The 72,089-nt window shown below is 44.0% G+C and overlaps 1 long non-coding RNA gene across 2 annotated transcripts; it reads right to left on the bottom strand.

Annotated features, from left to right (window-relative positions):
- Positions 1-19,671: 19,671 nt before the first annotated feature.
- On the bottom strand, positions 19,672-48,663 carry LOC138676700 (uncharacterized). Of its 2 annotated transcripts, XR_011320812.1 has the most exons (4): positions 48,301-48,663; positions 28,741-28,831; positions 20,867-24,683; positions 19,672-20,511 (listed from the first exon to the last, which is right to left on the bottom strand). It is a non-coding gene; the product is annotated as an uncharacterized lncRNA (long non-coding RNA). The 2 variants fall into 2 exon arrangements; XR_011320811.1 differs by having other exon boundaries at positions 19,672-24,683.
- Positions 48,664-72,089: the final 23,426 nt, after the last annotated feature.

The following is a 72,089-nucleotide window of genomic DNA, read 5'->3' as shown; positions in this document are numbered from 1 at the left end:
AAGTGCTCGTTACTTGACATTGGGGTCGCTTGATCACCCGCTATACTTGGTGCATACAGGAGCACCCCGATGCAAACTCGAGTAGCAAGCACTTGTGCTTAGCACTAATGGCGACGCATTAAGTATGACAACTTAATGTTATCAAATGCGGTATAGTACTATTGGGTTAAAAATCTTCAATATACCTCTGGATAAAATCCTTGAGGCGTGTAGTTTCCAAAATGGCGTCACTTGTGGGAAGTTTCCACTATTTAGGCACATCAGGGGCTCTCCAAATGTGACATGGCATTCCCTATCAATTCCAGACAATTTTACATTCAAAACGTCAAGCAGGCCAGCTTCCCTTCTGAGCCTTGCCGTGGACCCAAACAGTAGTTTCCCCCCACACTTGGGGTATCTGCAAACTCAGGAGACATTATACAACAAATGTTGGAGTCCATTCTCTCCTGCTACTCTTGTGAAAGTAAAAAAATTGCTGCTAAATCTAAGTTTTGTAAAAAAAAAAGGAAAATATTGATTTTTTACTTCCACATACCCTTGATTCCTGTGAAGCACTTGATGGGTTTACAGACTTCTTGAATGTGGGTTTAAGGACTTTCATGAGTGCACTTTTTATAATGTTATCACTTTTTTTGTATTTTCTGTCATATAGACCTCTCAAAATTACCGTATATACTCGTGTATAAGCTGAGTTTTTCAGCACATTTCTTGTGCTGAAAACGCCCCCCTTGGGTTATACACATTGTCCCAGAAAGATGGCAAGGGAGGTGGAGCGGTGAGCACGGGTCACAGAGTCAGGAGCCAGCGACTTCAGCTAAAGATTGTGCCCACTGCTAAAGAGAAATGAATATTCACTGCACAGTTACAGCCGCAGCCACTGGGTGTCTGTTCATTGTGAATATTCATCCATCTCCACTCCCATAGGCGTGGAGTGAATATTCATTACCTTAATGAGCAGGATGCGTGATCAATCGGGGCCGGAAGAGCTGCTGGCTGGAACGAGGTGCAGCGCGGGTGCGCAGGGAAGGTAAGTAGGATGTGATATTTTTTTAATAGGAACAATGCATGCAAGGATAAGGATGGGGAGCCATGTATACAAGGATAAGGGATAAGAAGTCATGCATACAAGGACGAGGATAAGGATCCATGCATACAGGGATGGGGAGCCATGCTACAAGCACAGGGATGGGGAGCCATGCATACAAGGATAGGGGATAAGGAGCCATGTATACAAGGATAGGGTAAGGAGCCATGCCTACAAGGAAGGGGATAAGGTGCCATGCATGCAGGGACGGGGAGCCATGCATACAAGGACAGGGACGGAGAGCCATGCATACAGGAACAGGGAGCCATGCATACAAGGACAGGGAAGGGGAGCCATACATACAAGGATGGGGACGGGGAGCCATGCATACAAGGATAGGGATGGGGAGCCATGCATACTAGGACAGGGATGAGGGGCCAATACATACCTGGCTTATACTCGAGTCAATAAGTTTTCCCAGTTTCTCATGGCAAAAAGGTTACTTAGTAATTTTTTGTGTGATATAACTATCTAATTTAAAGCCTTTACCCCCAAGGGTGGTTTGCACGTTAATGACCAGGCCAATTTTTACAATTCTGACTACTGTCCCTTTATGAGGCTAGAACTCTGAAATGCTTCAACGGATCCCAGTGATTCTGACACTGTTTTCTCGTGACATATTGTACTTCATGATACTAGTAAAATTTCTTTGATATTACCTGTGTTTATTTGTGAAAAAAATGGAAATTTGGCGAAAATTTTGTAAATTTCGCAATTTTCCAAATTTGAATTTGTATGCAATTAAATCACAGAGCTATGTCACACAAAATATTTATTAAGTAACATTTACCACATATCTACTTTACATCAGCACAATTTTGGAACCAAAATTTTTTTTCTTAGGGAGTTATAAGGGTTAAAAGTTGACCAGCAATTTCTCATTTTTGCAACACCATATTTTTTTTAGGGACCACATCTCATTTGAAGTCATTTTGAGGGGTCTATATGATAGAAAATAACCAAGTGTGATGCCATTCTAAAATCTGCACCCCTCTAGGTGCTCAAAACCACATTCAAGAAGTTTATTAACCCTTCAGGTGTTTCACAGGAATTTTTGGAATGTTTAAATAAAAATGAACATTTAACTTTTTTTCACAAAAAATTTACTTCAGCTCCAATTTGTTTTATTTTATCAAGGGTAACAGGAGAAAATGGACCACAAAAGTTGTTGTACAATTTGTCCTGAGTACGCTGATACCCCATATGTGGGGGGGACCACCCTTTGAGCGCATGGCAGAGTTCGGAAGGGAAGAAGCGTCATTTGGAATGCAGACTTAGATGGAATGGTCTGCAGGCATCACATTGCATTTGCAGAGCCCTTAAAGTACCTAAACAGTAGAAACCCCCCACAAGTGACCACATATTGGAAAATAACCCCCCCCCAAGGAACTTATATAGATGTGTTGTGACAATTTTGAACCCCCAAGTGTTTCACTACAGTTTATAACGCAGAGCCATGAAAATAAAAAATCTTTTTTTCCACAAAAATTATTTTTAGCCCCCACTTTTGCATTTTTCCAAGGGTAACAGTTGAAATTGGACACCAAAAGTTGTTGTCCAATTTGTCCTGAGTACGCTGATACCCCATATGTGGGGGGGAACCACCGTTTGAGCACATGGCAGAGCTCGGAAGGGAAGGAGCGCCATTTGGAATGCAGACTTAGATGGATTGGTCTGCAGGCATCACATTGCGTTTGCAGAACCCTTAATGCACCTAAACAGTAGAAACCCCCCACAAGTGACCACATATTGGAGACTAGACTGCCCAAGGAACTCATCTAGACGGGTTGTGAGAACTTTGAACCCCCAAGTGTTTCACTACAGTTTATAACGGAGAGCCGTGAAAATAAAAAATCCTTTTTTTTCCACAAAAATTATTTTTAGCCCCCAGTTTTGTATTTTCCCAAGGGTAACAGGAGAAATTGGACCCCAAAAGTTGTTGTCCAATGTGTCCTGAGTACGCTGATACCCCATATGCTGGGGTAAACCCCTGTTTGGGCGCACGGGAGAGCTCGGAAGGAAAGGAGCACTGTTTCACTTTTTCAATGCAGAATTGACTGGAATTGAGATCGGACGCCATGTTGCGTTTGGAGAGCCCCTGATGTGCCTAAACAGTGGAAACCCCCCAATTATAACTGAAACCCTAATCCAAACACACCCCTAACCCTAATCCCAATGGTAACCCTAACCATACCCCTAAACCTGACACACCCCTAACCCTAATCCCAACTCTATTCCCAACCGTAAATGTTATACAAACCCTAACCCTAACTTTATCCCCAACCCTAACCCTAACTTTAGCCCCAACCCTAACTGTAGCCTTAACCCTAGCCCCAACCCTAGCCCTATCCCTAGCCCTAACCCTAGCCCTAACCCTAACCCTAGCCCTAGCTCTAGCCCTAACCCTAGCCCTAACCCTAGCCCTAACCCTAACCCTAACCCTAACCCTAGCCCTAACCCTAGCGGGAAAACGGAAATAAATACATTTTTTTAATTTTTCCCTAACTAAGGGGGTGATAAAGGGGGGGTTTGATTTACTTTTATAGCATTTTTTTTAGCAGATTTTTATGATTGACAGCCATCAGACACTAAAAAACGCTTTTTATTGCAAAAAATATTTTTTGCTTTACCACATTTTGAGAGCTATAATTTTTCCATATTTTGGTCCACAGAGTCATGTGAGGTCTTGTTTTTTGCAGGACGAGTTGACGTTTTTATTGGTAACATTTTCGGGCACGTGACATTTTTTGATCACTTTTTATTCCGATTTCTGTGAGGGAGAATGACCAAAAACCAGCTATTCATGAATTTCTTTTGGGGGGGCGTTTATACCGTTCCGCGTTTGGTAAAATGGATAAAGCAGTTTTATTCTTCGGGTCAGTACGATTACAGCGATACCTCATTTATATCATTTTTTTATGTTTTGGTGCTTTTATACGATAAAAACTATTTTATAGAAAAAATAATTATTTTTGCATCGCTTTATTCTAAGAACTATAACTTTTTTATTTTTTCACTGATGATGCTGTGTGGCTGGTCGTTTTTTGCGGGACAAGATGATGTTTTCAGCGGTACCATGGATATTTATATCCGTCTTTTTCATCGCGTGTTATTCCACATTTTGTTTGGCGGTATGATAATAAAGCATTGTTTTTTGCCTCTTTTTTTTTGTTGTTACGGTGTTCACTGAAGGGGTTAACTAGTGGGACAGTTTTATAGGTTGGTCGTTACGGACGCGGCAATACTAAATATGTGTACTTTTATTGTTTTTTTATTTAGATAAAGAAATATATTTATGGGAACAATTTTTTTTTTCCGAATTTTTTTACATTTTATTTTCTGAGCAGGCGCTGTGAAGCCACCTCCCTGCAGGACCCAGATGCAGCCCCGCGGCCATTTTGGATCCGGGGCCTGCAGGCAGGAGGAGGTAGGAGACCCTTGGAGCAACGCGATCACATCGTGTTGCTCCGGGGGTCTCAGGAAAGCACACAGGGAGCCCCCTCCCTGCGCGATGCTTCCCTATACCGCCGGGCCGGAACACTGCGATCATGTTTGACCGCAGTGTGTCGGGGATTAATGTGCCGGGGGCGGTCCGTGACCGCTCCTGGCACATAGTGCCGGATTTCAGCTGCGATAGTCAGCTGACAACCGGCCGCGATCAGCAGCGCTCCCCCTGTGAGCGCGGCCGATCGCTATGACATACTATCCCGTCGGTTGTTATATGGGCCCACCCCACCTCGACGGGATAGTACGTCACATGTCAGAAAGGGGTTAAGGGCATAAAAATGTAAAGTTTGAAAATTGCTAAATTTAAAAAAAATTTTGGTCAAAGTTTCAATATTTTCATATATAAACACAAATCATATCAACCAAAATTTACCACTAACATGAAGTACAATATGTCACAAAAAAACAGTCTCGGAATCACTGCGATCCGTTGAAGTGTTATAGAGTTATTACCACATAAAGTGACATTGGTCAGATTTTACAAATATGGCCCGGTCATTAAGGTCATAATTAGCACCATTACTGAGGCCGGGTTCACATTATGTTTGCACAGCGTATAGAGAAAGGAAATGTGGATCCAGCTCCAGGAATAAAATGTAAAAAACTTTATTAGTTCACATTAAAATGCTGCTGAGACATGACCGGCATAGTGGGTAAAGTAGAGCAACCAGCACCCGACAGGGCCGCGCTTCATAACCCGATATTTACCCTGGTTACCATTGTAAAAGTAAAAAAAAAAAAAAGTATATACTCACATTCTGATGTCTGTCACGACGTCCCCCGGCGTCCACAGGGTTAAAGCTGCTTTCGGCAGGAGCGCTGCTAATGTGTCAGCGCTGGCCGTAAAGCAGAGCACAGTGGTGACGTCACCGCTGTTACTGCCGGCGCTGACACAGTGCAGGGAAGCTCTCGGCAGCAGCGTGTGCATTAGCAGCGCTCTTGCCGAAAGCAGTTTTAACCCTGTGGACGCCGGCCGGGGGACGTGACAGACAACAGAATGTCAGTATGTAGTGGTTTTTTTTTTTTACTTTTACAATGGTAACCAGGGTAAATATCGGGTTACTAAGCGCGACCCTGCACTTAGTAACCCGATATTTACCCTGGTTACCCGGATGCTGCATGGGGACTTCGGCATCGTTGATGACAGTTTCAACGATGCCGAATTCTTTCCCCCGATCGTTGGTCGCTGGAGAGAGCTGTCTGTGTGACAGCTCCCCAGCGACCACACAACGACTTACCAACGATCACGGCCAGGTCGTATCGCTGGTCGTGATTGTTGGTAAGTCGTTTAGTGTGACTAAAGTTTAACAGAGAGTCAGGGAGTGTTTTATACAATTAAAGGACTTTTCTCTATGTGTGTGTTTATTACTTTTGACTATGAGGTTAGTAATGGTGTCAGATTGATGCTTCACATTACTAACTCTGGGCTTGTTGTGAGTGGACATTTCACAGCTTACATCGACCGCAAAATATTACCCCACTTGCCAAAATATCAGGGCAAACCGTAAGAGACAGACAAAGTGCCAAAATTGATATACAGTATCGAGGGATCAGTGACCTATCATAAGCCCACACAGATGAATATGTAAGCAGAGCACCACATGAAGACAGGCTGCCCTGGAGCGCGAGCATATCATTAACTCAAAACTGAAAATCTACTATATAATTGTCTAAGGGTCACTTCCATCTTTCTGTTTGTCTGTCTTTCTGTCTGTCTGTAACAGAAATTCCAAGTCGCTGATTGGTCGCGGCAAAACAGCCACTACCAATCAGCGACGGGCACAGTCCGGCGGCAAAATGGCCGCTCCTTACTCCCTGCAGTCAGTGCCTGCTCCATACTCCCCGCTCACACAGGGTTAATGGCAGCGTTAGCGGACCGCGTTATGTCGTGGTGTAACGCACTCCGTTAACGCTGCTATTAACCCCCTGTGACCAACTTTTTACTATTGATGCTGCCTATGCAGCATCAATAATAAAAAGATCTAATGTTAAAAATAATAAAAAAAATAAAAAATAGTTATAAACTCACCGTCCGTCGGCCCCTCGGATCCAGAACAGGCCTTTCCCGCTCCTCGCGACACTCCGGTGACCACTCCATGCATTGCGATTTCGTGCGATCATGATGTAGCGGTCTCGCGAGACCACTACGTCATCATCTCGTGAGACCGCAATGCACTCTTGGGACCGGAGCGCGCAAGGAGCATCGGTAAACGCTTCGCCTGGATCCGGGGGCTAATGGAAGATGAGTATATAACTATTTTTTTATTTTAATTCTTTTTTTTTTAACAGGGATATGATGCCCACATTGCTATATACTATGTGGGCTGTGCAATATACTACGTGGGCTGTGCAATATACTACGTGGGCTGTGCAATATACTACATGGTTGTGCTATATACTACATGGCTGTGCTATATACTACATGGATGTGCTATATACTATGTGGGCTGTGCAATATACTATGTGGGCTGTGCAATATACTACGTGGGCTGTGCAATATACTACATGGGCTGTGCAATATACTACATGGGCTGTGCAATATACTACGTGGGCTGTGCAATATACTACATGGGCTGTGCAATATACTACGTGGGCTGTGCAATATACTACGAGGGCTGTGCTATATACTACGAGGGCTGTGCTATATACTATGTGGGCTGTGCTATATACTACGTGGGCTGTGCAATATACTACGTGGGCTGTGCAATACACTACGTGGGCTGTGCAATATACTACATGGGCTGTGCAATATACTACATGGGCTGTGCAATATACTAGGTGGGCTGTGCTATATACTATGTGGGCTGTGCTATATACTACGTGGGCTGTGCAATATACTGCGTGGCTGTGCTATATACTACGTAGGCTGTGTAATATACTACGTGGCTGTGCTATATACTACGTGGGCTGTGCAATATACTAAGTGGCTGTGATATATACTACATGGCTGTGCAATATACTATGTGGGCTGTGCAATAATAAAATATCGATATTTGCAGATGATACAAAACTATGTAAAGCAGTTAATACAAGAGAAGATAGTATTCTGCTACAGATGGATCTGGATAAGTTGGAAACTTGGGCTGAAAGTGTTGTGAATTCTGTGGCTGAATTCACTCCTGTGGTCACAAGTGGTACTGCAGCTTCTGAGCTTCCTCCCTCAGGTGTTCTGGTGAGCTCGTTAACTGCTTCATTACTTAACTCCGCCTGATGCTGCTATCCTTGCTCCTTGTCAATGTTTCAGTGTTGGATCTGAGCTTCTCCTGATTGTTCCTGTGACCTGCTGCTCTGTATAGCTAAGTGCTTTTTGTTTTTTTGTTTCTTTTTTTCTGTCCAGCTTGTCTTTTGTTTTGCTGGAAGCTCTGAGACGCAAAGGGTGTACCGCCGTGCCGTTAGTTCGGCACGGTGGGTTTTTTTTGCCCCCTTTGCGTGGTTTTGCTTTAGGGTTTTTTGTAGACTGCAAAGTTCGCTTTACTGTCCTCGCTCTGTCCTAGAATATCGGGCCCCACTTTGCTGAATCTATTTCATCCCTACGTTTTGTCTTTTCATCTTACTCACAGTCATTATATGTGGGGGGCTGCCTTTTCCTTTGGGGAATTTCTCTGGGGCAAGTCAGGCCTATTTTTCTATCTTCAGGCTAGCTAGTTTCTTAGGCTGTGCCGAGTTGCCTAGGTAGTTGTTAGGCGCAATCCACAGCCGCTTTTAGTTGTGTTTAGGATAGGATCAGGTGTGCAGTCTACAGAGTTTCCACGTCTCAGAGCTCGTTCTTGTATTTTTGGGTATTTGTCAGATCACTGTGTGCGCTCTGATCGCTAAGCACACTGTGTTTCTGGATTGCCTTCATAACACCTGTCATTAGCAAACATAACAGTACAAGGAGCCAAACTAATGATTCTCAATAGAGGGAAAGAAAAAGTTCTGACATCATTTTTTTTTTTTTTTTTTTCCTGCTCTGTGTTCACTTTTTTTTTTTCTCCCCTAGACATTTGGGTGATTCTGGACACAGGTGTGGACATGGATATTCAGGGTCTGTGCTCTTCAATGGATAATCTCGTTATAAATGTACAAAAGATTCAAGATACTATTGATCAGAAATCTATGTTAGAACCAAGAATTCCTATTCCTGATTTGTTTTTTGGAGATAGAACTAAGTTTCTAAGTTTCAAAAATAATTGTAAGCTATTTCTGGCCTTGAAACCTCATTCTTCTGGTAATCCTATTCAACAGGTTTTGATTATTATTTCTTTTTTGCGCGGCGACCCTCAAGACTGGGCATTTTCTCTTGCGCCAGGAGACCCTGCATTGAGTAGTGTCGATGCGTTTTTCCTGGCGCTCGGATTGCTGTACGATGAGCCTAATTCAGTGGATCAGGCTGAGAAAAATTTGCTGGCTTTGTGCCAGGGTCAGGATGATATAGAAGTATATTGTCAGAAATTTAGGAAATGGTCAGTACTCACTCAGTGGAATGAATCTGCGCTGGCAGCTTTGTTCAGAAAGGGTCTCTCTGAGGCTCTTAAGGATGTCATGGTGGGATTTCCTATGCCTGCTGGTTTGAATGAGTCTTTGTCTTTGGCCATTCAGATCGGTCGACGCTTGCGCGAGCGTAAATCTGTGCACCATTTGGCGGTACTGCCTGAGGTTAAACCTGAGCCTATGCAGTGCGATAGGACTATGACTAGAGTTGAACGGCAGGAATACAGACGTCTGAATGGTCTGTGTTTCTACTGTGGTGATTCCACTCATGCTATTTCTGATTGTCCTAAACGCACTAAGCGGTCCGCTAGGTCTGCCGTCATTGGTACTGTACAGTCCAAATTCCTTCTGTCCATTACCTTGATATGATGTTTGTCGTCGTTTTCTGTCATGGCGTTTGTGGATTCGGGCGCTGCCCTGAATCTGATGGATTTGGATTATGCTAAACATTGTGGGTTTTTCTTGGAGCCTTTGCGGTGTCCTATTCCATTGAGAGGAATTGATGCTACACCTTTGGCCAAGAATAAACCTCAATACTGGGCCCAGCTGACCATGTGCATGGCTCCTGCACATCAGGAAGTTATTCGCTTTCTGGTGTTGCATAATCTGCATGATGTGGTCGTGTTGGGGTTGCCATGGCTACAAACCCATAATCCAGTATAGGATTGGAATTCCATGTCGGTATCCAGCTGGGGTTGTCAGGGGGTACATGGTGATGTTCCATTTTTGTCGATTTCGTCATCCACCCCTTCTGAGGTCCCAGAGTTCTTGTCTGATTATCAGGATGTATTTGAAGAGCCCAAGTCCGATGCTCTACCTCCGCATAGGGATTGTGATTGTGCTATCAATTTGATTCCTGGTAGTAAATTCCCTAAAGGTCGATTATTTAATTTATCCGTGCCCGAACACGCCGCTATGCGCAGTTATGTGAAGGAATCCCTGGAGAAGGGACATATTCGCCCATCGTCATCACCACTGGGAGCAGGGTTCTTCTTTGTAGCCAAGAAGGATGGTTCGCTGAGACCGTGTATTGATTACCGCCTTCTTAATAAGATCACTGTTAAATTTCAGTATCCCTTGCCATTGTTATCTGACTTGTTTGCTCGGATTAAGGGGGCTAGTTGGTTCACTAAGATAGATCTTCGTGGTGCGTATAATCTGGTGAGAATCAGGCAAGGAGATGAATGGAAAACTGCATTCAATACGCCCGAGGGTCATTTTGAGTATCTAGTGATGCCGTTCGGACTTGCCAATGCTCCATCTGTGTTTCAGTCTTTTATGCATGACATCTTCCGTGAGTATCTGGATAAATTCCTGATTGTTTACTTGGATGACATTTTGATCTTCTCAGATGATTGGGAGTCTCATGTGAAGCAGGTCAGAATGGTTTTTCAGGTCCTGCGTGCTAACTCTTTGTTTGTGAAGGGATCAAAGTGTCTCTTCAGTGTGCAGAAAGTTTCATTTTTGGGGTTCATCTTTACCCCTTCTACTATCGAGATGGATCCAGTTAAGGTCCAAGCCATCCGGGATTGGATTCAGCCGACATCTCTGAAAAGTCTGCAAAAGTTCCTGGGCTTTGCTAATTTTTATCGTCGCTTCATCTGTAATTTTTCTAGCATTGCCAAACCATTGACCGATTTGACCAAGAAGGGTGCTGATTTGGTTAATTGGTCTTCTGCTGCTGTGGAAGCTTTTCAGGAGTTGAAGCGTCGTTTTTGTTCTGCCCCTGTGTTGTGTCAGCCAGATGTTTCTCTTCCGTTCCAGGTCGAGGTTGATGCTTCTGAGATTGGAGCAGGGGCGGTTTTGTCACAGAGAGGTTCTGATTGCTCAGTGATGAAACCATGTGCTTTCTTTTCCAGGAAGTTTTCGCCCGCTGAGCGTAATTATGATGTGGGCAATCGAGAGTTGCTGGCCATGAAGTGGGCATTCGAGGAGTGGCGTCATTGGCTTGAAGGAGCTAAGCATCGCGTGGTGGTATTGACTGATCATAAGAACTTGACTTATCTCGAGTCTGCCAAGCGCTTGAATCCTAGACAGGCCCGTTGGTCGTTATTTTTTGCCCGCTTCGACTTTGTGATTTCGTACCTTCCGGGCTCTAAAAATGTGAAGGCGGATGCTCTGTCTAGGAGTTTTGTGCCCGACTCTCCGGGTTTATCTGAGCCAGCGGGTATCCTCAAGGAAGGAGTCATTGTGTCTGCCATCTCCCCTGATTTGCGGCGGGTGCTGCAAAAATTTCAGGCGAATAAACCTGATCGTTGTCCAGCAGAGAAACTGTTCGTCCCTGATAGGTGGACTAATAAACTTATCTCTGAACTTCATTGTTCGGTGTTGGCTGGTCATCCTGGAATCTTTGGTACCAGAGAGTTAGTGGCTAGATCCTTCTGGTGGCCATCTCTGTCACGGGATGTACGTACTTTTGTGCAGTCCTGTGGGATTTGTGCTAGGGCTAAGCCCTGCTGTTCTCGTGCCAGTGGGTTGCTTTTGCCCTTGCCGGTCCCAAAGAGGCCTTGGACACATATTTCGATGGATTTCATTTCTGACCTTCCCGTTTCTCAAAAGATGTCGGTCATTTGGGTGGTCTGTGATCGCTTTTCTAAAATGGTCCATCTGGTGCCCTTGGCTAAATTGCCTTCCTCCTCTGATTTGGTACCTTTGTTCTTTCAGCATGTGGTTCGGTTGCATGGCATTCCTGAGAATATTGTTTCTGACAGAGGTTCCCAGTTTGTTTCAAGGTTTTGGCGAGCCTTTTGTGGTAGGATGGGCATTGACCTATCCTTTTCCTCGGCTTTCCATCCTCAGACTAATGGCCAGACCGAACGAACCAATCAGACCTTGGAAACATATCTGAGATGTTTTGTTTCTGCAGACCAGGATGATTGGGTGTCCTTTTTGCCGTTGGCTGAGTTCGCCCTTAATAATCGGGCCAGCTCGGCTACCTTGGTTTCTCCATTTTTTTGCAATTCTGGGTTCCATCCTCGTTTCTCTTCAGGACAGGTTGAGTCTTCGGATTGTCCTGGTGTGGATTCTGTGGTGGATAGGTTGCAGCAGATCTGGACTCAGGTAGTGGACAATTTGATCTTGTCCCAGGAGAAAGCTCAACTTTTCGCTAATCGCAGACGCCGTGTGGGTCCCCGACTTCGTGTTGGGGATCTGGTTTGGTTATCTTCTCGTCATATTCCTATGAAGGTTTCCTCTCCTAAATTTAAACCTCGTTTTATTGGTCCGTATAGGATTTCTGAGGTTCTCAATCCTGTGTCTTTTCGTTTGACCCTCCCAGACTCCTTTTCCATACATAATGTATTCCATAGGTCGTTGTTGCGGAGATACGTGGCACCTATGGTTCCATCTGTTGAGCCTCCTGCCCCGGTTTTGGTGGAGGGGGAATTGGAGTATATTGTGGAGAAGATTTTGGATTCTCGTGTTTCTAGACGGAAACTCCAGTATCTGGTTAAATGGAAGGGTTATGCTCAGGAAGATAATTCCTGGGTTTTTGCCTCTGATGTTCATGCTTCCGATCTTGTTCGTGCCTTTCATGCGGCTCATCCTGGTCGGCCTGGGGGCTCTGGTGAGGGTTCGGTGACCCCTCCTCAAGGGGGGGGTACTGTTGTGAATTCTGTGGCTGAATTCACTCCTGTGGTCACAAGTGGTACTGCAGCTTCTGAGCTTCCTCCCTCAGGTGTTCTGGTGAGCTCGTTAACTGCTTCATTACTTAACTCCGCCTGTTGCTGCTATCCTTGCTCCTTGTCAATGTTTCAGTGTTGGATCTGAGCTTCTCCTGATTGTTCCTGTGACCTGCTGCTCTGTATAGCTAAGTGCTTTTTGTTTTTTTGTTTCTTTTTTTCTGTCCAGCTTGTCTTTTGTTTTGCTGGAAGCTCTGAGACGCAAAGGGTGTACCGCCGTGCCGTTAGTTCGGCACGGTGGGTGTTTTTTGCCCCCTTTGCGTGGTTTTGCTTTAGGGTTTTTTGTAGACTGCAAAGTTCGCTTTACTGTCCTCGCTCTGTCCTAGAATATCGGGCCCCACTTTGCTGAATCTATTTCATCCCTACGTTTTGTCTTTTCATCTTACTCACAGTCATTATATGTGGGGGGCTGCCTTTTCCTTTGGGGAATTTCTCTGGGGCAAGTCAGGCCTATTTTTCTATCTTCAGGCTAGCTAGTTTCTTAGGCTGTGCCGAGTTGCCTAGGTAGTTGTTAGGCGCAATCCACAGCCGCTTTTAGTTGTGTTTAGGATAGGATCAGGTGTGCAGTCTACAGAGTTTCTACGTCTCAGAGCTCGTTCTTGTATTTTTGGGTATTTGTCAGATCACTGTGTGCGCTCTGATCGCTAAGCACACTGTGTTTCTGGATTGCCTTCATAACACCTGTCATTAGCAAACATAACAGAAAAGTGGCAGATGAGGTTTAACAATGATAAATGTAAGGTTATACACATGGGAAGAAGGAATCAATATCACCATTACACACTGAATGGGAAACCACTGGGTAAATCTGACAGGGAGAAGGACTTGGGGATCCTAGTTAATGATAAACTTACCTGGAGCAGCCAGTGCCAGGCAGCAGCTGCCAAGGAAAACAGGATCATGGGGTGCATTAAAAGAGGTCTGGATACACATGATGAGAGCATCATACTGCCTCTGTACACATCCCTAGTTAGACCGCACATGGAGTACTGTGTCCAGTTTTGGGCACCGGTGCTCAGGAAGGATATAATGGAACTAGAGAGAGTACAAAGGAGGGCAACAAAATTAATAAAGGGGATGGGAGAACTACAATACCCAGATAGATTAGCGAAATTAGGATTATTTAGTCTAGAAAAAAGACGACTGAGGGGTGATCTAATAACCATGTATAAGTATATAAGGGGACAATACAAATATCTCGCTAAGGATCTGTTTATACCAAGGAAGGTGACGGGCACAAGGGGGCATTCTTTGCGTCTGGAGGAGAGAAGGTTTTTCCACCAACATAGAAGAGGATTCTTTACTGTTAGGGCAGTGAGAATCTGGAATTGCTTGCCTGAGGAGGTGGTGATGGCGAACTCAGTCGAGGGGTTCAAGAGAGGCCTGGATGTCTTCCTGGAGCAGAACAATATTGTATCATACAATTAGGTTCTGTAGAAGGACGTAGATCTGGGGATTTATTATGATGGAATATAGGCTGAACTGGATGGACAAATGTCTTTTTTCGGCCTTACTAACTATGTTACTATGTTACATACTACGTGGGCTGTGTTATATACTATGTGGGCTGTGTTATACACTACATGGGCTGTGCTATATACTCCGTGGGCTGTGTTATATACTACGTGGCTGTGCTATATACTCTGTGGGCTGTGCTATATACTCCGTGGGCTGTGCTATATACTCTGTGGGCTGTGCTATATACTACGTGGCTGTGCAATATACTACGTGGCTGTGCTATGTACTATGTGGCTGTGCTATTTACTATGTGGGCTGTGCTATATACTCCGTGGGCTGTGCTATATACTACGTGGCTGTGCTATATACTACGTGGCTGTGCATATACTACGTGGCTGTGCTATGTACTACGTGGCTGTGCTATGTACTATGTGGGATGTTATATACTACGTGGCTGTGCTATATAATACGTGGCCAGCCGTGAACAATTAGCAACAGGCACAGTCCGGCCGCGAATTGGCGAGGGATTTGAACCATGCTTCGCTAATTAGTCGCGGTTCGCCGAATCCTGTGTATTCAATGTATTATTATAAAATCTTCATAAATAAACTACATACATATTCTAGAATACCTGATGCGTTAGAATCCGGCTACCATCTAGTAAATAATAAACAACAACCACAAGACAGATTTCATCAAACAAGGTATTATTTTAATCAGTATAACGGTGCCTACCTGACAGTGTGTGTAGGTCACTGTGCACAATCCTGCTGACAGGTTCACTTTTAAGGTGTATGATTCTTTCCTGTACACCTCTGCGTGAAATAGCATGGTCTACTACATTATTTCATAAAGCTGAAAAAATCTATGCCAATGCATAAAGAACAGCATTGGGTGAAATGGGATGCTATTTGGCATATGTTCTACAAGTTTTCCTCAACTCATATGCTGACCATAATTCATAAATGAAGTGTGAACAGAGCCTTATACTGGTCTTATAGCTACTTCTTATGTTGACTTTTCTTGATTTAGGCCATATTTCCACATGCAGAAACACTGTTTTTTCTGCTGCCATTTCATGCTGTTTTATTATCTATTTTGTCCTTTTTTATTCATCATTGCTATGCAGATTGGAAGCAGCTTTTTCATGTGTTTTTACTTCAGAAACAATGGGATTCTGCACTTAAAAACACAATTACCTATTTACATGCAGAATTTTTTCAGTCTTCCCATCAAAGCCTACGATGGAGAAACACACAAAATACATACAGTTCAACAGCATTTTTAAATGCACAGTGGACATGAGTTTACATGAAATCACATTCACTTTGTTCGACTTGTTAAGCACAGCAAATTTTCTGCACCAAAAACACAGCTGAAAAAAACATTTTTGCTAAATGGAAACATGGCCTAAAAGTAAAGGTTATTTTCATATGCTGCTCATTTGTTGCATAAACAGAAGGTTTCATTCATCTAAATGAAATTGAAATCGACACACATGCTGCAGAAACAGTCCTATTCTCACATATAAAATTGACTTTTACATAAAATTGACTTAACTTGAGACTGACTTGAAATTTCCATTTTTCCTTTAGCAATCTGTCACCACATTTGACTTATGTGAACTATTGATATGGGCATCCAGTTTATAGACTGCTCAGGAGAGTGATCACTGTATACAGTACATCAGATCAGATGCCTTGTTGTTGAGAAACCATCTTTTATCATTTTATGTAAATTACCTCCTCCAGGCTCTAGGAAGGATGCTGCCTGGAAGATAACTCTGCCTCCAGAGCTTATTTTACATGAAGAGGGAGTTAGGCCGGTTTCACATTAGCGTTGCGGACGGCTGCGGACTTCCTCCATGAAGCCCCGCCCTCGGCCGCACCTCTGCCGCTAGCTCCGCCTACTTCTGCATGCGGCCTGCGTACCTATTTTTAACATTAGGTACGCAGGTCGTGCGGCTGTATGCGGATGCTTCCGCATGCGTCGTTTTGACGATGCGGCGACCAGCGTAGAACACAACTTGTAGCAATTTTTTTTTCTCCGCATCGTCAAAACGACGCATGCGGAAGCATCCACATACAGCCGCACGACCTGCGTACCTAATGTAAAAGATAGGTACTCAGACCGCATGCAGGCGGCATGCAGAAGTAGGCGGAGCTAGCGGCGGAAATGCGGCCGAGGGCGGGGCTTCACGGAGGAAGTCCGCAGCCCTCGGCAGCTCCTCAAAACGCTAGTGTGAAACTAGCTGATCTCCCTGCAGAGCTGTGTGTGATTATACCTGACACATCTGCAGGTTCCTCTGAGATTCAGCGTCCATCTCACAGGCAGACAGCGCAGCAATATTGTTTCTATACTGCAGAGCTCAAGAGCTGCAAAAGATATGTTTGCAGGAAGACGGATTACAGTTCTGCTTTTCTGTGTTAGTTACTTGTCTCACACTGGTAACTCCATTTTCATGTAAAATCAGCTCTGGAGGCAGAGTTATCTCCAGGCCGCGTCCGCCCAAGAGCCTGGAAGTGATTATAAAGATGATAAAGTGATGATAAAGTGATAAAAGATGATTTCTTAGCAACAAGGCATCTGATATGAGACACACAGGTAGGACTTTCTTTTAGCAGTCCATAACCTGTATGCCCATATTGATAGTTAACATAGGTCAAATGTGGTGGCAGATTCTCTTTAAAGGGAGCCTTTCACTTGAGACATGCTGCCCAAACCACTTCCAGCATGAAATACAGTCTGGCTGCACGATTGCAGTATCATATAAATTTATTTTGAAGATCAAGCCAGGAAGAATTGTTAAAGACAAGTCTAGTCCGGCGCCACCCATGGACGGACCTACTTAGAGTTGCTGCAGGTGATCGACAGGTCTTTTTCCATTGCATGCATATAGGGAGATACCTGTTATTCACCTGCAGAGGTGCTGGGAGATGCCAACCTGTGAATTAGACCCATCTCCAGCCATGATAAGAAAATGACAGCGCTCCATCCAGGTGTAATCCAAATAAGCAAATTTATTCAAGCCATCAAACAGCAAACAGCAACGTTTCGACCCTGAGGGTCTTTGTCAAGCATACCCTGCAGTGCATAGGTCCGGCTATAAATAGCATATGTGCCACACAGGGCACCAATCACTAGCAAGCCGCCCACCACCACATAATTAACATCTTACAAAAGTTAAAACAAACATCAAACATATACCTATTAAAAATATCCCACCCCTACTATTGAACATGTATACATAAGGTAAATATTCCCCACTATTATATATAAATGCGCCATAAATCGTAGAGACTTTAGCTGTCAAGATCCGGTGACGCGGTCATTATAGCTATATCCTCCAATCGTCTCTCCTCCACATGGAACTGTAAACACCACGCTGCCAATCAATCCCAGGCTTTCATATGCGTCATGAAGCATAACGACGCAATCAGAAGACTCCCTTATCCGGAAGTATCTTCACAACCAATTGGAGGACCTGTAACAAAAAACAGTGCACCCCTACGTCATAACTTAGACGCCTCTAGCCACCAACTACAACGATCGGGGAGCGCAGGCGCATCACCGCTCAGGTCAGCCCCCCACACGTGACCACGTCGGGAACCAATCAAGAGCAGAGAGCGTCACACGCCCACCTCACAAAGAGTACGGGGCCGAGCAAAAGCGTTGCCAGGACAGCCGCAACGCTAGCACCATGTTACCCATGCGTCCAACAACCAGCTAAACCCGGCGATGCAGCGACGAGGGAGCGCACACGGATCACCGCCTAGATCAGCACCCCACATGAAACCAAGCGGGTAACCAATTAAGAGCAGAGCCCGCGACGCACCCACCTCACGCAGCGCACAGGATAAACAGCAGCGTTGCCAGGTCAACCACAGCCTCGGCATTATGCGTGCAGCACCGGAATCAGGTGATCCATGCAGAAGTATCTGGGAATCTCGGCGGTCAATCCAGCTATCTGTATATGGATACAAAAGGGGGCATAAAGATGCAGGGGAAAGATACAACATATAGATAATAAATGAGTACCAATTCCTCCCACCGTATCTCTCAACCCCACCACCATATTAGCTACCCCCATTTTCTTCCCCCCAGAGACCCAAACCAGAAGAATCACAAAATCTAACAAAAAAAACCTACTATTAGTATTAGTACAAATATAGAAAAACAGTCGACTAGCATACTGTCACCAATGTGCAACAGTCGAGGGGCACGGTGAAGGGAACCCAATGTGGTCTCACATCACAGGTAAAAATAGAAGTACACGAAATGTCCCATCCTGTTGACCGTCGACTGTAGCAGAATCTACCTAAATACACAAAGAAAAACAATGGAAAAAAACAACAAAAGAAAAAAATCAGGGAATATGAAACACACAATACATCACATGACCTAACTAGGCGACGGAGATATTAAAAACAGATACCGATGATAATAAGCCCACAATCCTACCGAACACAAGCATGTAAATTAAAGTCAATATTAAGGCCCTTGGGTTGTAATGACCCCAAAGTGTAGATCCACCGAAGTTCCTTAGTCTTGAGAATTTGTAGTCTATTGCCTCCTCTCCTGAGTATTGGGACACTATCTATCACCCTAAACCTAAGTTGGTTCACTGAATGTCTATTGTCGACAAAATGTTTAGGGACTGGCAATTCCGTGAGCCCTGTTCTCACTGTGCTCTTGTGTTTGTTAATGCATGCCCTCACCTCTATGGTTGTTTCACCAACATAGGTGAGTCCACAAGGGCACACAATCATGTATACAACATAACTTGAAGCACAAGTATATCTCTCCTTAAGAAAAATCTTCTTTCCAGTATGCGGGTGGTGAAAAAACTCTCCCTTTAGCATGTTGTTACAGCAAGAACAGCCCAAACATGGGAAATTCCCATGTTTAACTGAACTTAAGGTACTTTGAATAGATCTTTTAGAGGTCCCAAATCAGACTTCACAAGTCTATCTCTAAAGTTGCGTCCCCTTCTAAATGACATCATGGGGAAAGTCTCAAAACTAGGAACTGAAGGAAGACCACATTGTAGCAGGGCCCAGTGTCGTCTCAGTATATTCCCAACACGATTACTTGCTGACTTGTAAGTTGATACAAAAGGAATCCTGTCATTTGTAGACTCGACACGAGTCTTATTCCGGATACTCACTCAATATTGTTTCTATACTGCAGAGCTCAAGAGCTGCAAAAGATATGTTTGCAGGAAGACGGATTACAGTTCTGCTGTTCTGTGTTAGTTACTTGTCTCACACTGGTAACTCCATTTTCATGTAAAATCAGCTCTGGAGGCAGAGTTATCTCCAGGCCGCGTCCGCCCAAGAGCCTGGAAGTGATTATAAAGATGATAAAGTGATGATAAAGTGATAAAAGATGATTTCTTAGCAACAAGGCATCTGATATGAGACACACAGGTAGGACTTTCTTTTAGCAGTCCATAACCTGTATGCCCATATTGATAGTTAACATAGGTCAAATGTGGAGGCAGATTCTCTTTAAAGGGAGCCTTTCACCTGAGACATGCTGCCCAAACCACTTCCAGCATGAAATACAGTCTGGCTGCACGATTGCAGTATCATATAAATTTATTTTGAAGATCAAGCCAGGAAGAATTGTTAAAGACAAGTCTAGTCCGGCGCCACCCATGGACGGACCTACTCAGAGTTGCTGCAGGTGATCGACAGGTCTTTTTCCATTGCATGCATATAGGGAGATACCTGTTATTCACCTGCAGAGGTGCTGGGAGATGCCAACCTGTGAATTAGACCCATCTCCAGCCATGATAAGAAAATGACAGCGCTCCATCCAGGTGTAATCCAAATAAGCAAATTTATTCAAGCCATCAAACAGCAAACAGCAACGTTTCGACCCTGAGGGTCTTTGTCAAGCATACCCTGCAGTGCATAGGTCCGGCTATAAATAGCATATGTGCCACACAGGGCACCAATCACTAGCAAGCCGCCCACCACCACATAATTAACATCTTACAAAAGTTAAAACAAACATCAAACATATACCTATTAAAAATATCCCACCCCTAGTATTGAACATGTATACATAAGGTAAATATTCCCCACTATTATATATAAATGCGCCATAAATCGTAGAGACTCCAGCTGTCAAGATCCGGTGACGCGGTCATCATAGCTATATCCTCCAATCGTCTCTCCTCCACATGGAACTGTAAACACCACGCTGCCAATCAATCCCAGGCTTTCATATGCGTCATGAAGCATAACGACGCAATCAGAAGACTCCCTTATCCGGAAGTATCTTCACAACCAATTGGAGGACCTGTAACAAAAACAGTGCACCCCTACGTCATAACTTAGACGCCTCTAGCCACCAACTACAACGATCGGGGAGCGCAGGCGCATCACCGCTCAGGTCAGCCCCCCACACGTGACCACGTCGGGAACCAATCAAGAGCAGAGAGCGTCACACGTCCACCTCACGAAGAGTACGGGGCCGAGCAAAAGCGTTGCCAGGACAACCGCAACGCTAGCACCATGTTACCCATGCGTCCAACAACCAGTTAAACCCGGCGATGCAGCGACGAGGGAGCGCACACGGATCACCGCCTAGATCAGCACCCCACATGAAACCAAGCGGGTAACCAATTTAAGAGCAGAGCCCGCGACGCACCCACCTCGCGCAGCGCACAGGATAAACAGCAGCGTTGCCAGGTCAACCACAGCCTCGGCATTATGCGTGCAGCGCCGGAATCAGGTGATCCATGCAGAAGTATCTGGGAATCTCGGCGGTCAATCCAGCTATCTGTATATGGATACAAAAGGGGGCATAAAGATGCAGGGGAAAGATACAACATATAGATAATAAATGAGTACCAATTCCTCCCACCGTATCTCTCAACCCCACCACCATATTAGCTACCCCCATTTTCTTCCCCCCAGAGACCCAAACCAGAAGAATCACAAAATCTAACAAAAAAAACCTACTATTAGTATTAGTACAAATATAGAAAAACAGTCGACTAGCATACTGTCACCAATGTGCAACAGTCGAGGGGCACAGGGAAGGGAACCCAATGTGGTCTCACATCACAGGTAAAAATAGAAGTACACGAAATGTCCCATCCTGTTGACCGTCGACTGTAGCAGAATCTACCTAAATACACAAAGAAAAACAATGGAAAAAAACAACAAAAGAAAAAAATCAGGGAATATGAAACACACAATACATCACATGACCTAACTAGGCGACGGAGATATTAAAAACAGATACCGATGATAATAAGCCCACAATCCTACCGAACACAAGCATGTAAATTAAAGTCAATATTAAGGCCCTTGGGTTGTAATGACCCCAAAGTGTAGATCCACCGAAGTTCCTTAGTCTTGAGAATTTGTAGTCTATTGCCTCCTCTCCTGAGTATTGGGACACTATCTATCACCCTAAACCTAAGTTGGTTCACTGAATGTCTATTGTCGACAAAATGTTTAGGGACTGGCAATTCCGTGAGCCCTGTTCTCACTGTGCTCTTGTGTTTGTTAATGCGTGCCCTTACCTCCATGGTTGTTTCACCAACATAGGTGAGTCCACAAGGGCACACAATCATGTATACAACATAACTTGAAGCACAAGTATATCTCTCCTTAAGAAAAATCTTCTTTCCAGTATGCGGGTGGTGAAAAAACTCTCCCTTTAGCATGTTGTTACAGCAAGAACAGCCCAAACATGGGAAATTCCCATGTTTAACTGAACTTAAGGTACTTTGAATAGATCTTTTAGAGGTCCCAATATCAGACTTCACAAGTCTATCTCTAAAGTTGCGTCCCCTTCTAAATGACATCATGGGGAAAGTCTCAAAACTAGGAACTGAAGGAAGACCACATTGTAGCAGGGCCCAGTGTCGTCTCAGTATATTCCCAACACGATTACTTGCTGAATTGTAAGTTGATACAAAAGGAATCCTGTCATTTGTAGACTCGACACGAGTCTTATTCCGGATACTCACTCAATATTGTTTCTATACTGCAGAGCTCAAGAGCTGCAAAAGATATGTTTGCAGGAAGACGGATTACAGTTCTGCTGTTCTGTGTTAGTTACTTGTCTCACACTGGTAACTCCATTTTCATGTAAAATCAGCTCTGGAGGCAGAGTTATCTCCAGGCCGCGTCCGCCCAAGAGCCTGGAAGTGATTATAAAGATGATAAAGTGATGATAAAGTGATAAAAGATGATTTCTTAGCAACAAGGCATCTGATATGAGACACACAGGTAGGACTTTCTTTTAGCAGTCCATAACCTGTATGCCCATATTGATAGTTAACATAGGTCAAATGTGGTGGCAGATTCTCTTTAAAGGGAGCCTTTCACCTGAGACATGCTGCCCAAACCACTTCCAGCATGAAATACAGTCTGGCTGCACGATTGCAGTATCATATAAATTTATTTTGAAGATCAAGCCAGGAAGAATTGTTAAAGACAAGTCTAGTCCGGCGCCACCCATGGATGGACCTACTCAGAGTTGCTGCAGGTGATCGACAGGTCTTTTTCCATTGCATGCATATAGGGAGATACCTGTTATTCACCTGCAGAGGTGCTGGGAGATGCCAACCTGTGAATTAGACCCATCTCCAGCCATGGTCCCTGTCTAATCTTCAGAGTTCTGCCCACAGTTTGGGCAGCATGATTCACCTGACACATTCCCTTTAATGCAAAAGAAATGCTTACACAAACTGCATGAAACTGCCTGTGTTATCCTACCACAATTAATAGAGTTGTCCACTACTGGATAACCCGTTTCTTCTCCACCTTGGAGTAAATGTGAATGCTGTAGCTTCCAGATATTGATATCAGCAGGGTGGCAGCGCTGAGAACAGTGGAGTGGCACTGATACGGGAGATAACGATCATTTTTTCTCATCTCCTTTGGCCTATTAATAATGGGCTGCTCTGTAGTTTACAACCCTTCTAACTTAATTACTGATATTTAATAACTAGCTCCAAAGAGACCCAGAAACTTAAATCAAATGACTCTTTTACCTTCTTTAAAATCTCCCAGCTGCTTCATGTCATATATGTGCTGAGTACATTCTGGCCACTACTCCAGTTCACCCTTGTTTTCTTCCCATTGCTCAGGAAGTGAAGATATTTTGTATCCTTAGTATTTGTACGCATGGCTACACCAAGAGATAAATTAGTTTGCATCTGCCAAAAATAACAGAAGTGAATTACACATCTCTCCTAGCCATAGATTACTGAGAAATATTTCAGGAGACTCTTAGAAAAAGAAAGTCCCGACTGCCATATGGCATTGGATTTCACACAGGCTGGGAAGTTCTCACTGCCATAGGTTATTCAATCCACTGCAAGACTGTGTTTTCTTTGGACTGATGAAAAGACACTCAGGCATGTTTTCAGTTTGCACTGCAGCTGTAACATGAAGAATGTCATGGACAGGCGTACAATCTACAAAATATCTGCCTCGATAATGAACATTTCCAACATGGATCATTAGTAATGTTTAGTCAATTCCCTTTAGGGTTATTAACTGGGTCAATTTCATTTTGTCAATTATTACTGCAGACTATAAATCTGGTGCAGAGGTGGACTCGTCACATTGACCTAGGAGGATGTTCATTGTCCCATTGTCCTGGTTGGTTGGCGTATATTGTACTTAGCTTCGGATGTAAAAATAATACTAAAGTCTCAGAGCTCCCTTATGTCATTGTCATGACTTGTGTTATTTGGCCTGTTCTGGCCCAGTGTAAATTCTGTCTGCCAACAATGCTGTCAGCTTTGGATAAACTGGATCAGAAAAATTAGGATAAAGAGGGTTACAATAAACACCCGACAGTTCAGGGTGTCAGTGTTTTGTCTAAGGCTAAAGGGCTAGTCTGAGCCTGACTCTGGGTTCTGCCCTCCACATTCTTTCATATAGTATCCAGAAAGCAACTAAAATGTATACACACAGCAGATGGCCAAGCATCCTGAAATTCCTCAACAGTCCATGAACATAGGGGATTTTGTTTTTTACACTTTCCTTAAAAAAATAGATGCATTCATTATTTTATAAATTGCAGGAAGTTCAACAGATTATCTTGATTGTGACTGTGTCAGTAAAAATGTTGGCCACCCTGGCACATACTGTAGACAACATCAGGGTCGCCATCAGGGCATTACAGCCTTTACTATTATAAGCAGTCCAGTGAGCAGAAGTAAAGAGAAGGGGCCCGGACCCAGTCTGGGCCCCTTCTCTTGTGCTTTTGATCACCATGTTCCAGGGTATAATAAAGCATTGTGTGGTGGCACATAGCCCCATTGACTGTGCACATCTCTCTCGGGTACAGGGAGCCTTCATAGAGCTGCGCGGCGCAGCTGCAAGGGAATCCCGCTGCCTCTTCTGTGATGCGCTGGTGACGGAGTATAGTCAATGACGTCATCACGTATGCATCAGCGTACACGCACACCACTTGCCAGGACACAAGAAGCAGAGCTGCACCTGCGGGGGATTGAATGAGAGGTAAGTATTACCACCTTTTTTATTTATTTTTTTTAATAAAATGAATTAAACGGGCTTGAGGGGGAGCAAATGATGACGAATTGAGGGTGTGGGACCGGGGCAGTGAATGATGATGTTCTGAGTTGGGAGAGTGCAAATAATGAGGAATTTTGGGTAAGGTCAGCAAATGATGAATTTAGGGTGGGTTACTGAAAACGATAATTAACTGAGGGTGGGGGAGAGCAAATAATACTGAATTGAGGATGGGGGAGAGCAAATTATGCTGAATTAAGACTGAGGTATGAGGGACAGCAAATGATAATGAACTGAGGGTGAGGAGAGTAAATGATGATGTATCGAGACTAGGGGATAGGGGACAGTAAATCATGTTCAATTGAGGGTAGAGAAGAGTAAATGATCAATTGAGTGTGGGGGGGAAAGCAAATGATGCTATACTGAGGATGGGGGAAATCAAATGATGATGAATTGAAGCTGGGGGTGGGAGAGAGAGGACATGGCATAATAAATTGTGGCAGAGGGGGCATGTATATATAATGAATCGAGGGATCGGGAGGTAAAGAGAGGGGGGCACTGAGGATGCAGGAGTGAGACTGGTAATGAATTGTCAGAAACAGGTTCCAATTAATATATATATTTATTGAGTGGGAAAGTGGCTAATTATAGTTGGTGGGGGCACAGTGGTGGATTACAATTTATATTTGGAATGGTGGTTGCATAATAACTAATTATATATTAATGGTGGGTGAACATCTGCATTCAGCTGCAAAGTGTAGAAGTTGGGGAATGTGCTCTCTGAGTGATGCTCTAGATAACTGTGTGCTATTATCTGAAGATTGTAAAAGAATGGGGAGACAAAGAGCGCAATAGGGTCTTATCCACGTTACACAGAGGAGAATATATACCAAAATATGCTCACCTGGTTAGGATGAGATTAGAGCATATAGATAGCGGCTGCTGCAGATCCACAGGTCTTCACCGACCAGAGAAAATAATGTCTTCAAAAGGAGATTTGTAGTTAAAATTCTGCGCTGCCGCTAAGATGAATTTCAGGAGAGTAAAGTTGATTCACAGTGGTTTTATTCAACGCGTTTCAGGGGTCTCATGCCCCCTTCATCAGGAAATACCACCTGTGGTATTTCCTGATGAAGGGGGCATGAGACCCCTGAAACGCGTTGAATAAAACCACTGTGAATCAACTTTACTCTCCTGAAATTCATCTTAGCGGCAGCGCAGAATTTTAACTACAAATCTCCTTTTGAAGACATTATCTGAAGATGCGAGTCCTGGCTGTAAGAAGTGATGGTGGTCTGTGCTGAATGAAGAAGAAAAGCGAAGATGAAGGACTTCAACTAAAGACATCACCAGTGAGTCAGTGTATTACCTGTACACTTACACTATACACTGTATACTATATACAGAGCTTCTATGTATAATGTCATTGGTGATCACTATATTATCTGTACACTAACACTACATACAGAGCTTCTGTATATAATGTCACCAGTGAACACTGTATTGCCTGTACATTATACACTAGATTCAGAGCTCCTGTTATGATGTCACTGTTGATACCTGTATTACCTGTAAATTATATACAGAGCTCTTGTGTATAATGTCACCAGTGATCCCTGTATTACATGTACACTGACACTATATACACAGCTCCTGTGTATAATGTCACTGATCACTGTATTACCTGTACACTGACACTATATACAGATCTCCTATGGTAATATTAATTTTGTGGGTTTTTCATTATTGATCAGTATTGTAGCATTTGGTTACTATGTGATGGTAATATGTGATCTGGTCATGATGTAGTGGTATTTGTTCCTTGTATGTGGTATTATTCAGTCACTATGTGGTGGTAATACGTGATCTGGTCATAGTGTGGTGGCATTTGTTCCTTGTATATGGTAATATTCGGTCACTATGCGGTGGTAATATGTGGTCCGGCTATGGTGTGACGATATTTTTCCCTTGTATGTGGTCTCCGCAGTGTTGGATGTTTTGGTCTCCCCGAGGCCAATCATCTGTGCCTTTATAGCCTTTTTACTAGGCACTGCTCCTAATAGCCAGATTCCTACTCCACACTGATGAGGGGCAAACACCTCGAAACAGCTGTCTGTGGATGGATACCATGCTTGGCATAGGTGGTTTTCCTTCATAGGATGCTGCCCTTCCCGTGGTTGTTCCTTCCCGGGGAAAGGCCTGGCTATTCACTGCTTGCGTCGAGAAACACGTGATGGTGTCTCCGCAGCTTCTTTACATGCATCTGCATATTTCCCATAAGGGATGGGGGCAGTGTTCTGGAATCACTGCGTTGAGAAACACGTGATGGTGTCTCCGTAGTGTTGGATGTTTTGGTCTCCCCGAGGCCAATCATCTGTGCCTTTATAGCCTTTTTACTAGGCACTGCTCCTAATAGCCAGATTCCTACTCCACACAGATGAGGGGCAAACACCCCGAAACAGCTGTCTGTGGATGGATACCATGCTTGGCATATGTGGCTTTCCTTCATAGGATGCTGCCCTTCCCGTGGTTGTTCCTTCCCGGGGAAAGGCCTGGCTATTCACTGCTTGCGTCGAGAAACACGTAGTGGTAGATCCCAGTCCTACAGAACATATAAGAGATATAACTATTTTTTATTTTATTTTTTTTTAACTGGGATATGGTGCCTGTTGTGAATTCCGTTCTTGGGCTCCCTCCGGTGGTTGTAAATGGCACTTTAGTGAATTCTGCCCTTGGGCTCCCTCTGGTGGTTTTGAGTGGAACTGCCGCTCCTTGGGTTTAGCTTTAGCAGCTGCTTTCACTAATCGTCTCTCCTGGCTCTGCTATTTAACCTGGCTCTAGTCTTCAGCCTATACCACTTGTCAATGTTCTCTGGCTGGATTCACATCTCTGCTTGGATTCTCCTGGTTTCCTGACCAGTTCTGCAAAGATAAGTTCTGGCTTTGCTCCTTTCAGTCCACATGTTGTGGACTTATTGTTCTGTGCATTCTATTTTTGTCCAGCTTGTCATTATGGATTTTTTCTGTTAGTTGGAAGCTCTGGGAAGCAGATTTACCCTCCACACCTTTAGTCAGGTGTGGAGATTTTGTAAACTCTGTGTGGATTGTTTTGTAGTTTTTATACTGACCGCACAGTATCATTTCCTGTCCTGTCTATCAAGCTAGACTGGCCACCTATGCTAAAATCTGATTTCATCTCTGCGTATGTTATTTTCCCCTCCTCTCACCGTCAATATTTGTGGGGGGCTATCTTTCCTTTGGGGATTTTCTCTGAGGCAAGATAGGTTTCCTGTTTCCATCTTTAGGGGAAGTTAGATCTTAGGCTGTGCCGAGGGGTCTAGGGAGCGTCAGGTACCCCCCTCGGCTATTTCTAGTTGCCCTGCTAGGTTCAGGGTCTGCGGTCAGTACAGATACCACCTCCTTCAGAGCTTGTCTCATGTTGTTCCTAAACCACCAGATCATAACAGGTGCCCACACTGCTACGTGGACTGTGTTATATACTGCGTGGGCTGTGTTATATACTGCAAGGCCTGTATTATATACTACGTGGGCTGTGTTATATACTGTGTGGGCGGTGCTATATATTACGTGGGCTGTGCTACATATTACGTGGTGTTATATACTACATGGCTGCTATGTACTATGTGGCTGTGCTATATACTACATGGCTGTCTGCGTTATGTGGGCTGTGCTATATACTATGTGGCTGCTATATACTATGTGGCTGCTATATACTACGTGGCTGTGCTATATACTACGTGGCTGTGCTATATGCTACGTGGATGAGTTATATACTACGTGGCTGTGTTATATACTACGTGGCTGTGCTATATACTACGTGGCTGTGCTAAGCGCGACGTACATACATACATACATATTCAAGTATACACGATGCGTTAGAATCGGGCCACCATCTAGTCTCTATATAAAGACCAATATTGATATTATCGTCATATGGTCAGTGGTAGATCCCAGTCCTAAAGAACATATAAGAGGTCACAACACAGTTATAGATAATGACTTACCGCTGACATTCTTTGTGATTGAGTCATCACTTTTCACGTCTTTTCCATCTGGCCCAGACCGACACAACAACTTCTTCCAGCCAGGACTCGGCTACAGAGAAAACAACAAAGACACGTTTCACGCTTTATATTTTCAGCCATCACCATCTATTCCCAACCTGCACAAACTTTTCATCCTGCTGATACCCCAATGCTGAGCCGCTTCTGCCGTATGTGTCCCTATTACTGCATCTACTGTGTGGTTCTCTGTGCGTTGTAAATTCTAAAGCAACCCTCTAGAATATAGTAATGCCGGGTGCAAGTGCCCTAGAAGACAATGCCCACATTTTGCCCCCTAGAAAGTAAAATTGCCCTCTGTGTGCCCCTTTGATAGTTACAGTAACCTGAGTTCCCCTATAACAATAAGTGCTCACTTAACATTTAATAATATCTTGAGTCTCCCCCCTTACAGCTCCCCTATACACAGAATAATGCTCTTTTATAAACAGTATAATGCCCCCTCAATGTATAGTACCACCCAACCAGTATACTGGCCCCTTAGTAGCCCCCAAACTGTTTGATGGCTCTAACACTGTAAGATGACCCCCTCACTGTAATTTCCACAATGTTTGATGACCCCCTAGATAGCATCCATATAGTATAATGCACCAGATAGTCCTCAATATAATATAATGCATCCCCAATAGGACTCCATATAGCATAATGCACTCCCCATAGGCCTACTCTATATTGTAAAATGCACCCCTATAGGCAGACTCTATGGCATGAGGCAGCTCTCATAGGCAGACTCTGTAGTATAAGGCAGCACCCCAAAGGCAGACCCTGTAGTATAAGGCAGCACCCCATAGGCACCCATAGGCAGACCCTGTAGTATGAGACAGCACCCCTAAGGCAGACCCTGTAATATAAGACAGCATCCCATAGGCATACCCTGAAGTATAAGGCAGCACCCCTCACAGGCAGACTCTGCAGTATAAGGCAGCATCCCCCCACAGGCAGACTCTGTAGCATATGGCAGCACCCCCACACAAGCAGACTCTGCAGTATAAGGCAGCACCCCCACAGGTAGACTATGTAGTATAAGGCAGCACCCCCTCACAGGCAGACTCCCCCCACAGGCAGACTCTCTAGTAAAATGCAGCACCTCCCCACAGGCAGACTCTGTAATATAAGGCAGCACCCCCTCACAGACAGACTCTGTAGAATAAGGCAGCACACCCACCCACAGGCAGACCCTGTATTATAAGGCAGCACCCCCACCACAGGCAGACTCTGTAGTATAAGGCAGGACTCCCCACAGGCAAACTCTGCAGTATAAAGCAGCACCCTCGCTCAGGAAGACTTTGTAGTATAAGGCAGCACCCCACCCCCCAAAGGCAGACCCTGTAGTACAGTGCAGACCAAAAGTTTGAACACACCTTCTCATTTAAAGATTTTTCTGTATTTTCATGACTATGAAAATGGTACATTCACACTGAATGCATCAAATGCATCAAAACTATGAATTAACACATGTGGAATTATATACTTAACAAAAAAGTGTGAAACAAATGTAATTATGTCTTATATTCTAGGTTCTTCAAAGTAGCCACCTTTTACTTTGATGACTGCTTTGCACACTCTTGGCATTCTCTTGATGAGCTTCAAAAGGTAGTCACCGGGAATGGTTTTCACTTCACAGTTGTGCCCTGTAAGGTTTAATAAGTGGGATTTCTTGCCTTATAAATGGGGTTGGGACCATCAGTTGTGTTGAGCAGTAGTCTGGTGGATACACAGCTGATAGTCCTACTGAATAGACTGTTAGAATTTGTACTATGGCAAGAAAAAGGCAGCTAAGTAAAGAAAAACAAGTGGCCATCATTACTTTAAGAAATGAAGGTCAGTCAGCCTGAAAAATTGGGAAAACTTTGAAAGTGTCCCCAAGTGCAGTGGCAAAAACCATCAAGCGCTACAAAGAAACTGGCTCACATGAGGACCGCCCCAGGAAAGGAAGACCAAGAGTCACCTCTGCTTCTGAGGATAAGTTTATCCGAGTCACCAGCCTCAGAAATGGGAGGTTAACAGCAGCTCAGATAAGAGACCAGGTCAATGTTACACAGAGTTCTAGCAGCAGACACATCTCTACAACAACTGTTAAGAGGAGACTTTGTGCAGCAGGCCTTTATGGTAAAATAGCTGCTAGGAAACCACTGCTAAGGACAGGCAACAAGCAGAAGAGACTTGTTTGGGCTAAAGAACACAAGGAATGGATATTAGACATGTGGAAATCTGTGCTTTGGTCTGATGTGTCCAAATTTGAGATCTTTGGTTCCAACCACCGTGTCTTTGTATGACGCAGAAAAGGTGAACTGATGGACTCTACATGCCTGGTTCCCACCGTGAAGCATGGAGGAGGAGGTGTGATGGTGTGGGAGTGCTTTGCTGGTGACACTGCTATTCCATCCGGTTTGCGTTTAGTTGGACCATCATTTATTTTTCAACAGGACAATGACCACAATGAACATACCTCCAGGCTGTGTAAGGGCTATTTGACCAAGAAAGAGAGTGATAGGGTGCTACGCCAGATGACCTGGCCTCCACAGTCACCAGACCTGAACCCAATCGAGATGGTTTCAGGTGAGCTGAACCGCAGAGTGAAGGTAAAAGGGCCAATAAGTGCTAAACATCTCTGGGAACTCCTTCAAGATTGTTGGAAGACCATTCCTGGTGACTACCTCTTGAAGCTCATCAAGAGAATGCCAAGAGTGTGCAAAGCAGTCATCAAAGCAAAAGGTGGCTACTTTTGAAGAACCTAGAATATAAGACAAAATTTCAGTTGTTTCACACTTTTTTGTTAAGTATATAATTCCACATTAGCAGTATGTGGGCTGTGCTTTATACTACTGTGTGGGCTGTGCTGTATACCACTACGTGGGCTGTGTTATCTGCTATGCGGGTTGTGCTATATACTATGCGGGCTTTGCTATATACTATGGGAGTATATTATATTCTATGGGGAGGCCGTGTTATATACTATGGGGGGTATATTGTATTCTATGGGGGAGGCTGTGTTATATACTATGGGGGCTGCATTATATTCTATGGGGGGCTACATTATATATTATGGGGAGGTGGACTGTATTATATTCTATGGGGGGCTGTATTAGATTTTATGAGGGATGATTGCATCATACTCTTTGATGGGGCTGCATTATATTCTGTGTGGAGCTGGGCTGTATTATATTCTATTTGGGGCTACATTATATTCTATGGGGGTCTGTATTATATTTATATTCTTTGAGGGGTGATTGCATCATACTCTATGAGGGGGCTGCATTAAACTATGAGGGGGGCTGCATTATATTCTATGGGTGGCTGCATTATACTCTGGGGTGGCTGCATTATACTCTGGGGTGGCTGCATTATATTCTGTAGGGTTGTGGCTGCATTATACTATATGTGGGCTGCATTATACTGTATTGAAGACTATGGGGAATAGGTTATACTATATGAAGAACTATGGGGTGCATTATACTATGGGAAGATAATTGTACTACATGGATGACTATGGCGGTGCATTATACTATATGGAGCACTATGAAGAGTGAATTATGCTATATGGAGGACTGAGCAGTGTATTTTAATATATGGAGGACTATAGGGAGTGTATTATACTATATTAAGGACTGTGGTGTACATTATAATATATGGAGGACTATGGGGTGTATTTTAGTAAACAAGTAAAATGCTGCATATTTAAAAATCATTGTTCTCAGCAGCACATTGCCGGTGTAAACTGTAGATGTGCTGCTGATAACATGATACTGTATGGTGATCTGTTAGTGATCTATTAGTGATAGTTCTGTCCCATCATTATTCCTCAGGAAACAAGCATTGAACAACTTCAGTATTGTCGATCAAACTCATTTAGTGGTCTGAACTTAGCGCTTGGGCCTGTGTAACTTCAAATGCCAGGGCTGAATTTTAGTCCCAGTCTGGCCCTGTCACCATCACTTGCCTCTTTGTTCCCCAAAGCCAGTGTCATCTGTAATAAAAATTAAAATAACAAACAAACAATATACTCCCTGATCCGCAGAAATCCACGAATGTCCCACGACGATCTCCCCTGGAGAACGGCAGCATCAGCTGATGCGACCGCTCTCTGGGGGATCCAGGAATACAATAACGGGAGGAAGGTATCCTTCCGCACTGTATTCCTCCGCCGCTGTAAAAAAATAGTCCCTAGTCTCACTTTTGGCATTGCTGTGTGACAAATTTCCCACGCAGCAATTGCCATAAAGTGAGCCTCTGAGAAGTTACTATAGTTCAGTGATGCACTGCAAGAGCCATTGTCTCCTGTCAGTGTGTCACTGAAGGTCCTATAGAGCAGTGACATCACCCGATGTCACTATTCTATAGGGGAGATCGTCGTGAAACACTCATTATTAATTGCACTACGGCGGACAGGTAGTATACGGATTATTATTTTACGTTTTTTGCAGGCGTTGAAGTATGGTAAGTATGGTTAAATGAAGAATATTAAAATACTTTTTTCTTGCTGTGTCTTGATTTTTTTAACTATTTCACTACACTAGGATTAATAATGGATAGGTGTCGGGTGATGTCACTGCTCTGTAGGACCTTCAGTGACACACTGACAGGACACAATGTCTCCTGCAATGCATCACTGAACTATAGTAACCTCTCAGAGTCTCACTTTATGGCAATTGCTGCGTGGGAAATTTGTCACACAGCAATGCCAAAAGTGAGACTAGGGACTATTTTTTTACAGCGGCGGAGGAATACAGTGCGGAAGGATACCTTCCTCCGTCATTGTATTCCTGGAGCCCCTAGAGAGCGGTCACATCAGCTGATGCTGCCGTTCTCCATGGGAGTTCATCATGGGACACTTGTGGATTTCTGTGGATCAGGGAGTATATTGATGGTTTGTTATTTACATTTTTTTTACAGATGACACTGGTTTCGGGGAACAAAGTGACAAGTGATGGTGAGTATGTTCTCTATGTTATATGTACTGTATGTCTGTATGTATGTATTGTATGTAATGTATGAATGTATTGTATGTTGTATGTATGTAGTATGTATTGTATGTTGTATGTATATGGTATGTATGTAGTATGTATGTAGTATGTATATTGTATGTATGTTGTATGTATGTATGTAGTATGTATGTAGTAAGCATGTTGTATGTATGTAGTATGTATGTAGTATGTATGTTGTATGTATGTAGTATGTTTGTATGTTGTATGTATGTAGTATGCATGTTTTATGTATGTAATAGGTACGTAGTATGTATGTATGTTGTATGTATGTAGTATGCATGTTGTATGTATGTAGCATGTATGTATGTATGTAGTATGTATGTAGTATGTTGTATGTTTGTTGTATGTATGTTGTATGTATGCATGTAGTACTGTATGTGTGTAGTATGTTGTATGTATGTTGTATGCAGTATATAGTTTGTTGCATGTATGTTGTATGTATGTATGTAGTATGTTTGTATGTATGTAGTATGTATGTAGTATGTTGTATGTATGTAGTATGTTGTATGTATGTAGTATGTGTGTAGTATGTTGTATGTATGTAGTATGTGTGTAGTATGTTGTATGTATGTATGTAGTATGTATGTAGTATGTATGCATGTATGTTTGCGGGTTTTTTTTTACATTAAACACATTAGCGGATGATGGGACAACTACTGTCCCATCATTGGCTAATGTGTCAATGACTGCCATTGTAACAGGCATAGTCCGATGGGACTTGTAGTCCCATCGGTCGATGCCTGCACACAAACACAAAGACCCCTGAGAGGCCCGCACAGACCCCCGGCAGGCCGCACAGACCCCCGGCAGGCCGCACAGACCCCCAAGAGGCCCGTACAGACCCCCGGCAGGCCACACAGACCCCCGAGAGGCCCGCACAGACCCCCGGTTGCATAGGCAGCATCTATAGTAAAATTTTGGTCACACAGGGTTAATGGCGGCGGTAACGGAGTGAGTTACCCGCAGCATAACTCGATCCGTTACCGCTTGCATTAACCCTGTGTGATCGGTGACTGGAGGGGATTATGGAGCGGGCGCTGACTGCGGGGAGTATGGAGCGGGCGCCGGGCACTGACTGCAGGGGAATAGGGAGGAACTAATCGGACTGTGGCCGTCGCTGCTTGGCAGCTGGCGAGACCAATCAGCGACTTGCATTTCCATGACAGATAGAGGCCGCAACCAATGAATATCCGAGCCAGACAGAAAGACAGAAGGACAGACGGAAGTGACTGTTAGACAATTATATATATATATATATATATATATATATATATATATATATATATATATACAGCTCAGGCAAAAATTAAGAGGCCACAGCAAAATGTTCAGTTTGTCTGATTTTTCTCTTTATAGGTACAGTATATTTTTTAGTAAAATGTAAATTTTTAATATTATTCTATAAACTTCTGACAACATGCGTCAGAATTTCCAAGCAATAAATGTATTTTTTTCTGAAAAGGAGAAAGGGTCAAAATAAAATAAAAAAAACTAAGTGCTTTCAGACCTGAAGTAATGCAAAGAAAACAAGTTCATAATCATTTAGAAAAAACAATATTAATGTTTTAACTCAGGAAGAGTTGAGAAATCAATATTTTGTGGAATAAACATGATTTTTAATCACAGCTTTCATGCGTTTTGGCATGCTTTCCACCAGTCTTTCACACTGCTTCTGGCTCAAAAATTTAAGCAGTTCTTTGATGGCTTGCGACTATGCATCATCCTCTTGATTACATTCCAGAGGTTTTTAATGGGGCTCAGGTCTGGAGATTGGGCTGCCCATGACAGGGTTTTGATGTGGTGGTCTGTTAATTTTTGCCAGAGCTGTACATATATATATATATATATATATATATATATATATATATATATATATATATATGTATATATATATATATATATATATATACAGTGGGGCAAAAAAGTATTTAGTCAGTCAGCAATAGTGCAAGTTCCACCACTTAAAAAGATGAGAGGCGTCTGTAATTTACATCATAGGCAGATCTCAACTATGGGAGACAAACTGAGAAAAAAAAATCCAGAAAATCACATTGTCTGTTTTATTAACATTTTATTTGCATATTATGGTGGAAAATAAGTATTTGGTCAGAAACAAAATTTCATCTCAATACTTTGTAATATATCTTTTGTTGGCAATGACAGAGGTCAAACGTTTTCTGTAAGTCTTCACAAGGTTGCCACACACTGTTGTTGGTATGTTGGCCCATTCCTCCATGCAGATCTCCTCTAGAGCAGTGATGTTTTTGGCTTTTCGCTTGGCAACACGGACTTTCAACTCCCTCCAAAGGTTTTCTATAGGGTTGAGATCTGGAGACTGGCTAGGCCACTCCAGGACCTTGAAATGCTTCTTACGAAGCCACTCCTTCGTTGCCCGGCGGTGTGCTTTGGATCATTGTCATGTTGAAAGACCCAGCCACGTTTCATCTTCAATGCCCTTGCTGATGGAAGGAGGTTTGCACTCAAAATCTCACGATACATGGCCCCATTCATTCTTTCATGTACCCGGATCAGTCGTCCTGGCCCCTTTGCAGAGAAACAGCCCCAAAGCATGATGTTTCCACCACCATGCTTTACAGTAGGTATGGTGTTTGATGGATGCAACTCAGCATTCTTTTTCCTCCAAACACGACAAGTTGTGTTTCTACCAAACAGTTCCAGTTTGGTTTCATCAGATCATAGGACATTCTCCCAAAACTCCTCTGGATCATCCAAATGCTCTCTAGCAAACTTCAGACGGGCCCGGAAATGTACTGGCTTAAGCAGTGGGACACGTCTGGCACTGCAGGATCTGAGTCCATGGTGGCGTAGTGTGTTACTTATGGTAGGCCTTGTTACATTGGTCCCAGCTCTCTGCAGTTCATTCACTAGGTCCCCCCGCGTGGTTCAGGGATTTTTGCTCACCGTTCTTGTGATCATTCTGACCCCACGGGGTGGGATTTTGCGTGGAGCCCCAGATCGAGGGAGATTATCAGTGGTCTTGTATGTCTTCCATTTTCTAATTATTGCTCCCACTGTTGATTTCTTCACTCCAAGCTGGTTGGCTATTGCAGATTCAGTCTTCCCAGCCTGGTGCAGGGCTACAATTTTGTTTCTGGTGTCCTTTGACAGCTCTTTGGTCTTCACCATAGTGGAGTTTGGAGTCAGACTGTTTGAGGGTGTGCACAGGTGTCTTTTTATACTGATAACAAGTTTAAACAGGTGCCATTACTACAGGTAATGAGTGGAGGAAAGAGGAGACTCTTAAAGAAGAAGTTACAGGTCTGTGAGAGCCAGAAATCTTGATTGTTTGTTTCTGACCAAATACTTATTTTCCACCATAATATGCAAATAAAATGTTAAAAAAACAGACAATGTGATTTTCTGGATTTTTTTTTCTCAGTTTGTCTCCCATAGTTGAGGTCTACCTATGATGTAAATTACAGACGCCTCTCATCTTTTTAAGTGGTGGAACTTGCACTATTGCTGACTGACTAAATACTTTTTTGCCCCACTGTATATATATATATATATATATATATATATATATACAGTGCCTACAAGTAGTATTCAACCCCCTGCAGATTTAGCAGGTTTAATAAGATGCAAATAAGTTAGAGCCTTCAAACTTCAAACAAGAGCAGGATTTATTAACAGATGCATAAATCTTACAAAACAAAAAGTTTTGTTGCTCAGTTAAATTTTTATAAATTTTAAACATAAAAGTGTGGGTCAATTATTATTCAACCCCTAGGTTTAATATATTGTGGAATAACCTTTGTTTGCAATTACAGCTAATAATCGTCTTTTATAAGACCTGATCAGGCCGGCACAGGTCTCTGGCGTTATCTTGGCCCACTCCTCCATGCAGATCTTCTCCAAGTTATCTAGTTTCTTTGGGTGTCTCATGTGGACTTTAATCTTGAGCTCCTTCCACAAGTTTTCAATTGGGTTAAGGTCAGGAGACTGACTAGGCCACTGCAACACCTTGATTTTTTGCCTCTTGAACCAGGCCTTGGTTTTCTTGGCTGTGTGCTTTGGGTCGTTGTCTTGTTGGAAGATGAAATGACGACCCATCTTAAGATCCTTGATGGAGGAGCGGAGGTTCTCGGCCAAATTCTCCAGGTAGGCCGTGCTATCCATCTTCCCATGGATGCGGACCAGATGGCCAGGCCCCTTGGCTGAGAAACAGCTCCACAGCATGATGCTGCCACCACCATGCTTGACTGTAGGGATGGTATTCTTGGGGTCGTATGCAGTGCCATCCAGTCTCCAAACGTCACGTGTGTGGTTGGCACCAAAGATCTCGATCTTGGTCTCATCAGACCAGAGAACCTTGAACCAGTCAGTCTCAGAGTCCTCCAAGTGATCATGAGCAAACTGTAGACGAGCCTTGACATGATGGTTTGAAAGTAAAGGTACCTTACGGGCTCGTCTGGAACGGAGACCATTGCAGTGGAGTACATTACTTATGGTATTGACTGAAACCAATGTCCCCACTGCCATGAGATCTTCCCGGAGCTCCTTCCTTGTTGTCCTTGGGTTACCCTTGACTCTTCGGACAAGCCTGGCCTCGGCACAGGAGGAAACATTCAAAGGCTGTCTAGGCCGTGGAAGGCTAACAGTAGTTCCATAAGCCTTCCACTTCCGGATGATGCTCCCAACAGTGGAGACAGGTAGGCCCAACTCCTTGGAAAGGGTTTTGTACCCCTTGCCAGCCTTGTGACCCTCTACGATCTTGTCTCTGATAGCCTTGGAATGCTCCTTTGTCTTTCCCATGTTGACCATGTATAAGTGCTGTTCACAAGTTTGGGGAGGGTCTTAAATAGTCAGAAAAGGCTGGAAAAAGAGATAATTAATCCAAACATGTGAAGCTCATTGTTCTTTGTGCCTGAACTACTTCTTCATACTTTAGGGGAACCAAACAGAATTCTGGTGGGTTGACGAGTTGAATAATAAATGACCCTCTGAAAAGACTTTTCACAATTTAAAAAAAAAAATAAACAAAGAAATAACATTCTTTTTTGCTGCAGTGCATTTCACACTTCCAGGCTGATCTACAGTCCAAATGTCACAATGCCAAGTTAATTCCAAATGTGTAAACCTGCTAAATCTGCAGGGGGTTGAATACTACTTGTAGGCACTGTATATCTGCAACTTGTGGGTTCTATCCACCATTGGGAAAGAGACCATCACAAGTACCCGTCGCACAAACATCAAAGCTGTTAGCACGCCCATTAACAGCAATGGGGATGCGCATCACTAGCGCGTGCCATTTTCGGCACGCGCTAGCGATGTGCCGGTGTTTTGTGGCGCGCCGCGGACGAGCAGCGTCCGAGGCGCGCCCGCGGTCCGTTCCCCGCTCTTGCAGATCAGAGATCTGCGAGAGCGGGGACGTTTAACGTGACCCCTTTAAAACACATTGCGTTAGCGCAATCCGCTAGCGCTAGACGCTAAACGGATTGCACTATCGCAATCTGAACCTAGCCTAATACAATTATTTTTTATTTTTATATTTTTGTATATTCATATTATTATATTTTATATTATTATATTTAGTTTGTATTTATTTTATTTTTATTTTATTTTTTTATCCATGGAAATGTTGGTTTATCTTTTCAACTCATTGATGTGTGCAATGTAAGAGTTCCTTATTGTTTAGGGATATCAAAGTGCTGCAGAATAAACTTCCTAAAGTGGTTGTGATTGCTCTTTTTCTCTTCAAGAAGAAATTACCTCCCTGGCGCCCGATATTAAGCATACAAGTCATACTCTGAAAATGATGACATGATTGATGAGTCAAGACACACGAATATACATCACATTGGAGAGACTACAAGTGTTGTAACCCTGGTACAAAAACAATCTGGTCATTAGATACACATCAGTTTCTGGAATTCTCGGTTGGAAGGATTAGGGACACTGATAAAAAAGAGAAAAGAAAGCAAGATTAAGTTACACAATAAACAGGTAATGTCATGCTGGTCGCATCTGCCAGTTATCACTGACACATCTCCGGTTTTACCATAAAGTTGAACAAACAGTAAGCCTGACATGGGTTGTCTCACCCCACACTTTATTTGTAACTGTGTAAAATCAGCAGAAATGCTGACCTGTTTTTGACGGATGCTTTTCGGTCACTGAAGAAGATCCAGAACAATTTTGTCATATTGATCTTGGCTGATGGGACCTGGGCCTCTCAAATTATCTTTAATATTTATGTAATGCACTATGAATGTAGCTAGAAGAGCAAACATGGAGCATTCTATATGTTTCTTTCCTCAATAAGAAACAGTTATTGCTATTTTGATATATAATTTATTTTTACCAAAGTCACAACTTTCCTAAAAATGGAAAGGGTATTTTACTACTTGGCCAACGTCCATTGCTCCAAAAATGGCAGATACATGGAATGCAGTTATAAAACCAAAGAAAATTACATAACGTAAGCAACATTGTCAATGTTACTCTGGTATTGGTAAAGATGACTTCTTATACAACTGCCATCAGATGTGCTTAACTTGCGCTGCCGAAAACAAGCGCTGCCTATCTGCATTGAGTGATCTGTAATAAAGCATTGTTAAAGGGACACTGTCACCTGAATTTGGAGGGAACAATCTTCAGCCATGGAGGCAGGGTTTTGGGGTTTTTGATTCACCCTTTCCTTACCCGCTGGCTGCATGCTGGCTGCAATATTGGATTGAAGTTCATTCTCTGTCCTCCATAGTACACGCCTGCACAAGGCAAGATTGCACCTTGTGCAGGCATGTACTACGGAGGACAGAGAATGAACTTCAATCCAATATTGCAGCCAGCATGCAGCCAGCGGGTAAGGAAAGGGTGAATCAAAAACCCCAAAACCCCGCCTCCATGGCTGAAGATTGTTCCCTCCAAATTCAGGTGACAGTGTCCCTTTAAGCGCAGTCTGCCTGTCTAACCAGGCTATTAAAGGGATCTTGTCAGGTCCCCTGACCCCCCAGAACCACACTATCACCTATCACAGGTGTATCAGTTGTGACAGACAGTCATTCTGGATCCAACTGTAAAAGGTCACTTGCATCTCTGCTGTGGAGTGATATCTTTCACCCTCTAGGACCTGGCAGTGATTTCCACCATCTGCTGCTGATTAACACACCAGTGCTGGATGTTTAAATACCTTTAGTCGCTTCAGCAAGGCACTCGCTCTATTTACCTCTGTCTGTTGGAAGTAATAGAAGATGACTAGTTTCTTCTTGGAGGATTGCTGGCGTGAGCTCACTTGTGTCGTATCAAGCTAAGTGTATTTCCTCTTTTGTCTTCCTGCTTTGTCTTTAGTTGTAGTTGGGTCTGACTAGCACTTACCTCATCCTCTCTTGGGTCAGTCGCTAGGGGCAGTCAGGAATTAGTTTCCTGCTCGACGATAGGTGGGGAACCTATTTAGGTGCATGTAAGGGCAGACAGGGTGTTGTCAGATCTGCCTAGGGGTCTCCAGTCTCCCCTTTCCTATTGTTTGGGCTCCCCCACCCTCTTCCTGTTGTTGTGCACCTAGCTTCTCCCTCACCCAGCATGACACACTAGCAGTTGTATCTGCATATATAAATGCCCTGCCTAACAGTCCCTGTATTACATTACATACGTATATAGATCTTTAGAAAAACTATTTCTACAATCTATTTATGATATGTAAATGATGGCTTTAACTAGTCAATGGGGCATTAGTGTCCACAGATTAGTCGGCCCACTTAGCATGTTATCACACCCCTTTTTAAAACGTCGATTTATGTTTTTGCACTCTTATTTTGTCTCCTCTTTCCAAAAGTTGATGTTTTAATAAATACCATTTTAGCATAGATACAACATTTTGATCGCTTCCTATTGCATTTTTGCCATGCTGATGCAGTCGAAAAACTACACTTCATTAGTTTCGATTTTTTTTCCCTTTACAGTGTTTACCAATTGAGTAGATTAATTTTATATTTTGATAGATCGGACATTTACAGATAAGGTGATAGCATAAATATATATTTTTTTTTAAGTTTTGTTTTTCTTGTCTTTTTGCGTGGTGAAAAAAGAAGGTTTTTCAAATTTTTTTCATTTTTTTTAAATGTAATTTTACTTGATTTTTTAATTCTCTTTGGAAACTTGAAACTTCATTCATACGATTGCTTATACTATGTACTGCAGTATCAGAATGGTGCAGTATATTGAAAATATCACTGTCCCCTCTGAATCTCAGTGACAGGGTAGATTTATAGGAGCACTATCATGACAGGCATCCTGTTGACCCATTAGTGGGAGTGGGAAGGAGTGATAGTGAAGCGATGCCCGGGGGAACCACCAAGGTGCAGGGAGACTACCGGACACAAAATGAGGTGCAAACAACAAAGGGTACATTTATTGGAAGGCAAGTAATGAAGTGGATGAGGAAGGTGCAAACTGGGGTATGCAATGGCAAAAGATCATTTACAAGAGTTGTATTCTTTAGCTGGGCCGTCAAATAGCATGGTGCTCCAACTATTACAGAATCAATATATGTCACACAAGCAAATGCAAACAATAAACAAAGAATGATGCTACTCTACTTATAGCCTTGCTGGCCTTTATTAAGCAGGCCACACAGCTGCCATGTTCTGTCTGTTGAAGCCTACACTAGGCCCTGACATGTGCACAAAACAGGAACAAACTCACGGTGATGTTGCGGACTCAGATCCAGTCCTGGAGGGCCCCCAAAGGTCCAGTACGGTGGTGCGCACGGCTCTCTGCCAGCTCCATGAAACATGGTCTTCGCCTTGCTTCTGGATCCGGAAGGTGCTCCTGGAAACTGTAAATCACTTTCTTGGTATCTTTGTGGCTTCTCAAACCAGCACAGGACAGCTACCCTTGCTACGCCTGAAGAGTCTGTCCAATTTTACCAGTCCACTCTGTCCCAGGCTGTGGGTCTTCTTTTGCAGCTACAAGCACAAAGTTCTCTGGCTCTGGAGTAGCTTCAACTCACACACACTGTCCAGGCTCCACCCCTCCCCTCAGCACAGTGCAGTTCATTCACACAGTCTATTGCAGGGGGAAGGAGAACATTCCATCACACCAGACAAGGGGTGCGGTCTCTTAAAGTGGCAGCATGTTCCTTACAGTCCATAACAGCACCAACCCCCCTACATGCCTCTCTACTTAATGATGGTCATCCTCGGCAATCACAACATCAAGGACACAGTGTAATGAAGGAGCATGCAATGCGGAAACAGCACCTATAGAGGAGGCAACAAAGTTGGAAAAACAGACAAAGTACAATGTTCTCGGACTGGTGGAACTCCTGCAGTAGACCTCTGAGATCTCTGGAGCGCTTGGCTGTCAGGCAAGGCTTAACTATCTTCCAGATGAACACTTGCTGCAGGAGTCATAGTGGGCTTTTGTCGGGTCTTGCCGTCGCATGGCGGTAGTGGTACATCCATTGGATTACCGTCTCTGTATGGCTAAGGACCCCCTACTGTGTCAGGGAAGGTCAACCATTGATCATCGATTTCATTATCAGGCATGACAGATTCAGGAAATGGAGTAGCGCCTTCAGGCGGCAATGACGCAGAACAGACCTCAGACCGGCAGGGCCGCAGCATATTTCTGTGAAGTACTCTAGGGGCGAACGCCCCACTCTAAATCTACACCTTGTAGACTGGGCCATCAGCATACACTTGCTTGATTACTCTGTAAGGCTGTACTACCCATCTCTCACTTAGTTTTCCCTTGGGGTGTTTCTCTCTGACTAACACTCTGTCTCCGGGTTGGAGCGGTATCTCTTGAGTCGGTTTACGGCCCGTATGCTCTTTTTCCTGCAGCTGCTGACCCACCAACCGCCATATCGTTTGTAATCATTGCCGATGCTCTTTCTCCCATGAAGTGACAGTTCGCTCCATCAGCTCCCCAGGCTGTTCCAAATTCAGCTAAATGATCTCTCATCCCGCTCTTCCAAACAGCAGTAGATAGGGGGTATAATCTGTGGTGGAGTGGACATGATGGTTGTAGGTCCAGACCAACTCTGGCAGGTTATCTGGGCAACATGCCTTTTTATCCTCCTCCAACGTCCTCAGCATTTGAAGTAGGGTTCGGTTGAAGCGTTCACATGCTCCGTTGCCTTGAGGATGGTAAGGGGTGGTCCGGGACCGCTCAATGCCATACATAAGATAGAGTTCTTCCATCACCTTGCCTTGGAAACATGCGCCTTGGTCGGAGTGGATGCGCCCATACACCCGGATGAAGTCTTGACAGATGGCTCGTGCCGCCGATTCCGGAGTCTGATCTCAAGTCAGGGTGACTACTGCGAACTTGGAGAAATGATCGTTCATCACCAAACAGTACTGTAGCCCCCAGGCCGAGTGTCCCACGAGGAGATAGTCAATCATCATGACCTCGAGCGGTTCCTTAGTTTATATGGTCTGGATGTTTGCCTTCTGTTCAGTACTTTTAATGAGGTCACATACTCGACATTGCCAGCAAACCTCTTCCACCACAGACTCCAACCAGGGGCAATAAACATACCGCTGTAACTATTGTTAGGTCATTGTGGGTCCAAAGTGTGCTCCAAATCCGTGGGCTTCTTTACCTACTTCTTGAGTCATTCTTCCTGGGATGACCACCTGCCACCTTACCTCCATATCTTTTGACTGTTGTCTCTTACCATATAGCACTGACTCTTGCACTTCCAGTCTATCCCACTGGTGTAAGACACTCTTCATTTCAGCGTCCAGATCATCCTTCTCTTGTTTGCCAGGCTTCCACTTCTGAGTAAACCTCCATTTCATCTGTCTCAGCCCTTCGTTTTCATCCTGTACATGTCACCATTCCTTTTTGGTTGTCCCCAGGGACCGGGGTAGTGTGCAGGCCTCCCTACTTGACTGGGCCGCAACCACTGGGGCTTAAACTTACAAAAGTCTGGATTTCCTCCTTTTCGAGTTCTTCATCGAGATCCCCCACTGGAGTCTCCACAGTCACTCTTGACAGCCCGTCAGCATTTGCGTTTTCGGTAGCAGAGCAATAACGGATGGTAAAGTCAAACTTGGCTATGCGAGCCACCCATCATTGTTCTAAGGCCCCCAATTTAGCATTCTCAAGGTGGGCCAGGGGATTATTGTCTGTTCAGCCTTGATTGTTAGGACCTGCTGGCATACCCGATGACTCTCTGACTCTCTCATGTCCATCCTGTATCTGAGAAAGTACTGCACCGAGTCCATGAAGGCTTCCGTCTGCGCACAACAGGAATGGTTGATCGAAATCTATGTAGGCCAAAATTGGAGCTGAAGTAAGGGCATTCTTTATAGCCTGGAAGGCCTTGTCTTGTCTCTGGGCCCAAGGCATGCACTCCGGCGGTCACCCTCAGCAGCTCATTCAGAGGACCTGCCACCTTCGCAAAGACTTTGACAAACCAGAGGTAGTTCCCGGCGAGCCCCAGGAAGGCCTGGAGTTATCTCACTGTTCAAGGGACTGGCCACTTCTGGATAACAGCCACTTCTTATGGTGAGGATAGAACTCCTTCTTGTGACACTATATGGCCCAGGTACTCGATCTCTCTCTTGAAGAGGTGGCACTTCTTTGGCTTCACCTTCAGGTTATGAGCCTGCAGTCTTCCGAGTACCTGTTCAAGCCGGGCAAGGTGTTCTTCGAATGAGGCCGAAAACACAATGATGTCATCCAGATAGATCAGGGTAGCCTCAAAATTTAAGTCCCCCAAACACTTTTCCATCAGCCGTTGAAACGTGCCCAGAGCATTGGAGAGCCCGAAAGGCATCCGGTTTAACTCAAACAGTCCCATAGGGAGGATGAAGGCGTTTTTTTCTTTGTCTTTCTCTGCCACGGCTACTTGCCAGTATCCACTTCCTAGGTCCAAGGAGGAGAAGTACTTGGCTTTCCCCAATGCTTTCAAGGATTCCTCGATGCAGGGTAACGGATGCGAGTCTCGAACGGTGCAGGCATTGAGTTTCCTGTAATCTACACAGAACCAGAGGGTCCCATCCTTTTTCTTGACGAGCACCACCAAGACTGCCCAAGGGCTCTGAATTCAGCATCTGCCTCAGTAATGTCTTCACCTCTTGGTACATCTTGGGCGGGATCTGCTGGTATCGTTCTCGAATTAGACGAGCTTCCCCAGTCGGTATCTCATGCGTGATAGCTTCAGTACAGCCAAAATCTTCGGCGTGACGGGCGAATGCGGCCTGATTTTCCCACAGCATAGCTCCTATTGCTTGCTCACGCTCAGGGGCCAGAGTCTGCACATCCACTTCCATTTGATCAAGGATGACCAGTCCACTCCACTCTGGGGATGGTGTCTCTTCAGCCCCTGCAGCAACTGCTAGGGTCCACCCCGGACCTTCCATCGGCAATAAAGACATCTCCTTCTGACTCACCACTTCACCCTTATGTAGGTGCACCAGGGCCAGATCTGTCCCTCGTGGCAAGGTGACCTCCCCGGGGCCCACATTCAAAGCTCTTATAGGGACGTGTTCTTGCTGGACACAGCTATCGTTTGAGCTATCATGACTTCTTGGTCCACTCCTCCACCTACCACAGGTTGAACAATCGCTTCCAACCTGTCAAGGTTGCGATGAGTCCCCACTGGAAGGTGTAATACAGTTTCTCTCTCGGGAGGCAGGATTACAGGCTCTTTACCAGGATCCCTGATGACACCTACTGTCTGATAAGATGGCACACTCTTCTGCGTCCCACAGACACGAATCAGTCGTTGAAGGGCTTCTTGAGTGGGCTTATGTATAGTAGCCTTCTTCCAATATCCGGGTTCCCGTTTGGTAAACATAATCTGATCGCGTTCACATAGGATATTAATTCCCAGTACTACAGGCACATCTTCTTTGATAGGCTCAGGGACTAGCAGGATCCCTTTTCTCCCCACTTCTTGTCCACAGATTCCGATATTCATCCACACAACCCCTGTGACCGGGATCGGTTGTTGGTTGGCAGCAAACAACCGGATCAATGTCTCTTTTTCTGACTTGGTCAGGGCCTGGAAATGCTGCTTGAAATAAGTTTCTGGCATCGTCATCACTTGTGACCCGGTATCTATCGAGCAATCCACTAGAACACCCTCGAATTCAGCCCGCAGGATGGGACACCAAGCAATCAAGTATTCATTATGATACGGAGCGGCCTCTCTCCTCACTTCCCCGCAGAGTGCCGCACTACTGCCTTGAGTGTAATTTCAACAGTCTCTGGCAAGGTGCCCCCATCCTCCACATTCCCAGCATTGAATGCCTCTTCCTCGCACCTCGAGCCTGTCCTCATGCCTCCGATGCCTGATGGGAGGGGGCTTGGTCCCACTGATCCCTTATCGGTTGGGCCGAAGAATAGTTGTATGAGTACAATGGGTCAGACTGTTGTAGTTCCACTACTCTTCGCTCCATTTGGGTCAGTTTCTCTTGCACATTGACAAGGGACCGCTGTAAGTCTTGCACCACCTGACAAGGGACCGCTGCAAATCTTGCACTACCTAGACCAGCACCTCCTGGTGGTTTGGGTCCCCTCTGTTATTGGCGCAATGGACACACATCACCCCAGACCTGTAGCTTTCTTCATTACTTTGGGCCAGTTTCCGCCAGGATTTGACGAGAGCCAGATCTGCCTGGACCCATTCTGACAGTGCTTGCCTCAAGGGAGTGTTGTGCAGTCCCAGAATGAATTGCTCCCGGAGTATCCGGTCTTTAGAGCCCATGCCGCCAAGTCCATCCGACTCCTTTCTCTGTACTTCCTCTAACACTTCTTGCAGTGCTGTCGCATATTGAGAAATTCTTCTTCCCACTGCAACCTGGAGAAAAATTTGGCACGAAGGTGTCCCGCACTAGCAGACTCGCCGTAGATCTCTTCCAGGGACTTCACTAGCTCCTTCAGGGTACTATGGGTGAGGTCTGGTTGCAGACAGACGTTTCAACGGGCCTCTCCCTCTAGGGCAGATAAAGCGATGTCCACTTCAAGTTCTAGGCTGATGTTAAAAATCTTCAGGGTGCTTTGCAGCCGGGACACCCATATTATTACTGTCAAACTTTGGTAGCACACTAAATATGGTGCCCATAGGGAGTGTCCTTGCAGGGGTTCCACCATTGCCCACAGCATCCCCATTAACATTAGCATTCCCACCGTTGCTGTCGGATGCCTCCATCTTGGTGACAGAACCCTGCGCAGCACCACTTGAAACGATGGCCGGGGAACCACCAAGGTGCAGGGAGACTACCGGACACAAGATGAGGTGCAAACAACAAAGGGTACATTTATTGGAAGGCAAGGAATGAAGTGGATGAGGAAGGTGCAAATCGGGGTATGCAATGGCAAAAGATCATTTACAAGAGTTGTATTCTTTAGCTGGACCATCAAATAGCACGGTGCTCCAACTATTACAGAATCAATATAGGTCACACAAGCAAATGCAAATAATAAACAAACATATAGCCTCCCTGGCCTTTACTAAGCAAGCCACACGGCTGCCGTGTTCTGTCTGTTAAAGCCTACACTAGGCCCTGACATGTACACAAAACAGGAACAAACTCACAGTGATGTTGGGGACTCAGATCCAGTCCTGGGGGGCCCCAACAGTCCAGTACGGTGGTGCGCACGGCTCTCTGCCAGCTCCGTGAAACGTGGTCTTCTTCTTGCTTCTGGATCTGGAAGGTGCTCCTGGAAACTGTAAATCACTTTCTCGGTATCTTCGTGGCATCTCAAACTAGCACAGGACAGCCACCCTTGCTACGCCCGAAGAGTCTGTCCAATTTCACGAGTCCACTCCGTCCCAGGCTGTGGGTCCTCTTGCAGCTACAAGCACAAAGTTCCCTGGCTCTGCAGCAGCTTCAGCTCTCACACACTGTCCAGGCTCAATCCCTCCCCTCGGCACAGTGCAGTTCATTCATACAGTCTATTGCAGGGGGAAAGCAGAACATTCCATCACACCAGACAAGGGGATGCTGTCTCTTAAAGTGGCAGCATGTTCCTTACTGTCCAGAACAGCACCACCTCCCTACAATTGGCACATTGAATGGTGAGCTCTTCTGGCTGCATGCTGTCTGCTGCTTCATCTCGTTAAGCCTAGGAGTCGAGCGTAAGCAAATATCTCTAGCATATACTCACCCATTCACTGATCTACTGAAGAAAAGACACTGAGGTCACCTAAGACTGGTTGTAAGAGCAGAGAATACTACTACATACAGCACATAGATTGTTTGGGGACTTACCGCAAGGTAATGGCTGTGAATACTGAGATAAAAATACAATATTCCAATTCAGCAACTTTTCACCCATCCTGCCTTCTTTGCAGATAGAGGGACCATGGTGACAGATTCCCTTCTATTGTCCTGAATTAGCTCAAATATATACTGCATGATGTATGATGATGATGATCTCTTATAGGAATAATATTTCATATTAGAAATGTGTCATTCTATTGTTTCAAAGCAAAGGAAAAAGCTGTAGGTTGACCCTCACTTTTGAGAACTTCCCTCGCGGTCCTAGCATATGTTTATTGCTGATCCATTCTATAATATTAATTAGGATTTTCTTTGCATTGTGAAATCTGACATAAAACAAGATGATTTATTAGCCTTTATTGTGTTCTTAATGTCTAGACTATCAGGCATTACTGGGAAAACAAGGGGATGTCCTGAGAAGGGTATATGTCCATTTCAGAGAATGTCTAACTAAAGAGCAAAGTAAGCTTTTGTTGGGAATCTTCCCATATGATTGCAGAGATGTGTTTCCTGTAGCTTTTACTAAAAAATAGATTTGAGGAAAATATAAAAAAAACAGGTCCAAATGCACCAGGGGCTATATGTGGCATTCTTATTGTGGACAAATGATTCACAAGGTTCAAAGGCTTCCTCTAACCTTTCGCATGGCAAACAGTGTAGGTATGTAAGTAACAAGAGGTGAATGTGACTGGAAACAGATTGTGTTTGGTATGAAGCTTTGTGCTAATGAAAACAAGATTCTATTTTTCAAGTTGTGCGGTAAATTGGAAAAATGTTTGGCTGCAAAATATCTAGTACTAAAGTCAGTCAAAAGATATGCAATACCTAAGATCACGTGTGTAAGCATTATAAGATGGGGGGCATGTGCTGTAGGTGCTGGGGGGCGATAATAAGCCACTCTGCCTTAGCCGGGGTAGTTATATGCAGAGAATGGGCAAGCAAATGGATTCTTTGTACCAGGCAAAGAAAAGTCCTGCTTGTGTTATAGAACATTAAGTAGGGGCAGATTCTAACGCTGGGACACTTACCAGGCTTCTTCCGGAGGTTTTGACAAATCAGTATTTTATCTGCTGTGTCTCTGCTAGTTCTCTCGGTGATGAGTTCCTGCTATATAGACCGCAGTATTAATGAGCTCTGTCGTTTCCCCACCTCACATTTGATTGGCAGCTTTCTGCTTAGGCACATTGCAGTCAAAAGCTGTAAATCAATGGTGCAGGCAGAGTTATACGGAGCGCATCAATGAGAAGACTAGCAGATAAAACAGATAAATTATCAAAACTACAGCAATAGGACTAGTAAGTGATATGCTGTCAACTATGTTCTATGTATAGGTGACCCATCTGCAGGATAATGGAGCAGCTGAGCAGAACCAATCAAAGTGTAATGGCTGATTGTGAAAGCATCGGGCTTCAGACTCCAATCGATTTGCTATTGGTAACCTATCCTGCAGATGATAAATTAATATCGTATGCCCAGACGAGACCCTTTAAAAGGAATCGGCGCCTGTGCTGTAGCATGAAAGCACCTATAATATCCATATTTTCTTTAATTTTATTTAGTCATATAAATTGTTTGCGAAAAAAATTCTTTCTCAAAATGGCGCCGGCCATGCCTGAGCCGTAGCATAATTCAGAACGTGATAGATGCTATGGTATAGGCTCCACTGCCAGCCCCATTTTGCTACAGGAAAAAAAATTGTCTCCACCAAGATGGCACGATCCAATAAATGCTACTGCGCAGGCGCCGCCAGTGCCATCTTGGTGGAGACAATTTTTTTTTCCTCTAGCAAAATAGTGTTGGCAGCGCCAGTGCAGTGGCATCTATTGGGTCGACAATAGATGCTACTGCACAGGTGCTGCCGATACCATTTTGAGAATTTTTTTTTTCTGAATACATCTATATAATTTATTATTGGTCCGATCATGCTACAGCGTTGCCGACAGCGCCTGACTGCTGAATGTGATTTTTTGTTTCATAGTATATTCAGTATGTAAAATAGGGGGCAGGTCACTGAGGGATCAGTGACCTGTCCATAAGCCATACAGATCAATATGTAAGCAGAGCACCACTTAAAAACCCGCCCACAGGCCGCTTCGGAGCTCAAGAATCTCATTAACTGAAAACTGAAAATAAAGATTATATAGCAACCACAAGACGGATTTTATCAACCAAGGTATTATTGTGATCAGTATAACAGCGCCGACCTGACACTGTCTATAGGTTACTGTGCACAACACTACTGACAGGTTCACTTTAAGATAATTTATCATTGCACAAATCATTGATTGATATCATGCAAGATGTTAAATTGCACTTTTTTGCACTATGATTTTCCAGTACTATGTTAAGGTAAATTTGGCTACTTCTGTAGATATGGAATCCAAACTACAAAACTCATGCTAACGTAGGTTACCTTTGCCTTGTGCCAACTAACTCTCAATATACAGAAACAGTGGTCTACTAAGCAATAAAATATTGTGAGAAAGAAAAGAAAGATTATTGATATACAATATTACAGTCATCCACTAGCTCTCAAAATACAGAAACTGGATTCCTCAGTAGCAAAAGGAAGGAAAGTAGGAAGAAGAGAAGGAAGCAAGAATAATGATTGATATACAATATTATAGTCATCCACTAGTTCTCAAAATACAGAAAATGTGGGCTCCTCAGTAGCAGAAGGAAGGATGGAAAGAAGCGAAGGAGGAAAGGGAAAGGAAGGGAAGGAAGGGAGACAGGGAGGGAGGAAGAAGCGAAAGAAGGAGAATGGTATGCAATATTATAATCATCCACTAGCTCTCAAAATACAGAAACTGTGGACTCTTCAGTAGCAGAAGGAAGGAAGGTAGGAAAGAGGGAAGGTAGGGAGGAAGGAAGGTAGGAGGGAAGGAAGAAGAATGATTGATATACAATATTATAATCATCCACTAGTTCTCAATATACAGAAACAGTGGTCACAGCACAAGCAAAAATTAGGACGGAAAAAAAGGAGGGAGGGAGAAAGAAAGGGAAGTAGGGAGGGAGGGAAGAAAGAAAAGAAGTGAGGGAGAAGGCGGAATTTTAGGGTAGACGAGTCTTCAGCAGCACACACCATGTAATTTAGCTTTCGTCACAGGGTCCAGAGGAGCAGCTCATCCTGGTAAATGTAGTACCGATCTATACTCTATAGAGGTGCTATTAGACAGCCAATCAGTGCCAGTGCTTCAGTAACGCACATTTTATCAATATAATGCTCAGGCTGATTGCCAGATTCTCCATCGAATATGCCGTAGTTCTGGACTGTCTGTGATATTGTATACTAATTTAGTTTCAAGTTACAATGACCAAAGAAGACCATTGTATGCAGAAAATATAGTAACCTGAGGCCACTGTAACTTCAGGGTTACCTGTAAATAGCTCTTCTGTACTATTAGGCCACTTTTTACATCTGGCTATAAAAGTTAATAAAATCAAAATATTTAGAATTGAGAATTAAAATCAAAAGTCAATCAGCAAAAGTGTAACCCTGAATTCATGTGATCTCAAAGGTTTAATTGTGAACATAATTATCGAGCTGGTAGTAGTGAAGAGTCGGAATGACACCCCATAGTCTGCTATTTTACTTCTCATGTGACATCGGAGCCTCCTCTTGACCTGTCCCAATTAGCAGGGTCACAATGAAGTTTGTCCACAGAAGCCTTGAAATTCTTTGTTTCTTATGAAATACCCCAGAAGCCTCCACGTGACTTCCATTCTGCATAGTCTGCATGCCTAGTGCCCGCTGTACCCTCAGGAGGTTTGTGTGGCCTATAAACAGCTGTGATTAAGACCATGGACAGGAGCTGGGGAAGTGATGGTCATGGAATGTGCAAGTTCCGACAGGGTTTATTTAAGGGGGTTGAAGGGCTCTGACACTTACATTTCTCTGCTGACTTTTTTGTAATGAATTTAACGCAAAAATCATTTTCTCCCTGACCTTGTTCTTTTGAACACAGTAACAAGGTAGAAATATATCACCATATGGCACGTTAGGATCCCAAAATTGCTCAATATTTTATGTGGGTTAGTTCCTGTTAGATATAACCTCTGTTCAATATCCTGCTTCATTAGCAAAAAATGTACTGTAATTACCAACATGCCAGCCATAGAACAATATAATGGTACGTTCATCAGAATAAAAAGGCCATCTAATATTTAAAGTCTAATATCTATCTATCTATCTATCTATCTATCTATCTATCTATCTATCTATCTATCTATCCATCCATCCATCTATCTAATGTCCATTATTTTATTATTCAGTATTGATTTATTATCCGCCTGATTTATTGATAGCTATATTTTCAATCATTCTTTTTGCTTATTAAATTTATTAAATAGCTGTTTATTATTTTTTTTTTTTTATTTATTATTCAGTATTGATCTTTTATCTGCTATGCGTCACCTAACAACCAAAGATTTACTGATAAAAAGATTTACATAGTGAGCCCCAATGGGGGCAGTAATGACAATGTCTGTAAAGTGCTGTGGTATATGATGATGCTATATAAGTAAGTTAAATAAATAGATATAATCCATTTCTTTCTTCCTGTTTTTCTTTCTTGTTTTTCTATGGTATATGATATATTTTTTATCTGTTTTTCATCTAAAATTTATACAGATCTATTTTAAAAAAAACCTCCGGAGCCGATTCATTCTACCACAAAAATGGAGTGAAAACTTTTAAAAGTTACATTTTTGCACCAGTCTTGATGAATTGGCCTTTCAGCCTTTTATTTTAAAGTGTGAACATGATGGGCCATATTTAATTTAATAATTTTACTTGATTATATAGCACCATCATATTCCAAAGCATTCATTATCATCACTGTCCTCATAGGGGATTTAGATTGTGAGCCCCAATCAGTATGTCTTTGGAGTGTAGGAGGAAACCGGAGTGCCAAGAGGAAACTCTTTACAGATGTGGTTATGACCTTCTACATTGTGGCTGGTAAATGACCACAGATGTGCTACATGTAAGCTTATTTAATAGTCTGTGTGAGAAGCCAACCGCACTTTCATGTACACAGATCAATTGTTAATAGGATCATTCTGTGCGCTCAGACTATTATTGCTCTCGGCAGCACAAGTCCTGTTTACACAGGATGAACTGATGATAGGAACGGTGAGTTTTAAGCAAGCTTAGAAATCAGTTCATCCAACGACAAAGCATTTTGCTCATTCATTGGGTGACTGGAAGCCTGTTCAGATTGCACAATTATCGGGAAATGAGCTCCTTGGAATGATTATGGGCTATTATGAATGCAGCTTTAGTTCATTTGCAAAAAAAACCTATAAATCTGGTTAGTAGAACTCACACTTTACCAAAGCTGTCAACGCTGATGTATATATAGTAATTAGACCATTTCAGGTGTTTGCTCATAGGCTTACGGTTTAAGGGTACATTTACACGAATCCACCGGTGGCACTAAACAACCTCCAATTAGTAAACATTTGCCGATGGGCAGTAGTTTAATAGCCTGTTTACACAGTACTTGACGCAAAACGAACGATCTGTATAAGATCGCTCAGTGCACATAGGCTGCCGTTATTCTGGGAAGTGCAAGTCCTATTTACACAGAACGATGCACTGCTGAGAACGATCATCTTTTGCGCTCCACACACAAAAAATCATTTTACCAGATGAACACGCTTTTTGCTCATTTATCATGTGATTGGCAGCCTGTTTACACTGAAACATTATCATGAAACAAGCACTATTAACATTCACTGATAATCTTTTAGTGTAAATGCAGCTTCAGTTTTTTAAAGAGGACCTTCTTTCAATTTTGACATGCTAAACCAATCTGATCATGATAATGGGGTGAATATCTGAATAAAACATAGGTTTATTTTATTAATTCTTATCCAATAGTTCTCTAAAAGAAATAAAACAATTAAAATTGTAGCCCTCTACTAATCGGCCTCCCTCTTACCAAACTCTCCCCGCTCCAGTCTGTCCTGAATTCTGCAGCCAGGATCATATTCCTCACCAACCATTACACCGATGCCTCTACCTAGTGCCAGTCATTACACTGGCTACCCATCCACTCCAGAATCCAGTACAAAACTATTACCCTCATCCACAAAGCACTCCATGCCTCAGCACGACCCTACATCTCCTCCCTGGTATCAGTCTACCACCCTACCCGTGCTCTCCATTCTGCTAATGACCTGAGGTTAGCATCCTCAATAATCAGAAACTCCCATTCCCGTCTCCAAGACGTGCTGCGCCAATTCTTTGGAATGCACTATCTAGGTTAATACGATTGATCCCCAATCCCCACAGCTTTAAGCGTGCCCTAAAAATGCATTTGTTCAGACTGGCCTACCGCCTCAACACATTATCCTAACTATCCCTGTGTGGCCCATTCAAAAAACTTAAACCATAATCAGGTTCCTTTCATCTTGTCCTCATACACTTAATGCAGTTAATAGCCCTCTGTGTCTGTACTGTTACATATTTAGGCAGTTAACTGGTTCATGCAGCTTTACATGAACACCTGATCCTTACACTATGGCTGGTCTGAATAACTAAAGCAATTGTTACCATCCACCTCTCGTGTCTTCCCTTTTTCCTATAGATTGTAAGCTTGCGAGCAGGGCCCTCACTCCTCTTGGTATCTATTTTGAACTGTGATTTCTGTAATCCTGTAATGTCTATTGTCTGTACAACTCCCCTCTATAATTTGTTTAGCGCTGCGGAATATGTTGGTGCTATATAAATCAAATTATTATTATTATTATTATTAAAATTATGTTTTATTCAGATCTTCATCCCCTTTGTCATGATGTGGCCAGTTTAGCCAGCAAAAAAATGTTGAAAGGTCATTTGTAAAGGGACACCGTTTTTAAAGGTCAATGTTTACCACTGTCTGTTGCTGTACATTGGTGACTCCACTGCTAGCGTGATTTACGGTAGTGCTGAATACATGATGAAAAATATCAATGACCCACTGCCAACACCTTTAATACTGGAGGCTACCGTTGCACAAGGACTCTAGAGTTTTTGGGAGCCTTTTCCACATAAGAGAAAAGCTGTTCTACATGTGAAAGATAAAAACGCTAGGTCCAGGAGATTCCAGTTGTATATCTGGTTATAATTGGTGGCCTAAAGTATTATTTTTCTGATATTTAGGGCTAGCGTTGGGCACTTGTCCAGGACACTCATCCACAAATGGAGCCCACTGCTTCTCCATCGGCTTTATGAAACGAATAAGGATGCACAGCATTGCGTATAGTATATGTAGTGCATCCTCCATATTCCTGGATTGACACTCTCAGTTTATGACTCCACACTGGCAGGAAGCTCAAATTAACATTCCAGGACTATGTAGGAGGGGAGGGCCAGGGCTCACAATATGGCACTGTGGAGGGTTGCAATAGCAAGACGGGATCAGAAAGCAGCCTACAGTCCCGACTGTGCTATGTCTCCCACCTCTTCCTGATGTATGTGGCTGATTATCAGCATCATTGTGCTCATGACCCATGACTTTCCTAGGGCGAGACTGAGATGTCCATATATATGTATCTGTGCATATATATGGGTACACCATATTAGATATGTCAGAAAACCTTTAGCTTCCTTTCTGAATCAACATTTTCTATGGAATACCATATTGCAAAATACTCCCACAAATACAGGCCATTGATTGCAAACCAGATTTGTTATTTTGCATACCCAAAAAGTGATTTTCTTAAAGGGAATCTGTCATCTAATTTTGGGCCTATAAGCTGCGTCCACCGCCATCAGGGGCTTATCTACAGCATTCTGTAATGCTGTAGATACATGTAAGCCCCAGATGTAACCTGAAAGATAAGAAAAACAAGTTAGATTATACTCACCCAGGGGAGGTATGGTGCGGTCCGGTCTGATGGGCGTCGCAGGTCCGGGTCCGGCGCTTTCCATCTTCATACGATGCCGTCCTCTTTGCTTCTTGTTGCGGCTCCTGCACATGCATGCTTTATCTGCTCTGTTGAGGGCAGAGCAAAGTACTGCAGTGCGCAGACACCGGGAAAGGTCAGAGAGGCCCAGCTCCTGAGCACTGCAGTACTTTACGCTCCCCACAACAGGGCAGATAAAGTATGCCTGCGCAAGACAGGAAGCAATGAAGAGGACATCATCGTATGATGAAGGGAGGCGCCAGACCCGGACCTGTCCCATTGGACCGGACCACCCCTGGGCGAGTAAAATCTAACTTGCTTTCTTATCTTTCAGGTTACATCAGGGGCTTATCTACAGCATTACAGAATGCAGTAGATAAGCCCCTGATGGCGGTGGCCGCAGTATATAGGCCCAAAATTAGGTGACAGATTCACTTTAAAATTTCAGGAAAGACCTTGATGCCAAAATGAGCTCACACCAACCTTTTTAGCACAGCTGAACTTTTGACAAAAAATCATATTAACAAGAATTCAACCACAAATAAGTCTAATTATTCATTAAACAAAAATATTGCACGCCCCACTTTTCAGTTTTTGAATTTCCACAAAAATTTTAAATAACCAATAAATTTCGTTCAACTTCACAATTGTGGTCCACTTTTTGTTGATTCTTCACCAAAAATTTACATTTGGTATTTTTATGTTTGAAGCATGATATGTGGGAAAAGGTTGAAAAGTTCCAGGGAGCCGAATGCTTTCGCAAGGTACAGTATATATTATTTGGAACCAGAATAAAATAATAATTATATTTATATAGCGCCAACATATTCCGCAGCACTTTACAATTAATTGGGGACATTACCAAGTAACACAGTTCACCAGTTACAGGAAGAGAAGTGAGTGCCCTGCTTGCAAGCTTACAATCTATAGGGAAATGAGAGGGAAATGCCCTAGTTTTAATAAAAATCAGAGATCACAAGATGATTGCTGTTCCTCCTGAGAAGTAAATTGTTTGTTGTGGGTTTTCTAACAACCTGGATCCTTTGTGTTGTTAATTAATATGTCCAAAAACGGATAAAGTCTATTTATATAGGTAGCATAAACAGACACCCTGTGCCACTTAAAAAAGAATACAAAAGAAACAATATCTAAAAATACATAGGAATTACTCAGATATCCAGAGGTTTAAGGCACAAACCAAATATTTGAAAAGTGGGTTCTTCAGGAGAAGCTGCCCCAGAGGATTGCTGAAGAAGGCATATCATGCAGCTAGGACCACACAGAGAGAACAACTAGTTGTTCTGAATTCCAGTTCTAGTAAGGAAAATCCAGGAGGAGAACTGGTGACCACATAGCAGACATCACACATACAAGAGATTCCCCCTGGCTCGCCATATCAGTCTAAAAATGGGGGTGAATGCACCTCAGTAGAGTCTATTGGGATTGATAGAGTGGAACAATGGTGAACCAGTAAATGGTGATGATTGAGCTCATCTAATCTTACAAAGAGAAAAGTAAACAATGACCATCAGAGGCCACCTTGGCATCAGCATTGAAGTCAGAGGGAATTTAATAGGGTAGTTTGGAGAACATATGACTTTTTCAATTGATTTTTATTTTGTTGTTTGTGAGGCAAGATAAACAAAAGAACAGCAATTCTGCTAATGTTTTTGTTGTTTTTAGGGTGATCATGGTGCTTGTTATATAACGTAGATATACAGTACAGACCAAAAGTTTGGACACACCTTCTCATCTAAAGATTTTTCTGTATGTTCCTGACTATGAAAATTGTACATTCACACTGAAGGCATGAAAACTATGAATTAACACATGCAGAATAATATACTTTACACAAAAAGTGTGAAACAACTGAAATTATGTCTTATATTCTAGGTTTTTCAAAGTAGCCACCTTTTTGCTTTGATGACTGCTTTGTACACTCTTGGCATTCTCTTGATGAGCTTCAAGAGGTAGTCACCGGAAATGGTCTTCCAACAGTCTTCAAGGAGTTCCCAGAGATGCTTAGCCCTTGTTGGCCCTTTTGCCTTCACTCTGCGGTCCAGCTCACCCCAACCATCTTGATTGGGTTCAGATCTGGTGACTATGGAGGCCAGGTCATCTGGCGTAGAACCCCATCATTCTCCTTCTTGGTCAAATTACCCTTACACAGCCTGGAGGTGTGTTTGGGGTCATGGTCCTATTGAAAAATAAATGATAGCCTAACTAAACGCAAACCGGAAGGAATAGCATGCCGCTGTAAGATGCTGTGGTAGCCATGCTGGTTCAGTATGCCTTCAATTTTGAATAAATCCCCAACAGTGTCACCAGCAAAGCACCCCCACACCATCACACCTCCTCCTCCATGCTTCACGGTGGGAACCATGCATATAGAGTCCATCCGTTCACCTTTTCTGCGTCACACAAAGACACGGTGGTTGGAACCAAAGATCTCAAATTTGGACTCATCAGACCAAACCACAGATTTCCACTGGTCTAATGTCATTTCCTTTTGTTCTTTAGCCCAAACAAGTCTCTTCTGCTTGTTGCCTGTCCTTAGCAGTGGTTTCCTAGCAGCTATTTTACCATGAAGGCCTGCTGCACAAAGTCTCCTCTTAACAGTTGTTGTAGAGATGTGTCTGCTGCTGGAACTCTGTGTGGCATTGACCTGGTCTCTAATCTGAGCTGCTGTTAACCTGCGATTTCTGAGGCTGGTGACTCGGATAAACTTATCCTCAGAAGCAGAGGTGACTCTTGGTCTTCCTTTCCTGGGACTGTCCTCATGTGAGCCAGTTTCTTTGTAGTGCTTGATGGTTTTTGCCACTGCACTTGGGGACACTTTCAAAGTTTTCCCAATTTTTCAGACTGACTGACCTTAGTTTCTTAAAGTAATGATGGCCAATCGTTTTTCTTTACTTAGCTGCTTTTTTCTTGCCATAATACAGATTCTAACAGTCTATTCAGTTGCACTACCAGCTTTGTATCCACCACACTTCTGCACAACACAATTGATGGTCCCAACCCCATTTATAAGGCAAGAAATCCCACTTATTAAACCTGACAGGGCACACCTGTGAAGTGTGAAAACCATTTCCGGTGACTACCTCTTGAACTCATCAAGAGAATGCCAAGAGTGTGAAAAGCAGTCATCAAAGCAAAAGGTGGCTACTTTGAACAACCTAGACTATAAAACATAATTTCAGTGGTTTCACACTTTTTTGTTAAGTATATAATTCCACATGTGTTAATTCATAGTTTTGATGCCTTCAGTGTGAATATACAATTTTCATAGTTATGAAAATACAGAAAAATCTTTAAATGAGAAGGTGTGTCCAAACTTTTGGTCTGTACGGTATATAATAGCTCCGTTAATACAGTTATGTGTCCTCTTTTTCACATGATTATGCTGGCTTCATCATACTTAATTGACAAAGTTATTCAGGATTGGGGCCACAATTTATGTAAAACCAGCCCTGCCGATATTACAGGTATAAAGATGCCAGGACAAGGTCTGCTACTGCACTTTTTGCATGTTGGACACTTCTTTGTAAATTCCAACAATGATGAATGCCAACATCAATATTATTGAGATAAAGAAGGCAACGCATAGGCCCTCAATGCACAGCACTATGGCATATGGTACAGGTATATAAGTAATATCACTAATAGGTAAATATATATTTAGTCAACACTTTACTACTGCAAATGACCCTAAATTACTTGATATAAGACTAGATTTCCAAAAAATGCTACCCGTGTATACATTAGCAATAGTGTGTGGACACTCTGGATAAGACTCTTAGGAATAGGACAAGTAATAATATAAATATAACTCTACAACCTGCACCTCGGATGTTCCTGGAGTGCTGTAGTCGGACCTCTTGTGCTGCACATTTGGCATATATGTATCCACCAGAAAACAACAATCCTTATGAGGAGGAGTTTTGACTTTTGTAGCAAAACAAATGACAAAAAGGTGTCCATTTGGCATACATATGTGAAAAAATACCCAACTTCCAGCTGTGCTAACAGTTTTTAATGCAAAGAAGAAACATATAATGCATAGGAAATATTTTTTTAAATGATAATTAATGAGAGTTAGTAGGCAGGTAGTCTGGTTGTAATGGGGTTATCCTATGTAAAACTGTTTTTCCCTATTCATGGGATGGGTCCATTCACACAACCGTATTTTCACACAGACAGTACTCGGTCCAATGTGAATGTGACACCCCTAGGGGTATTTGCCACAAAAACAGTTACTGACACTAAATACAAATACTAAAATAGCAAGACTGCACTACCACCTCCGGCCAGAAGGGGGAGCTCCAGAGACTCCCCTTGATCCATTCTGGTCTGAGAGAAGAACTGGCAGTTGGGCTAAGGAGCTGAAAGTGAGAGGTCATACAGCTGAATTTCTAACAGCCCTATGACGGTTTCCAGGCCCAAATCACCGGCCTGAGGAGAAAAGGGACAGAGAAAAGGGACATTGTGAGAACCGGGTAGCATTAATTACTACCCAGAACAGGCGCAAAGACGATTACCGGATCCGTGGCTGTATTCATTATATATAATACAGCAACCGGAAAAACGTGAGGTGATATCAGCTTCACTAGGGCCGGATGCAGCAACAGACACAGAGTTCAGCAGTACTCCTGGAGGGGGTAAGCTGATAAAAGGACTCGGGTTGCCCGTCGAACCAGGACCCGGAGGGGACAGATTGGGTCGGCAGCCAGTTCACATACAGCAGCAGGGCCACACAGAAACTGCGTACAATAAGAGGCGAAGACCCCGGCAGGGTCAAAGTAACTCAGAGTTCCCATACAGACTCCGGTGACAGGACTGGTTGTAAATCCCTTTATGTTGAAGTAAACTGGTTAAACGTTTCAATGCCTAAGACTTTCATTTGGACAATAGCTATCTATCCAGGATCAGGATCATCACCGCTGAGAGAACCTGCTGCTGATCAAGTAAGTGCCTGTTCCCTCATGATACCCCTTACACTGTGCATTGCCTGAGGCCACAGCACCGGGTCAAGCCACCCGTGACATCTCCCTCAAGAGACAGACCCCATTGGTCCGGTGCTGGGTACCCCGGTCTCCTGGGCGTCACAATTGGCGTCACGAACAGGATTCAGCCAGCCCGTACACCGGGTATTGTGTGCCGTGATTGGAGCCCAAAACTGTGAAAACTTGGATGAAAAATCTTGAAAATTGACTTTATTAAAGAAAATTCCATTTCCCATTAATAACTATTGAAAGTGACTTTTCCCCATTGGTTATAATGGAGTAAAGATGGCCGCCATCACCTCATAACCGCTAGGCACGAGACTGTTAATTGAGCTACGCCATTACCTGAGCCCCAGTCTGACTGAAAAACTTCAGAATCTGCCATTACAGAGCGCGCGGCAGGTGGGAGCAGCAGGGGGCGTGTCATTGTGGGCGGCACCAAGCTGAGTGCTCTGACGTCAGAGCAAGGGGAAAACCAATCCTGCTGCACAGCGGAACGAATCTACACTATCCCGACGGAAGTGGAGGACTGGAAGGGTCCAGATTAACTAAGGGGGCACAGTATGTCGCAGCACGGAGACGCCGCAGCACCCGGCGACGCTAATGCAGCTGAAAGACAGAGTGTCGATAGAGAGTCCGGTAGCGCAGCAGTGCAAGGAGTGGCGCCCATCATGCCGGTGCTGATGCCATATACCCCAGGTGGCCCGTGGCTTCCAATGTATGAAGGTGAGCCTAATACCCTTGACGATTTCAGAGAAAAGATGCTGGCCCATTTTGACATGTTCCCCGTGGGTGAAGTTCAGCGTGTTAGTCTCCTGATGATGCAGTTAAGTGGCCATGCTAAGCGAGAAGTCACAGCATGGGCAGCTGATCTAAAAGGCACTGTTGAACGCATATTTGCTGGATTAAAAGCTACATTTGAAACCACTGCCGGCAGCAAAGCTAAAGTACGATTCTTTAATTGCAAACAAAAAGCTAATGAGGGCGTGAGAGACTTTGCCTTAAACCTGCAGGAAGCCCTTAAATCACTTACACTGGCTGAACCCATTTTTAACACCGGAGCGGATAAACTGCTAAGAGATCAATTTATTGAGGGACTCTACACCCCTTCTCACCGGGGGCATGTGAGTATGCTTGTTTTTAAGAACCCTGAATTGACATTTGCCCAATTAAAGAAGAGCGCTATACGTCTCCAGCTGGCAGAGGCACCTCGGGATCAGGATCCTGCGCAACCCATGGCAGAGGCACCTCAACAACAGGGAGTGCAAGTGACATCAGCTATGTCCGGGGCCATTGCTAAGCCCCTGGGGCCCAGTACTAATGAGGCTCTTCAACAAAAGCTTGACTCTTTAACTGATGTTGCTTCAATGGCTAAAACCATGCAGGAGATGAGAGGACCCAAGATGGAGTTGGCAAACCGTAGAGAGGATGTTCCATGGATGAGACCCCGGAAATACCCGACATGGAGAGGACGACCCCGCGACTGCTACCAACCGGATGGACAGCCCACTTGCCGCCGTTGCCAGCAGCCAGGCCACTTTGCACGAGATTGTGATTTAAACGGGAATCCCCTGGGAATGCGGGCCGCTTCACAGGAATGAACTTTCAAGGCCCAACACCCTGGCACGACAGGTACATCAGAGGACGACCCATTATCCCTATCGTGCTGGACGGAATTCCCCTCAACGCTTTGCTGGACACAGGTTCCCAGATTTCATCTATACCGTATATCCTTTATAAGAGGTACTGGGCTGATGCAGATATTGATAAAGGGCCCTCTGATGTTGAACTAGATATATGGGCCAGTAATGGTAAGTTGGTACCGAAACTAGGATTCAGGGAGATGACCATAAAGATTGGTAAAGTAGAATTGAAGAAACAGGGTATAATTGTTGTTGATGTTGACCGGCGGAACTGTGAACCAACGGTATTGATAGGAATGAATGTGTTAGAGAACTGCTTTGCCGAAGTTATTTCTGTCTTACAGCAAATTGCTGAAACTGCCCAATCCTACCAGCAGAGAGTTCTCCGGAGGGAAATAAAAGTATTGATGTTAAGGCAACAGGTAGAAGTTGCAGGTGGAGAAATCGGCAGTGTGAGGGTAAGTGATCCAACGTCTATTGTAATCCCACCAAAAACAGAAATGCTGGCATGGTGTAGAGCAGCCATTGGTACTAAGGGACGAGATTATCAAGCCTTAATAGAACCAGTGTACACCGACAGCAGGCCCACTATACTCACAGCACGAGGGGTAGTCGAGGTACACCGGGGACGAGTGCCGGTACGACTTTTGAACTGTGGAGAGGAAGAGGACACTTTGCCAAGGTATGCTACAGTGGCAAAGCTATATAATGTTGACAACAATGCCATCACAACCATTGAGCCTTTAGAACCAACCTGTCAGGTGGAAGTCAACGGCTCAGATGGAGAATTGGAGGATTGGTGCCAACAGCTACACGTGGGCATAAATTCAACACCTACCCATCAAAAACAAGGGGTGTATAGGCTAGTGACGGAATATGAACAAGTCTTCAGTAAACACCCATTGGACTTCGGACGGATAGAAGGGGTAGAACACACAATCCCCACCGGTGACCATCCCCCAATAAAAGAAAGATATAGACCCATACCGCCCGCTCACTATCAATGTGCAAAAGATATGCTGAGGGAGATGAAACAGGCCGGGGTAATAAGAGACAGCTGTAGCCCCTGGGCGGCCCCTCTAGTGATTGTCAAAAAAAAGGACGGAACCATGAGAATGTGCGTAGACTACCGGCGGATTAATAACATCACCCATAAAGACGCCTACCCCTTGCCTAGGATAGAAGAGTCCTTGACTGCTTTGAAATCTGCTAATTATTTTTCCACCTTAGACTTAACAAGCGGGTATTGGCAAGTCCCTGTGGCTGAGAGAGATAAGGAAAAGACGGCATTCACCACACCAATGGGTCTATGTGAATTTAATTGCATGCCATTCGGACTCTGCAACGCATCCGGTACCTTCCAGCGGCTGATGGAATGCTGCCTCGGACACAAGAACTTCGAGACCGTCCTCCTGTACCTAGATGATGTGATCGTCTACTCAAAGACTTACGAACAACACTTAAAAGACCTGGCAGAAGTGTTCGAAGCCTTATCCAGGTATGGCATGAAAATCAAGCCATCCAAATGTCACCTTCTCAAGCCAAAGGTACAGTACCTGGGACACATCGTGAGTTCGGAGGGAGTAGCACCGGATCCCGAGAAAATAAGCGCCATAAGTGATTGGCCAAGACCTACCAACGCAAAAGAAGTGAGGCAATTCCTGGGATTGGTGGGTTACTATCGCAGATTTATAAAAGGATTTACCAAGTTGGCAGCACCCTTGCAAGACGCCTTGGTAGGGCAGACGAAGAAACCTTCAAACCGAAACCCTCCTTTTCAGTGGAACGACGAAAGGGAAGACTCCTTTGAACAACTAAAGAAGGCACTAACCGGAGAAGAGGTTCTGGCATACCCAGATTACCATCAACCTTTCATCCTCTACACCGATGCCAGTAATGTGGGACTAGGAGCGGTGCTGTCACAAAAGCAAGAAGGTCGGGAGAAAGTCATCGCCTTTGCAAGTAGAAAGCTCCGGCCAACTGAAAGAAATTCAGAAAATTACAGCTCCTTCGAATTGGAACTACTGGCAGTAGTTTGGGCTGTGACTGAACGTTTCAAACACTATCTGGCCACTGCAGAATTTATTGTCTATACTGACAACAATCCGTTGACCCATCTGGACACAGCCAAATTAGGTGCGTTAGAACAGCGATGGATAGCCCGGTTATCTAATTACAACTTCATAATCCAGTATCGAGCAGGTCGCAAGAATGGAAATGCCGATGCCCTATCCCGGATGCCACACTTGAGAGATGTAGAAGAAGAAACGGGGGCGCTTGAAGAAATTGAACTACCAGCCTTCCATCATCCCAAGGCAAAACATCATCAGTCAAGTACCTATCAGAAACAACAAGAGGTGAATTTTAATCCGTTAGCACACCATAGATGGGCTGACACCCAAGACAGCAATCCGGCTGTGAAGTTGGTGAAGGAACTGCTGACTGAGCAAAGTGCATATCCCGATGAGGATGCCCCAGAAGAGATGCATCAACTCTGGAAAGAGAGAGGCAAAATGTTCCTGTATCAAGGGAAGCTCTGTAGAAGGTACACCAATCCGAAAACACATGAATTGGTTTGGCAAATTATCGTGCCTAAACAAGATGTCAAGATGGTCCTCGAAGCTTACCATAATGGTGCTGGTCACTTCGGTTGGAAAAAGTTAGAAGTACTTCTAAGAGAAAGATTTTATTGGGTCGGGATGAGAAAATCAATCGAACAGTGGTGCAGAAATTGTGGCCCGTGCAACCTCAGAAGAAACGATCAAAAGAACCAAAGAGCACCACTGCAGCCCATAATCACCAAACAACCACTTGAACTTGTAGCCATGGACCACGTGAAGTTGACACCAAGCCGGTCCGGCTATGTCTATGCCTTGACCATCGTGGACCATTATTCACGCTTCTTGGTAGTAGTACCCGTAAAAGATCTGACAGCAAAAACAGCAGCCAAAGCGTTCCAAACGTACTTTTGTAGACCCCATGGATATCCGGAACAGGTTCTCACCGACCAAGGTACAGCTTTTGAATCAGAGATCTTCAAAGAATTCTGTAATATGTATGGTTGCAAAAAGATCCGGACGACGGCCTATCATCCACAAACAAACGGCTTATGCGAGAAGATGAACCATATTGTAATAGACCTACTAAAGACTTTACCTGAGACAGAAAGGAATCAATGGCCAGAGAAATTGCCTGACTTGGTGGATCTGTATAATCATGTCCCGGTGAGCTCCACCAACTGCACCCCAGCTTACCTTATGCGTGCAAGACCCGGCCAATTACCAATCGATCTAGAAATGGGAATTCTGAAACCAGACGCAGAAGTTCAAGACTCCAATTGGGATATCATACGGCAAAAGCAGTATCGCCAAGTGCAAGGGAGTGTGGAAAGAAGCCTTCAGCAAACTAGAGAAAGACAAGAGCGAACTTTCAACCAGAATGCTCTAGCGACCCCATTAAGACCGGGTGACCAAGTGCTCAAGAGAAATCGTCGAACCAATAAACTAGACAATCAGTGGGAAGCCGTACCCTGCACAGTTTTACCAACAAGAATGGATAATCCTAAAATGTGTCTCATTAGCAAAAACGGAGGCTTAACATCTGTACTAGTGTCAAGAGACAATCTTAAATTATGTCCGGAAGCATTGAAAGAGCCAGAAGTTGTCCAGCCAGAACCACAAGTTATTCAACCCATGCAGGTCCAACCAGTAAAGGAAAAAGAAGAGGAAATGTATCACACCTGTATAGGAGACTTTCCCAAAACCCTACTAACATACCATGGTGCAGTAGTGCTTCCCATGGTGGCCTTTTACCCAACACCGAACCCAATACCAGAAGTCCCAAGACAGGAAGAGGCTGACCCCGTACTATGGGAGGTTCCAGGCCAGGAAGAACAGATTCCTGATCAGAGTAATCCCATTCACGGTGGACTTGCCAACTCCATAGTCATGGAATTATCTTTAGCAGAGCGGGCAGATACTACATCCGCAGTAGACAGTAGTACACCACATGAAGAGACACCGCTATTACGTAGATCACAGCGTAGTACCCGGGGTCAATTACCGGCCAGGTATGCGGATTACCAACTATAAAACTATAGTCATTGTTATCATTCTGCAACGTTTAAGCCCAGTACCTACAGAGACTTGTCTGTATGAACTTATTGCATATTCTTGAACTTTTTATCAGCCCAGAGGCACTAAATCAAAGCTCCGGAAAGACTGCTTTTTGAACTTTGCTTTTTGCTCTTTTTGAACTTTCTTTAGACTTTATATTGGTAACTCCGTTGGAAAAATGGAACTGAATTCTTGAACACAAAAGTGCAGTGCCTTTCCTAGTACCTTCAAGGATAGAACTGTATTAATGGACGCTATTTGAAGTGACTTTTTACAGAACTCTATTTTTGTTTCCTTGAGTGGTTTTTGTAACTTTTCATTTTTAAGACTCTGTACATATTAATTGTTATTTCAAAATGTTATCGTCCCACAGTCCCGGAGTACTGTTCTTAACTAAGGGGGAATGTGACACCCCTAGGGGTATTTGCCACAAAAACAGTTACTGACACTAAATACAAATACTAAAATAGCAAGACTGCACTACCACCTCCGGCCAGAAGGGGGAGCTCCAGAGACTCCCCTTGATCCATTCTGGTCTGAGAGAAGAACTGGCAGTTGGGCTAAGGAGCTGAAAGTGAGAGGTCATACAGCTGAATTTCTAACAGCCCTATGACGGTTTCCAGGCCCAAATCACCGGCCTGAGGAGAAAAGGGACAGAGAAAAGGGACATTGTGAGAACCGGGTAGCATTAATTACTACCCAGAACAGGCGCAAAGACGGATACCGGATCCGTGGCTGTTTTCATTATATATAATACAGCAACCGGAAAAACGTGAGGTGATATCAGCTTCACTAGGGCCGGACGCAGCAACAGACACAGAGTTCAGCGGTACTCCTGGAGGGGGTAAGCCGATAAAAGGACTCGGGTTGCCCGTCGAACCAGGACCCGGAGGGGACAGATTGGGCCGGCAGCCAGTTCACATACAGCAGCAGGGCCACACAGAAACTGCGTACAATAAGAGGCGAAGACCCCGGCAGGTTCAAAGTAACTCAGAGTTCCCATACAGACTCCGGTGACAGGACTGGTTGTAAATCCCTTTATGTTGAAGTAAACTGGTTAAACGTTTCAATGCCTCAGACTTTCATTTGGACAATAGCTATCTATCCAGGATCAGGATCATCACCGCTGAGAGAACCTGCTGCTGATCAAGTAAGTGCCTGTTCCCTCATGATACCCCTTACACTGTGCATTGCCTGAGGCCACAGCACCGGGTCAAGCCACCCGTAACATCTCCCTCAAGAGACAGACCCCATTGGTCCGGTGCTGGGTACCCCGGTCTCCTGGGCATCACATAATTCAAATTGGTTGTACAGATGACAGTTTTTTACACAAACTGAATGTCCGTGTGAAAAAAGTTGCAGCATGCACTATTCTCTTCCGATAAGACTCACTTGCCGAAGTCCAATGGTGCGCTAAATAAATCGGATACCATATGGATGATCCATAAAGCATCCAATTTCTGTGGACACACTGCCATTATTAATCTTAAAAACTATGTTTGGTCCTGTAAATTTTATTAACTGCCGATGTGTAAAAATGAACACCAGGACAGATAAAAAGCAACCATTTTTATGGGTGAAAAGTGGATGCTTTTTATATGCTCGTGTGAACTTAACCAAAAATGATAAATGTATGATTGCTGGGGGAGGTTTAGTAGTTTGAGTTGAACATTTGTAAGCATGGTGGACTTTACTGCTGTGTTATTACCGCTGAAGACATCAATTGCATCAATATTGTTTAATGTGAATAGCGCAGAGGAGTAGCTAGGGCTTTGGCTCGGGGGGGGGGGGGGGGAAGGTGAAGCTTCTCAGTGCACCCCTAACCAGGTAACCTTCACTACAACTCGGTGACGCGCCCTAATAGTGGAGGAGAACCTCAGCAGATGACCGCGCTATTACTGAAGATAATCTCTATATAACGACCAACATGGATGCTACCGCCATATGGTCAGTGGTAGATACCAGCCCTGCAGAACATAGATCACAGCACAGTTACAGATAATGTCTTACCGCTGACGTCCTTTCTGATGGAATTGTTCACTTTTCCCGTCTTTTCCATTGGCCCAGACCGACATGACAACTTCTTCCAGCCAGGACTCTTCTGCAGAGAATACACCAAAGACACATGTCACTTCTCACATTCCAGCTATCACCATCTATTCCCAACCTGCACAAACGCCTCATCCTGCTGATATCCCAGTACTGAGCCGCTGCTACCGTTTGTGTCCCTATTACTGCCACTGATACCCCAATACTGAGCCACTGATGTTGTATGTGTCCCTATTACTACACTTGATACCCCAATACTGAGCCGCTGCTGCCGTATGTGTCCCCATTACTGCCCCTGATACCCCAATACTGAGCCACTGATGTTGTATGTGTCCCTATTGCTGCCCCTGATACCCCAATACTGAGCCGCTGCTACCATATGTGTCCCTATTACTGCCACTGATACCCCAATACTGAGCCACTGCTGCTGTATGTGTCCCTATTACTGCCCCTGATACCCCAATACTGAGCCGCTGCTGCCGTATGTGTCCCCATTACTGCCCCTGATACCCCAATACTGAGCCACTGATGTTGTATGTGTCCCTATTGCTGCCCCTGATACCCCAATACTGAGCCGCTGCTGCCATATGTGTCCCTATTACTGCATCTGCTGTGTGGTTCTCTGTGCCCTCTAAATTCTAAAGCACCCCTCTATAGTAATGCCGGGTGCAAGTGCCCTAGAAAACAGTGCTCACATTTTTCTCCCTAAAAAGTAGTATTGCCATGTGTGCCCCTTTGATAGTCACAGTAACCTGAGATCCCGTAATAACAAGAAGTGCGCATTTTACATTAATAATGTCCTGAGTCTCCCACCTGTACAGCTCCCCTATACAGTATAATGCCCCCTCACTATAGTACCATCCACACAGTATGCTGACCCCTTAGTAGCCCCCAAGCTGTTTGATGGCTTCAACACTGTATGTTGGCCCCTTCACTGCAATCTCCACACTGTATGATGGCCCACTAGATGGCCTCCATATAGTATAATGCACTAGATCATCCTAAATATAGTATAATTCACTCCCCATAGGTCTCCATATAGTATAATGCACTCCCCATAGGACTCCATATAGTATAGCGCACTCCCTATAGGCCTACTCTATAGCACAAGGCAGCACCCATAGCCAGACTCTATAGCACAAGACAGCATGCCCATAGGCAGACCCTATAGTATAAGACAGCACCCCATAGGTAGACCCTGTAGTAATAAGACAGCACCCCATAGGCAGACCGTGTAGTGTAAGGCAGCACCCCATAGGCAGATCCTGTAGTATAAGGCAGCACCCCATAGGCAGATTCTGAAGTATAAGGCAGCACCCATATAGGCAGACCCTGTAGTATAAGGCAGCCCCCATAGGCAGACTCTAGTAAAAGGCAGCACCTCATAGGCAGACACTGTAGTATAAGGCAGCACCCCTATAGGCAGATTCTGAAGTATAAGGCAGCACCCATATAGGCAGATCCTGAAGTATAAGGCAGCCCCCCATAGGCAGATCCTGAAGTATAAGGCAGCCCCCTATAGGCAGATCCTGAAGTATAAGGTAGCCCCCTTATAGGCTGCTCCTGAAGTATAAGGCAGCCCCCCTATAGGCTGCTCCTGAAGTATAAGGCAACCCACCTATAGGCAGATTCTGAAGTATAAGGCAGCACCCTTATAGGCAGATCCTGAAGTATAAGGCAGACCCCCTTTAGGCAGATCCTAAAGTATAAGGCAGCCCCCATAAAAAACAATAAATACTCACCTCTCTTCTTCCTTGTTTCAGTGGTGCTCCAGCCTCCAGCTCATCTTCTGACAGGGTGGTGACATCATCCCGCCCACTGTCGGCGTCGGTGATGCCAGACGCTGACAGGGGGATGATGGGAGAAGCAGCGCTCCTTCCCTCATCAGTGCGGTGACGGCCAGGGGGTCCACTACTGGTACCGTGCCCCCCGGCCTGCTCAGGGGCCCCATAGCGGGCGGCAGAGCAGGGAGATTGATTCTCCCTGCTCTGCCACAGAAGGTACAGTTACAGTAACGTAGCTCTGGGTGGGCCCCCTCTGAGCATCGGGCCCGGGGCGATGGTCCCCTCTGCCCCCCCGGTAGCCAAGCTACTGGAATAGTGTCATGCGTTTCTATTCATTTACAGTGTAGTGTGATATGGTGTAGTGTAAGTACTGTTAATATAGTAATGTGAAGTATAATATGGATAGTGTGTACAGTATAAAGATAGGACAATATGCTAAGAGTATACTGTTATAGGATAGTAACTGTAATTAGCTGAAGAGATAGGATAAGATAAGTTAATGTTTGGGATGAGTCCACAGTGGTGGGGGGGAAGTGCTAGTGAAAATCAGGCATTTCCTGGTAGTGACTCAGATAGGGAACTAGAGTAACTAGATCAAGTCCAAGTGC

Source organism: Ranitomeya imitator, chromosome 4 (genome assembly GCF_032444005.1).
Source record: "Ranitomeya imitator isolate aRanImi1 chromosome 4, aRanImi1.pri, whole genome shotgun sequence".
Classification (NCBI taxonomy): domain Eukaryota; kingdom Metazoa; phylum Chordata; class Amphibia; order Anura; family Dendrobatidae; genus Ranitomeya; species Ranitomeya imitator.
This window is presented reverse-complemented; position numbering and strand designations above follow the sequence as displayed.